This window comes from Vombatus ursinus, unplaced genomic scaffold (genome assembly GCF_900497805.2).
Source record: "Vombatus ursinus unplaced genomic scaffold, bare-nosed wombat genome assembly UNPS02011916.1, whole genome shotgun sequence".
Lineage (NCBI taxonomy): Eukaryota > Metazoa > Chordata > Mammalia > Diprotodontia > Vombatidae > Vombatus > Vombatus ursinus.
Window position 1 is genome coordinate 2,757,854 of NW_020951694.1, and position 72,089 is coordinate 2,829,942.

At 38.9% G+C, this 72,089-nt stretch overlaps 1 protein-coding gene and 1 pseudogene across 1 annotated transcript in view; both read right to left on the minus strand.

The window, feature by feature from the left end:
- Nucleotides 1-8,316: 8,316 nt before the first annotated feature.
- LOC114039362 lies at nucleotides 8,317-57,330 on the minus strand (annotated as a pseudogene).
- A 9,315-nt stretch (nucleotides 57,331-66,645) lies between these two features.
- The window catches only part of LOC114039363 (SCAN domain-containing protein 3-like), a 13,024-nt gene continuing 7,580 nt past the window's right edge, over nucleotides 66,646-72,089 (minus strand). Inside the window, exons 2-3 of the mRNA XM_027857068.1 lie at nucleotides 71,378-71,525; nucleotides 66,646-68,929 (exon numbers count right to left, since the gene is read on the minus strand). Of these exons, the coding sequence (XP_027712869.1) occupies nucleotides 67,449-68,929; nucleotides 71,378-71,525 (1,629 nt within the window). The 3' untranslated portion in view covers nucleotides 66,646-67,448. The remainder of the gene's footprint in view (nucleotides 68,930-71,377; nucleotides 71,526-72,089) is intronic.

Here is a 72,089-nt window from a genome sequence, read left to right on the forward strand (position 1 = left end):
ACTAGCTGTGTGACCATGGGCAAGTCACTTAACCCCAATTGCCTCGCCAAAAAGACAAAAATAAAAAGATTGTCTCAAACTCTTGCTAGAACAGAAACTGACAAAGAAAAGCAGATGCCCTGTAAATGTGTAATTTACATCACAGAGGAAATAAATACATTTGCCATTGATAGGGAAAAAAGATGACTAAATATGAGATGAACTAGAAGCTGCTACTTGTCTAAAGCTGTCAACTGAAAATGCGAGGTCTACTGAGCCTCCACCAAATACATGGTTCATATGGCATCTCATCATAAGCATCAAACTCAAAGAACGCAGAAGCTCTCCTTGCCTGGTCAAGGCTGAGGGCTGCACCAATGAATTGCAGCTACATTGGGACTTAAAGGCATCTACATAAGAGACAAGAACATCAGAAATGACAAAAACAGTAAGTAGGTCTTTATTATGAGCATTTTAACTCACACAAAGACAAAGAATGAGGCACATGAGACACTTGGGGCTTGATAGAAGTGGATGAGGTTTATTAGGGATGTTGCCAGAATCTCAGACAATATGATCTTGCAGAAACAGCTGGAGGAAAAAGGGAGTCACAATGGTCCTGCAAGAGGCCACCCTCTTGGTATTATACCAAGCTCTCATCATTCTTCCTTACCTGATGGGATGCTTAAGAACCATTCTCCTTATACTTTGCATATGAGGGCAGCTTAGTGAAAGAGATAAGGGCCAGAGGATTTATAGGGAGGAGTAAAGTTTTGCTCTGACCTGTCTGATTGGTTTTTCATTTCTCCTGTTTTTGGGGGTTTTTTTTGTTTTTCATTTCTTACGTCACAGACATGGAGGTACCAAGGATTGGCAATCAAGGTCTAGTTGAGTACATCATGGGACTGGAAGTTTCCAGCACGAAAGATTCCAAGATACGAATGTTATAGAATTTTTAAAAGGGGTGGGGGGAATAGGCAAGGGTAGGGAATTTATCTAGAACAGAAGCAGGCTACTTGAGGAAACTATCTTTCATATACACACACATATATACATATATATACATACACGTGTGTGAGTGTGTGAGTGTGAGTGTGTGTGTGTGTGTGTGTGTGTGTTTTGAAGATTTGAAGATGTTTCTGGGGTTTGATGAATACTATCACAGATGTCAACAATCTATCCACAGATAAAATGCTGAGAACAAGAAGCATTAAGGCAAAAAGTGACACTCTAGACACTCTAGACAGGATTCCAGGCATCTCTGGAAATTACTGGGATGAGAAATGTAACAAGGCCTTTAAGACCTTGGATTGCATCACATATGTAAAATTATTGGCCTTTGCTGATCCCAGCAAGCCCTCTGTTACACAGAGAGGGCTTGGAGGCAGTTTTGTGTCAGAACAATGGCGACTAAAAACCTATTGTATTTGCCACTCAGGGAATCATCTCTGATGGTGATGCCTATCATCCCATCCATAAGTGGAAAATAAAATTCAATTCAACAGAGCATTTACAAAGCATTTATTATATAAAGGCACTGTGTGCTAAGTGCTGGGAATATAAACAAAAACAATATGCGTGGATAGAGGAGAGACAATATTGACAAGAGAGGGCTAACTACTGTATAATTTGAAAAGAGACCAAATGCTAACCACTAGGGGGATTAGAATGCTAAACACTAGGGGTTTCCTGGTCAAGGTAGCAACTCAGTTAAACGGATTTGAAGAGCATAGGTGAAGAGGGAATCCAGTTCAGGAACTCTAAACAGGCTATGCAAAAAGCAGGGAGAAAGGAGATGAAATACTGAGTTCAGCTAAGTGCAGGTAGGCTACTTAAGACTGGAAAGTGGGGTGTGTGAAGGGAAGTAAGGTGAAGTTCTATCTGGAATATAAGGTAGGCTAGAGTCAGTTAGTCAGTTACTCATTAAACATTTATTAAGTGCGTACTATGTGCCAGGTACTAGGGATACACATAAGAAAAATAAAGGCAATGGTCCATTTTAAAACACCAGTCTGAGTTTATATTTTATCCCAGAGGCAATAAAGGAGTCAGATGATATCCCTGAGATGAATGACACTGATTGTCAACCTTATTAAGAAGATGGCTATATGGAGAACAGATGAGACAGAGGAGAGACCAGATGCAGGTAGACAATGAGAATAAAGTGATTAAGGGCCTGAACTAGGATGATGTCTGCATGTTGAGAGAAAGGGATGAATATAAGTGATGTGGTAATAGAACTGATTGAAACAGGCAAGTGACTGAGTATGGGGGGGTGAGAAAGAATGAAAAGTTGAGGATGACTTCAATGCTGAGAACCTACCTGAGTGACTGAAAGGATAGTGATACCCTCAAAAGAAATAGGGAAATTAAAAGGAAGAGTGGGTTTAAGAAAAAAGTTAACGTGTTCTATTTAGGACAGACTGAGTTTAAGGTGCCTATGAGACATCCAAGTGAAGATGCAGTGGTGATGCAGGCGTTCAAGAGACAGATTATAATGGGTGACAGATATGTATGTGTGTGTGTGTATGTTATACATATCCTCATTTGCGCCTTCTGCATTTGTAAATTCACCTCTATTTGTAATTCCAAGATCAATACTTGCAGTAATTTCATGGTCATTCACAAAAATGCCCAGAGTGGCAAAAAAGACTTGAGTCACTGGATGCACTCGTTCCAAGCTGAGGTCAAACAAGAAGATGTGACTTGTTTCAGTTCTCCTACTGTAAACAAGTGTCCTGTTTGCTATCTATTTAATGTCATGTTTTTCACACTTTCGTGCTTTTTGATGGTGATCTTGCTGTTTAAAATGGCCCCCAAAAGTAATGCTGCGGTGTTATCTAGTGTTCTTTAGCACAAAAACATTATGATGTGCCTTACTGAGAAAATATGTGCTAGATAAGCTTCATTCAGGCATGCATTACAGTGCTATTTGATGTGGATACAGCAAACAGTACCCCAGGAGTTAAAAAGAACAGCAAGGGTTGTTTTTTCCAGTACTTTGTGAGGCCCCTCCTGAGAGGGGGGCTCATTCTGTAGCTCATCCTGTAACCTGACCGCATCCTAAAGTCCTTTCCCCCTTATTCTGAAATACCATAAAACTTTTCCTTAACTTGTACAAAGAGAATTGCTTTTGTCTCCCTTATCCTGTGCCCCCCCTCTGTCCTCCTTATCCTGTCCTTAATCTTTAATCACCATAAAACCCTAAAAACCCTTATCCAGGACCATAAAGAATTCCCTTTGTCTTCCCCATCCTGTGTCATAAAATTCCCCGTCTTCCTTATCTTTAACTACCATAAAAAAACTCTAAAACTACATCATCATCCTAAACATCTATCTACAGGCTGTATAGCTTTGCCTATATAAGCTTAGTTCCCCCAAAAAACAGCACCTTTTACTCAGGTCCATTGCTACAGTAAAGGTCCATGTGCTTTCACCTTAATAAAGCTCCCAATGGCTAAAAGGGAACATCTAAGTGAATTCTTTCACACTTGAACCACTCTCCCGATTCTGACCTCAATACTATTGGCTTTGAGGTCAGTGTTAATGAACCAACAATATAGAACATCCAGAAAAAGGAAGAGGAAATTCACCAATTTGGATCTATATGTGAGGCTGCTCCAGAAAGTGTTAAAATAAAAGTGACCACTGGCTCACAGGAACCTAACCCTCTATTTTCCCTTGGAGCAACTGTTCAGTCTTCACTAATTCAGGGTTCACAGTGACTTTATAAAACATAACTACCACAAATGACAAGAATCAACTGTAAATACCATAACAGAGAATATAATGAACTCATGGGAGGTTATGATATCATTGATCGAGAGTGTGGAGAGAGAAAAGGAGAAGATGAGCTTAATGAATATCCAGCAAATGAATGATGATAAAAAAAAAGAAAAGCCTGATATGTAGTCAGATAGTAAGAGAACCAAGAGTAATGTCATGAAAGCAAAGGGAGGAGAAAATACACTGGAGGGTGTGGTCAGTAGTGTGAAAAGCTGCAGAGGTTCAAGGTTGAATGAAAAAAGGTATTATATTCACCAGTTAAAAGATCATTAGTAACCTTTGTTGGAAATAGACATTACAAAGTGTTGAGAAGTGACAAATATGAAGAAGTTAAGATAACAAACTTAAGTGGCCTTTACAAGGAGTTTGGACAAGAAAGGAAGGAAAGGTAAAGGACAATATCTTAAGGATATGGCAGGGTCAAATAAAGGGTTTTTTAAGGACAGAGTGGACCTAGGCATAATTGGAGGTAGGAGGGAATGAAGCCAGTACATTTCTACAATGGGTAGAAGTTGCAAAGAAGCAAATTTAAGCTTGACGTCAGAAATAATTTCCTTACAATTAGCAGTCTAGAAGTGGAATGGGCCACCACAAGAGGTGATGGGTTTCCATTCCTCTGAGGTCTTCAAGCAAAGACTGCATAGCCACTTGTCAGTCATGTAGTAGCAGAAATTCCTTTCATACAGGGGCTGGACTAAACAACTGCTGGGACCCTTTCCAAAGCTCAAATTCTGTGATAGACTGAAAATGAGAGAGTTGAGATAGGACTGGGGGAGGGTGATGATGGAAGGCACAAGCTCCCAGAGGGGATGGGAGGGCATGGAAGTCAAGTACAAGTAGAGTAACTGGCCTGGGAAAGAAAAAGAATTGCACCCCTTCATCAGGGACTGAAGCAAAGGAAAAGAATGGTGGATGACATACAGTAGTTTGAAGGCAAGAACAGAAAAGAGAAACTGGTGACTTTGTCAGGAGTAGTAGCAAAGTCCTCTACTGAAAGAAAGCAAGGGCTGGAGTAGAAGGCTTGAGGAAAGAAGAGGGTCTGAAAATGTTTGTGGTGTGATTTTCAACCAGGAAGCATGAAAGGATAACCATGCAATATGAGGGGTGCAGGTGGGACCAGACACATTTGTAGTAAACTCGGTACAGTGATGTGACTTGTGTTCAGTGACTTCAGTTATGTACTACTCAGTGTTAAGCTGTATCTGAATAGAAGTGGAAAATGAAGATGGTGAGAATAACCCAAAGTGGTGGTTAGCAAAATATCAATAGCAAAAGGACAAAGGGGGCAAAAAGAAAACATTCTATGTTGTTCAAACATATACTAGATATACTAGTTATCTGTAGTGTGAGGAATGCTAACAGTTTGGTTCCCACAGAATTGATAAGAAAACAGGACAGGGGGAGATTAGGTTATCGATTAACTGATTTCTTTGTTTATTGGTTTACACAAATATGTAAACAAGATAAGGGAGTGAATGGGATAATATAGGGTGAAGCCCCCTCAGGGGAATGAACTAACCCCAACCTCAGTTACTTTTCATACTTATGACTGTTGTGAGACTGCGCCCAGATGCCTTGCAGCACATTCTGGCTAAACCGGATGTTCTGGTTGTGCAAAAAGACCACTCCCCTCTAACTTGTTTCGAACTTCCTTCCAGAGAAGTTAGAATTCCACGAATAGATTGTGCCCCTAATATACCCAGCCAATGGGTTGAGGGGAAGGGGGTTAGGGCGGGGACATTGTGGATAGGGTCTATATATTCTGCTTTACAAGACACTCCGACGACGCACACCCTGGCTGGAGCCATCTTGAGCGAATGCTGGGCGTGTCCTTTCTCATGAGAAAGCAATAAAACTCCTTTTTGCCTTTCTTAAGAAAAAGTCTTTGATTTGATTATTCTGGGGGTCACAAACACCCCACACAGCTGGGTCTGCATTGCAAAAGGAGACAAGGTGAGAGCAATGGTGTCAGACTAGGAAAGCTTTGAAGTATAGGAGTGAGAAGTTTCAGTGAGGATGAAGCATACGTTTAGGGGTATAAGAAGAAATCAAAGCCTACAACAGGGGTGGGAAACCTGCTACCTCAAAGCTCCATGTGACCCTCCAGGTCCTCAAGTGCAGCCCTTTGACTGAATCCAAAATTCACAGAACAAATCCCCTTAAAAGTATTTGTTCTGTAAAACTTGGACTCAGTCAAAAAGTCGCACCAAAGGACCTAGAAGGCTCCATGTGGGGAAGGTTCCCCGACCTCGGTGTAGAAGGTTGAAATTTGAGAGGAATTCCGTAGTTCTGGACTGCAGAGACAGAAAATTTGTTGGAATGGTGAGATCAAGGGTATAGTTATGATGGGGTACAGGCCCAAGCCGAGACCTTTGCCCCTTGCCCCAAAAAGAATTTGGGTCCCATCGGTCTACAGGCCCCAGAAAACCCTTAAATTCACTCTGGTCTCAAATGGTTACCTAAGGCTATATTCCACTGAATGGCTTTTCCTTATTGACTCTCCCTATCTCCCTTTGAACACCTAATGAAGCCCTAGTATATTTCCCACCTTTGATCTTATCCAGATCCCTCTCATGCAAACCTCTTCCTTCCAGTTCCCTTCATTATCTATTCCCATTGTCTATTCAACCTTCCAAACACTGAATTCTCCCTAAACTCACCCCAGCTTCATTATCTATTCCCACTATTCCCAGACATTCCAACTGGAATTCTCCCTAAACTCACCCCAGCTTCAGGATCTTTCTCCCAGCCCCTCCTCCAAACACCCAAAATCATTTGAATCTATGTAAGATCCACCCTGGCCCTCATTTAAATACTGAGATTTCCTCAAGCCAACTGGTCTTTATGGGCGTCACTAATGTTCAGATTCCTTAAGAGTCTGGCCTGTATGATTTATCCCTAATAAACTCTTCCTCTGGCTGAAAGAAGATCTGGGTAGAATTCTTTTGGGCAGGACCCGCCACGTGTCAGGGTTCTAGCACCCCTAAACCTCTAGACCTCATCAGTTATCCCTGTGTATATCTGAGATGGAATGAGGTTGTAGATCATGGGAATTCAGGTTGATAAATTTAGCAAGCTGGGTGTTTTTGAGGATGTCTACCTGCCAAAGTTTCCCAAATCTGAGAGTGAAGATTAGGGAAGAGTAGATTTTAAGGTATAGAACTTCTTAAGAAAGAATGGGATGAACTACAATCAGGATCTGGATAGGATGCTATACACAGATGGAGTCCACTTCAAAAGAGAAATGGTTACTGAGTGATAATAAAAGAGGGAAGGTCTTGAAGTGGTAATGAGGAATAAGATGGACCAAGATTCTGGTCTGGTGTGTTGGAGGCTATAAAAGATGCCCCGAGTACTTGATGGGTGATTCAATGTCTTCTAGGGAAAGCCAGACTTTTATTAGTACTAAAAGAGAGAAGAAAGGAAGAAGAAGAGGTCTAAGACAAAGGAAAGTTTAACAAGAGGATTTAAATTCCAGAGGGCTCAATTTAAGAGGACCAAGAAGGATAAGCGGAAACTAGGGTTTTCACAGTACATCAATGTCAAACAAATTCTTATAAGGAAATAATCAGTGTGGGCTAAGAAAGTTTCATGGTAGAGAAGAGATAGGTAAGACAAACTAAGACAGAATAAAGGCATTGAAGAGAAAGAAGGTATAAAACAAGTACATGAAAACAAGAAAAGCACAATGTATTTTCAGATGTGATAAAGTAGACCAACAATCCTTGAATAAAAGGCTAGAAATGTCTAACACGAGTTAAGCCCACAAAAAGACAACAGAGTCAAATTTTCAAATATACAATGAAACCTGGCTGAGGAGTTTAGACTTTACGTTCCAGGTAATGGGATAATAAAATCCAATCTGGAAGGTACTTCAGAAGTAACAAAGTCCTACTCATATCGGAAGCACAGCTCTCCTATAAAGAGTTCCCAAGAAGTGGTCATTCCCCAAATATCTCTAGAGATGTAACGCTCTCTCTTTAGGCAGCCCATTCAAACTTTTGGATAACTATATTTTTGAGTAAATTTTCCCTAAACTAAACTGAAGTCTGGCTGTTACTTATCACCAATTGGCCCTGTTTTGCAATGTGAGGCCAAGGGGTGCAACCCTAATCCTAACCCTCTTCTATGTAATGGTCATTTAAGTATTTGAAGATTAGTATCCTACACTTATGCTGGGGGTCTGTGTGATTTTGGTTTATTTTTTAATGTTTATATCTATTTCAATATAATTGGTTTCCCTTGTAATCATACGTATTTTATAATTTTTAAAATATTATTCCAAGGGGCCCTAGACTTCACCAGACTGCCAAAGAGGTCCATAACACATAAAAGATTAAGAACCCCTAACCTTAGTATTTTCTCCATGATAAACACTCCCAATTTCTTGAAATGATCATCATATGGCATGTTTTCCAGTCCTCTCATCATCTAGATTATACTTCTCTATATGAACTTGTTTTCCAATACCCTTCCCAAACTCTGGCAACCAGAAATGAATATGGTAGAGTCTAATCAGTGAAGAGAATAGCATAATAAAGAGCTTCCTCATTCTAGTGTCATACTTTTATTATTATGTGGATGCCATACACGTATTATTTATTAAGATTACATTAGCTTTTTTGTCTGTTATATTATATTGTTCATTCATATTGATTTTGCAGTCCATCAAAAGGTACACAGATAGTACTCTCCATGTTGGGGGTCTTTTTTACATGTACTTTTCTAAGAATGCATAATCTATTCCTTGGTGGTTGAATTTTTCAACCAAAGTGAAAGATTTTTACATCTGTCCCTACTAAACTTCATCCTATAAGATTTATTTGACCCACTGTTCATACCTGTAGTCTTTTGAATCCCAGTTCCCTCTTCAAAGATAAACCAAAGACGGTCGGCAAAGGCTAGATGTTTGTGTAACTTTTACCCTACACATGAACTTGCACTCTAACAGCCTCCAAAGTTGAGTCACTTCCCCTCTGTGGATCCCAGTTTTCTCATCTGTAAAATTAAGGGGCCAGATTAGATTCCCTTTAGAGCTCTAAGATTCTATGAAAAAGTGGGCAGGAGGTTGAAGCTACTGAATCCCAGGGTGCGACTTATATCACTTCTAAATAGGGATCTTCTTGCCTGCTCTTTGGTTAGTATTTGCTTCTAGCTTAGAGGTCATAGAGAAAAAATTATTAACAAAAACTGGGACAGAAGCCAATACTGATGATTTCCCTTCATCCTCATCTCTTTCCACTGTGAACATTCAGAATTGTGTGAAAAGTATTGGATTCTCCTTACTCTCAACAGTCCCAGAAGCATGTGCTGATTCTTCTTGAAAAGGGGGTACCCATCCACAGCTTTGTGTTCTTGCTCCATAGACCTAGAACAGAGTCACTGGCCACATTACAATTTGAGATCTCATGTCAGTCCTACCTTTCTTTGGAGTTATTTCCTTCTTTGTACAGTGAAGACACCCTCCTAACAAGGGAAGGAGAATAACTAACAAATAGTGGGAAATTCCTATATCATCCAGTATCAAAAAAACAAAAAACTGTTTTCTATTTCCTCTCCTTGAATTCTATCTGCTTTTTTGACAACTGGTCTCTTCAAAGATACTGAGGCAGTATCTCTTGTATGATAGTTTTTTTATTAAGCTATATACTACTCCAAGTACCATTACTTCCACTATCCTATATTAATATAATAACTTCTATTAACAAACTTCAGATTACTTGACATAAAGAAAACAATGGAGTAAAATGCTTTCCAGGATGGATAGCCTACTCTAGAGCTTACTTCTAATTCGAGTATACTTTTTCCTTCACTGACAGAGCTTACAGTTGGCCCAATTCAATTCAGTTCAACAAATATTTATCAAGTGCCTACTATGTGCAAAATATTATGCCAGGCACTATGGAGACAAATAGAAAAATAAAACAGTTTCTGCCCTCAAGGAGCTTACATTGTTCTGGGAGTGATAACACATACAAAGATCAGTAAATACAATTTATATACAAAGTAAATACCAACCAATTTCAAGAGGGAGAGAGCACCAACTGGGGGAGAATGAAAAAGGTCTTGTCTTCTAAAGAACCTAAGTTGAGCCTTGAAGGAAACTAGAAAATTTAAGAGGCAAGAGAGGAAGAGAAATCATGGTAGGGATTTGGGAGACCTACAAAAAGGCATGGAGAGAGACAAAATGTCATGCATAAGAAGCAGCCAGTAGCCGGTTTGACAGTAACAGAGAGTACATGAGGGGAGTGAAATAAGACTGGAAAGATAGGTGGGAGTCAGATTGTGTTGGGACTTTAAATGCTGAACAAATAATTCTCTATTTTATTCTAGAGGCAATAGGGAAGATTTTGAATAGAAGAATGAAATGGTCAGATACATGTTCTAGGAATATCAACCTGGCAGAAATGTTGAGCTCAGATTTGAAAGAGAAGAGAGACTAGAAGCAGGAAGCCCAATTAGAGGCCACTGCAACAGTTTAGACAAGAAGTAATGAGGGACTGATCTTTAAGAATATAGTTCCCTATATCTGAGTCTACAGGACTGTCCTATGGAGATAAGAGTGACACTACTCAATCAATACCTTTTTTAATATGAAACATTGCTTGAGACAGGACTGAAATTTCCATTTCTTAAAATAACTGTTTTGTATCATGTAAATTTGGTTACGTTGAATCATGTGAGCTCTTATTGAAGGCTTTCTCCACATTCATTTTTTCCAAGTAGAAATTGTTCAATATTCAACAAAGTGTGGTATTAAACTAAAAGCTTTCCCATATTAATTACATTAATCTAGTTTCTCTTTAGTATGAATTTTCTGGTGCTTAATAAAGACTGAGCTTCGACTAAAAGATTTCCCACATTCATTACACTCATAAGGTTTTTCTTTAGTATGAGTTCGCTGATGTTCAATAAGGTGAAAGATCCGATTGAAAGATTTCCCACATTCATTACATTTACAGGGTTTATCTCCAGTGTGTGTTTTCTGATGGTCATGAAACGTTGACTTATGCCTGAAGGCTTTCCCACATTCATTGCATTTGAAAGGTTTCTCTTCAGTATGGATTCTTTGATGTTGAACAAGATGTTTTCTCAGACTAAAAGCTTTGCCACATTGATCACATATATAGGGCTTCTCTTTGGTATGAATTATCTGATGTTTAATGAAAAGTGCACTTCGACTAAAAGCTTTCCCACATTCATTACATTCATAGGGTTTCTCTCCAGTATGAATTCTCTGATGTTCAACAAGACGGAAACGTCGACTGTATGATTTCCCACATTCATTACATTTGTAGGGTTTCTCTTTAGAGTGAATTACCTGATGTCCGGTGAGGTATGATTTCTTACAGAAAGCTTTCCCACATTCATTACATTTGTAAGGTTTCTCTGTAGTATGTATTCTCTCATGCTCAATGAGGCATGAGCTATTGCTAAACGCTTTCCCACACTGATTACACTCATATGGTTTTTCTCCAGTGTGTATTTTCTGGTGACGTAAAAGGCCTGAATTCCTAGTAAAGGATTTTCCACACTGATTACATTCATAGTGCTTTTCCCCAGTGTGAGTTCTCATGTGTTCAAGAAGTTGTGAACGGTGACTAAAACTCTTCATACATTTGTCACATTCATATGGTTTTTCTCCAGTATGAATTCTTTGATGGTCAATAAGGCGTGATTTGCGCCTGAAAGCCATACCACATTCATTACAGTCAAAAGGTTTCCCTCCACTATGGATTCTTTGATGGTGAAAAAGACTTGAACTATTCTTGAAAGCTTTTCCACACTCAGTACACCTATAGGATTTCTCTGAGTTATGACTTCTCTGATGCTCAGTAAGGTTCCAGGACCGCCTGAAAGCTTTTCCACATTCTTTACATACATATGGTCTCTCTCCAGTATGAATTCTTTTATGTTCAACAAGGTATGAATTACATATAAAACCTTTCCCACAATCATTACATTTATATGGTTTCTCTCCAGTATGAATTTTCAAATGCTGAAAAAAGCTCAAACTATTACTCAAAGTTTTCCCACATTCCTCACATTTATAGAGTTTTCCTCCTTTGTGAATATTATGATGTCGAAGGAGACTTGAGCTATTTATGAAAGCCTTCCCACATTCATCACATTTGTAGGGCTTTTCTCCAGTGTGTGCAATCTGATGCTGAAGAAGGCTTGAACTATTACTGAAAGCCTTTGCACATTCATTACATTTGTAGGGTTTCTCAATGGTATGAATTTTCTGATGTTCAATTAGGCCAGTGTTCTGTCGGAAGGCTCTTCCACATTTGTTACACCTATAAGGTTTCTCTCCAGTATGAATATTCTGGTGTTCAATAAGGGTTGATTTTCGCTTAAAGGTTTTCCCACATTCATTACAGGAAAATGGTCTCTCTCCAGTATGAATAACTTGATGTCGAATCAGATCATAACTCCGGTTAAACCTTTTCCCACATTCATAACATTCATAGAGACCTGGTCCACTGTGAAGGTTCTGGTGTTGAGTAAGGTGTGCCACAGAAATAAAGCTTTCTCCACACTTTTGACAATCATAAGCTTCTTCTTTAGTTTGGAATACTTTAAGTCCAACTATGGCTGAGTTCTGACTGAAAGAATTCCCATATTCATTAAATAAGGGTGGTTGTTCTTCTGTGTGCAATAATTGATAATTATTATCTAACATTTCCTGCTTCAAAGTTGTCTCTTCATGCGTGGTCCTGGTCTCACCACCTGACATAATAAACAGAAAATGCAAATGTCACCTAATTCTTGTGCTTAAAGTGAAGGAAACTGAAAAAGGGTCAAGAGTACAACTCACATATAAATATGAATAGGACCCAAACCAATTCATAATTTGTATGGGTAGTCAAAGATGTCTTTTGAATCTTAACTTTGATCTAGTTCTACTTGACATATTACTTTGTCCATTAGTGGTCACAGAATTCATAGGTTTCACCTTCATAGCAGCCACATATAGACAAGGCTACTTAAAGTAGCTATAAACACACCCATCATCCAAAATTTCTTCAAGATCCCCATAGAGCTTCCCACACCACCTTCCTAATCTACTTTCCCATGCTTCCACTGGCTCTATCAAACACAAAATAATAGATGTACAATTAGAAGGTCTTTAGAGGTCATCTAGCCCACCCCCATTAATTTTATAGAAGAAGAAACTGAGGTCCAGAGATATTAAATGATTTTCCCAAAACTATACAGGGTATAAGTGGCAGAGTCAAGATTAAAGACAGCTATACTCCCCTACCTCTTCTCCAGGCTAAACACCCCAAGTTTCTTCAACTCATCTCCAGTCTTCACCAACCTGGTTGGCTTCCTCTGGACAGCTTGCCAACATTCTCCCTAAAATATGGTGCCAGAACTGAATAATACAATAAATATGCCTTCCTATATAGATCTGTGTTTCAGGCAGAAGAATATCTGAGGATAAAGGATGGTAACGGTAATCTATCTGAGTCTAAGGAACCCTTGATGGGTAGCACAGAATAGTGAGTAAAAGGGAAAGTGAGTTAGTTGAAAGACTTCTCTAGGAGTTGGGGACAAAGGTAGACCTGCTGCTCAGAAACTCAGAATAAAACTGGTAGTAAGAGCTAAGGAATTAGATGAGAGCTCCTGCTTCCTCATGAGGCCTGAGAATGTTAAGGAAAATGTAGTTTGAATTAGGGCATAAGCAAGGGGACACTAGAAAGAGAATACAAATACCTCTAGGAATAGTAGGGGAAAGGTTGTAGTCCAGGAATATGCTGAATTCATGTATATGGATTATTATATTGTTAAAACTTCCTCAATTGGACAAAGCTGGACTCTATTTACTCCATATGTTTATGACTGCCAACCTGTATGCAGTTGCAATACTTAAATGTCTCTGATCAGCTGGCAGTGACTAAGATTCTTCCTTCCTCTCCCTCCTTACTCAGTTCCCTGAAACTTGGCCTACTTCTCCATCTACAATCCAAGCACTGAACCCTCTAGTATCCTTTCACAGTTCTAACAGAGAAGGGGGATAGGAGAGTGTTACGGAGGAGGAAAGGTGGAAGAGATCAATGATAGTATATCAAAAATACCATAAAAAAAACTAAGAATGTGAGAAAGAAGGTAAAATGCAAAGAATTTAGGAACCACATAAAAATGAAAATGAAAAGACAACATTTTGAGGTACAAATAAATGAACTAGTGGGGAAACTGTTCTAATAAATGAACTGGTTGAAAGAAAGCCTAAATCTTAATATGAGAATTTTATAAGCCCAAGAGAGAAAAATGTGATACAGACAACTGGTTTGGAAATCATCCAGGTAAGATGTCAAGATCTACTGGTAGATACCAATCTACTAGTCCAGGAGTTCTCCTTTGTAGTGGCAGTATCTGATCATGAGCAATTTGTATGCTAAGTAGGACAGGAGAGAAAAAAGCTCAGCTGAGCTATGGCTCATGACTTGTACTTCAAACCCCATCTCAAAAATATGAATTACCCATCCCCAAAAACCCACTTAAACCTTCAAACATTCCACTGAGGTTAAACATAGACATATTTAGAAAAGTCAAGAAAAAAGGGGGGTGGAGGAAGAGGGATAATATTTACCTGACATCTCCCTCTCTCCTCATTTCATGATTCAAAGCATTTTTTAAATCTGATAAGCCACTAGCCCCAGCATTGTAGAGCAAAACAAGTACAGCAAAGCACATATGAGAAACCCAGCATCTTGGATTCTGATGCAAGAGACTTCCACAGCAACTGGTCCAACTGATTCTGCAAATTCTATAAATCAATATTAAATTATGCCCAAAAGTCAAAATCTCCTCATGCCTACCAACTTATCTCATTATGAGGCATAAACCCCCAAACAGTCAAATGACAGAAAGATCTTTCTTGTTTATGTGTATATGTTTATACATAAGCCATACACACACATGCACACCCATACACACATACTCATATCCACAAACCACACACAGCATTCATAAAAGCACTACTATAAAGCACTATAAAAGCTACTATAAAGCTAAAACCTGGAAACAAAATCAGTATCCATCACCTGGGAAATGGCTTAACAAACTGTGGTATATGAATACATGGTAAATTGTGCCATAAGAAATAAAAAATAACCAGAATTACAGGAAGACTTTTATGAAGTAATGGGACAAAGTGAAGAGAGCAAAACCAAGAGACACAATGGTCACAATAAAGTAAATGATAACCCTCCAAAGCAGTCAAACACTGATGAATTTTAAAGAACAATCTCAGTCCTAGAGAAATGAAAAGTAAACATTTCCCTGCTCCCAATAAACACGTTGGGACTACAGCTATGTATAGTCAGATGCCAAGGTCTCCCACTGCATCCAAGGCCATCTCCTGTCGTCCCAACCTATATCTTGCCACTGGACCCAGATGGCTCAGGAAGAAAAAGTGAGGCTAGTGTCTTTGCACAACCCTCCTGTGCTTAAATCCAATTCACTTGCAGTCATGGTATCACCTCCCTGATGATGTTGTCCTCTTCTATTACAAGGAAGGATTTAATGGAGGGAGGAGGTTTAAGGGGAGATAATTGTAGTAAAAATCCAAAAATAATCAATTAGGGTCGTAGAATAGGGATAATGCAATACATCTCCTCCCTCAAGGCAGAAAGATAAGGAACCTGTAAGGCAGAATATTGTATGCAATGTAGGACACAGTCTTTGTATTAGATGTTTTTATTTAACCATTCTGGTTGCAAGCAAGGGTTTAATGAGCATAAAGCAAAAAAAACAAAAATAAAAACAAAAACTGAATCAACAAAACCTTTTTAATGCAAAAAGCTATTTTAGGGGCAGCTAGGTGCAGAGAATAGAGCAAGGCCCTGGAGTCAGGAGGACCTTAGTTCAAATCAGGCCTTAGACACATAACACTCACTAACTGTGTGACTGTGGGCAAGTCACTTAACCCCAACTGCCTCACCAAAAAAAAAAAAAAAAAAAAAAAGGTATTTTAACGGTGTAGGAGGGTGGTAAAGAAGACTAGGAATGAGGAGAGGGGAAGAAAGAACAGATATCAGAGAAAATATAATGCTAAAGACAATAGATTTGGGGAAGAAGAGAAGGAATTCCAGGTTTCAGGCACCTCCTAGGACACTAACTGTTCTTAGATTTACAGTCAAATATAAAAACACATATAGAATTCATAAGAAAAAAAAAAAGAAATATTCACAGGGCAAGGTCAATTGACTGAAATTGACTGTAGTTCTCCCAGTGTTCCAGTGGGCAAGGTCTTCAGGGCAAACAATGCTGCTGAAGGGATTTCATCAGCAGAGGAAACTAATAGTGTGAGAACCTTTCCACTTAACAGAAAGCAACTGTCTTAAGACCTAGTATAAGTCCTAAGGAATTACCCAGGCACGAAGAGTAACTTGTATAGGGTCATACAAGTAGCAAATTTCAGAGCACAGGTTTAAACCCAGTTCTCCCGGACTCAAAGCCCAGAATTCACTCCACAACGCTGCTGTGTTGTAGACAAAACTGACCCTTCCGTTCTGCTGATTTTTTAAAAAGATTTTGTGCATGAAGGTAGCTGAAGTACAGAGATGCAGCCACATCTAAGGACCTGGTTATATGACTGATTGACCATCCTTTGGGACTAGAATCAGGAGCTGCAGTATCTTCTATGTCTGCCTGTGCTTATACTATCCGAAGGGTTGTTGTTGTTTGTCTTTCATTCTCAAAGAGGATTGCTGCATCAGAAAGGTGATGCCATGATTTGCAAGTGAATTAGATTTAAGTGATGGAGGGCTGTGCAAAGTCAACAGCCTATCAGTGGGAACTCTCGTATTATATTTTTAAAAAATCACTACCCATGGGATACTCTAGAACTGAGGGCAGCACCTGTCTTCATGGGACCCAAACCAAAACTGAGGAAGTCAAGTTGCGGGGAGGGGAGACTGGTACCTCATCAACATTACAACTCCTGCCTCTCTGAAACAATTCTAGAATACCTTCCCTTTTCATCTCTCCCCTCATGTGGAATTTATTGTAATGAGATTTAACCTATATGTGCCCTGGGACTACATTACATATATTTTTATTTTTAAAACTTTATTGTATTTGCTTAGGTTAATATTAAAATAAGCTTGTTTCCTAGCTAGAAGAATCACTAGGTGTGAGATTAATACCTCAACCTCTCAGAATCTCAGCACCCCAAGGTAGGCACACTAGTGAAACCCAAGGAAGGTGAGCCTGAACTACCATTGCATGGCCAGGAGCCAAACATTGCTCAAGGAACTCCCAGTGCTTAACCAGTGAAAGTGAACAGTCATAGGTCCACTTAACAGAATGGGTTTGGAAGCCTCTCCTCACTTCCCCTTCTTCCCTGGTACTTGACAGAAAACTGACACCATCTATCATCACAGGTCCCTTGAAGGTGGGACCCCCATCAAAGTCAAATAGTACAATTTCTCCGTTCTTTGGCTAACAAACTCTAACCTCCTTCTCTATGAACAGCAGTGATTCAAAGTCACCAGCTGCCTATGGAAAAAACACCCTCATTTTGTACTATCACTTTTTTCTCTCTCATCTCCATCCTTGGCACCCTCCTGTCACCATCCTACCCTCCTGGATAGGATCTTCATTCTGCTCTGCCCTTCCTTTCCATTTACCTCTGGAATCCCCATTCTACTGATAAATTTCCATTTCTTCAACCTCAATGGCTCTGACCCACAGCCAAACAGAATAACTGTAATTTTGATCTTACCATCCCCCATGAGATCTCTACCGCCACAATCCAGAACACTGGAATTCCACTCTCACATTAGTCTCCTATCCTATCACTCACTGTCTCACTCTTCCTAAATCTGTTTTCACCTCATTAAAAGGGATTTAATCCAAACAGGATAGCAAGGTATATCAAAGACATTCAGCTAAGCTGCCACACTCTTGGCACTCATACCACATAGAGACAGGCAGACAGACAGACACACACCACCACCACCACCACCACCATCACCACGGCCTCCATTACCTCATTTCCCATCACATTAAATATTCACTCATGTATTCCAAAACAATTATTAAGAGCCTACTATGTGCAAAGCACTGAGGGTTACAAAGATGAAAAACAATCCAATCCAAAACAAACAGTGGTTTCTATTTAAAGACAATATTGCTTGAGGCATTATTTCCTACTCTAAAATTACTTTTTTCTGTTATTTCCCAATGATACTTCCCAATAACAAAAGATCCCTCCCATGTAAACAATAGTTAAGCAAAATAAATCAACATATGCTTTATTCCACATCTTTATGTAACCACCTCTCTGATAAGAGGCAATAGGTAAGTTTCACTGACAGCCATCTGAAGTCATGATTGGTCACTGCATTGATCAGAGATCTGAAGTCTTTCACCATTGTTTTCCTTTATATTAGTATTCCCACTCATTTCTCAATCCCTTTCAGTCTGGTTTCTGACTCTTACCACTTGACTGAAACTCTTTTCTCCAAAATTACCAGCAACCTCTTTTAACTGCTAAGTTTGATGGCCTTTTCTTCAGGCAGCTAAGTGGCATAGTCCATAGAGGGTCTGACGTCGGGAAGACCTGAGTTAAAATCCAGCTGTAGACACTTAGCAACTGTGTGACCCTGGGCAAGTCACTTAATCTGTCTGCCTCAGTTTTCTTAACTGTAAAATGGGGATAATAATAGCATCTGCCTCCCAGGGAGAAGTGAGAATTAAATGAAATAAAATTTGTATAACATTTAGCAGAATTCTTGGTAAATGGTAGGCATTTAATAAATGCTTATTTCTTTCCTTTTTCCTTTTGTCTTTCTCCTTTTTTTTCTTTTGTCCTTATCCTTAAGCATTGTGAAGCGGAGGGCAAGAAGTTTCATTGAAATGGTACTAGTTTTCTCTGCAGCTTTTGACCCTTCTGATCATTCCTAAATACTCTTTTTTAAGGGTCTTTTTCTAGTTCTCTTCCTACCTGTCTATGACTAGCCCTCAGGATATTTTGTTGGATGCCAGTTAACTAGGTGCATCCCTACCCATCAAGATTACATCCTGAGACTACTTCTCTCATCACACCATCTCAGCAATCTCATCCATACCCAAGAGTCCAATTATTATCTCTATGTAGATGTTTCCTCAAAACTGAATGAGCTCCAGTTACCACCAATGAACTTCTGGACATTTCCATCTGGATGCCTTGTGGGTATCTCAAATCCAACATGTCTAAACAGAATGTTTTCTTCCCCCATCTAAACTCTCCCTTCTTCCAAAGCTCTATTTTTGTTGAAAAACACCATCCTTCTAGTTACCCACGTTTGAAACCTAGGAGTCATCTTTGACTCTTTCCTATCCTGATCACACACTTCCAATAGCTAATCAACTGCAAAATCTTGTTGATTCTAACTCTACAACATCTCTTACTTCCATCTCCTTCTTTCCACTCACCAAGCTACCATCCTACCATTCAGAGGCTAAGTGACTCACCCATGGTCATACGGATGAAAAAATTCAGTGTCAGGATTTGAGGCCCTCTTCCTGATCTTCCTGACCCCCTCTCCAGGACTTTAAGCTCTCACTGCCTCACCTCTCTATGAAGCCTTTCCCAATCCCCGTCATTGCTAGAATTATCTCCTTCCTCAAAATATGCTGTACTGATCAATCTGTGTACTTATTGTATCCTCACCTAGGAGAATGTTTTCCACTTGGTCTTTGTATCCCCATCACCTAGCACAATGCTTGCACACACAAGCCACTTAATAAATGCTTGCTGAATTAAAATGTAAAAAAAAAAAATTACTATTTTCTTCAAAGCTTTCTTGAGAAGAAAGCAATCTATAAACCCTAAACTGCTATATAAATGTGAGCTATTATTTCTAAATAACATACTGGCTGGGAAGGGGAGTGGAACGATCCAGAATTTAAAACCATGTAAGAATATTAATATTAGTTTAAATCGTAAACTTTCACCCAACATGAATTCATGGTTTAGTTGGCTTTGGTGGAGGTATGCATGCCCTACACAAAACCTTTGATTTCACCAGTACAGGGAGCTGCCAGTGAGGAAATTCTCTCTACAAATGTCAGTAAATGTTTTGAAATTTATAGTCTACAAGAGTTTCCTGGGTCACTGAGAAACTAAATGATTTGCCCAAAGTCACAAAGCCAGTATGTATCAGAGCAACATTATAAAGGCCAGCTCTCTACTCACCACCCAGGTAGTCTCTCTTTAGCCAAAATAAATAAAACCTCAAATATTACTTTATTTCTCAAAACAAACATATTATAAGGAACAATGAGAAATAATTCCTAATTAGTATTATAAAAATTTTAAGTTAAAGGTTAATATTGCCTTAACGTCAACTACAAAGTTGTTCACACCAAGGTAAGATATATGTTAAAGGCTATGTGATCTAAGCTAAAACCTACTAGAAACAAAGTTCATTATATAAATTAATATCTATAAAGAGACACAGACAGGAGGGAAAAAAACAACAGAATAGATTCTACTTCTTACCATTCTGTAGCAGCAGGTGGGGCTCCAGGGTCACACATTCAGACTCATCTGTCACAGGCTGGAGTTGGAATCTCTTCGACTCCCATTCTGTCTGAGTCAAAATCTCTTGTCCAGGTGCCAGATCCAAGGTCTGTGGACAGTTAACATCATAGCAGAATTAAGTTGAGTTTAGTAGGTAATTACTATGGAAGCTTAAAATTAAAAAACATCAACAGGATTCAAAATATTCTACCCCTTTGGTACTTTCATAATAATCTTGTGTACCTGGGATGTGGTGGACTTGTCATCACAACGCCTGGGATCAAACCCCAGCTAGGCCACTCTTTACCTTGGTAATCCTAAGCAAGCCATTTTACCTCCAAAATGATAGAGTTGAACAAGATGACCTGAGGTACTCTCCAGCTCTAAATCCTACAATCCAATAGATTTTACCCTAATGTTGTATGTGCCTCACCTCCAGTAGATCATGAACTCCTTGAAAGCATGGATTATGTCTGAATTATCTCCTTCCTGGTTCCTTTCAGAATTCTTGATTTGTTTGTTGAATTTGTTTTTTGGAGACAGGATCAGGAACCTGAAGTTTGGTTTGTTTTCCAAGGTAACAGGAAGATGAAATAATATAAAAATCCCTAGACCCTCTCTAACCAGGCACTGATTAGAGATTAATGTTTGGAATGATAGAAGAAAAAAATGAATTACTTACCTTATCATAAGGGCAAGAAAAAAACTTGAAATTCCCAGTCCTATTTCGTGATTCCTGATCAATACATAACACATAAAGTGCAGATACCTTGAAATCAACTTTGGTTCATTTCACCTCTTTATCTCCTTCATTCTGTGGGCTTTGTTCAGCAAAGCTCTCTCCTCTATGTTCCTTCTTCCATTTCTACTGCCATCATTCTAGACCAGTTCTATATCATCTCATTCCTGGATTACTTTTGTGTATCCTAACCAGTCTCCATGCCTCCTATCTCTAATCCACTGGACATTCTACCACTGCTTTCATACCATTCAATACAAACTTTTAACGTCTCCCAAAATACTTATACAATGTTTAAACTCCTCAGTTTGGGGCCCTACAAAAATAATCTGGCTTCACTGTATATAGGCCACCTTATCATTACTCAACAGAACCCTCTGTTCCATTCGAGGCCTGTTGATTCATTGTACAACAAAATCACCATAATTATAGCTGTTTCTGTTATTGTGCTTATCCATATTTTACTTTTTATTCTATACCCACCTCCTCTAAGAATCATACACCAGTTCACAATATTTTCTCCATTCTCTGAAATCCTGGTAGCCTTTATTGTCTGTTACTCAATTTGGCGAAGGATTATGTAAAATACTGCATCTATTTTATGTGTTGTGTCTTGTTTCAGTAATAGAAATTATTAGTAATATTATTCTGGTCCCCCCCACAGCTCTTAGCATGGCGCTTAACAAAGGGTGTGCACTCTCTACTAATTTATTGGACTTCCTTAGAAATTAAAATCTGATACTCAAAAGCCCATGCATATACACTCAACAAATTCACCTATGATGCTAAAGATTTCATTTGGAGGCCCGGATGCTCCATGAACATGTTCCCTATCCACCTGAGGTGGGGGTGATGAGGGGGCAAAGAACCTAAAGAAAAAAATGGCTTAAACAGCAAGAGTCATACCACAGCAGCTAACCCAGGACCACACCTGATGGACTCCTTCCTTCTCGGGATCCAGGGTTTGGGGAACTAGGGCCGCCACCTCCCTTGAATTTGCTGCCATCAAGCCTGCTCTGGCTTGGAGTTTGTGCGGGGTGAAATCAAACTGAAGTCTCCTCACTATCTTATCCTGGAGTTTCCAAGTGTGCTGGAGATCTGGGAGAGATAAGTGTATCAACAAAACTGTGTCACACAGACAGACACACACACACAACCACATGTCTCCATTCCTCTCACCACCATCACTACAACTCCCCCCTCATCACCCACACTAGGGTAAGCACTGGGCTTTTTAGTTGAGGCTCAAGACCGATGCCCCAAATTGCCACGAAGGAACTTAAGAACCGTACCCCGAATTGCCACGGGGTCACGGCTTAAGAATGTATGTACCCCGCTCTGCCAGGATGCCCGGAGAATTCCACCTGTAAGGCGCCAGCTGCAATGGCAGGGATGGCGGATTAGGGGTGACTCCGGCTGGATGCCCGGGGAGGGAATTAGGAATTTGAGGGCGTGGTCCCGTAGGTAAGGCCATCCTTGGCTTTGACAGGCAGACTTAGGTTTTCATTCCTTAGAGGGACGAGCCGGCCAAGAGCCGGGTCAAAGGTGCTCCTCTCTGCCGAGGTTCCCCGCTGCCTTCGGAGGCTTTAAGTCTCGTGCCCCGCCCTCTCCCGATCCGCCCTCGCAGCTCCCGCCCGCAGTGACCGGGGAACCTTCGCCCCTCCGGCCGGGGGCTCCTCTGCCTCGAGCTCCGGGGGTCCCCAGGGCCAAGGCACCGCCACCCCCAACTCCCGCCCCCGGGGCTTGCAAGCACAGCATCCGCCCTCAGGCCCGCCCCCAGCGGCTACAGTTTCCTCCCTACTTGGACCCTGCAAGCGGACTCAATCCGTAATTCTGGACACAGGCCACGTGCACCGAGAAAGTCACATAGGCCGGAAGCGTGTGTGGGGTGGGGTGTCATTATTTGTGTTCCAACAGCCGAAAGGGTCCACTCTCCTAGCTGCACTTCCGGTGCCTCTCTGGGATTTTGGGAGGCTCCGCATATCGTTGGTTTAGCGAACCAAAGAGAAAAGCCGGAGATTGCTTTAAATGACTAGCCTGGGGTGACAAGCAGAGCCTCAATTGAAACACAAGTCATTTCACCAAACTTGGCTATTTTCCCAGGATCTCATGCGGTCGTCCCCTCTTTGACCTTTGCTCTAGCAACTTTGTGTTATATCTGTAGAGACCTCTGATTCACAAATGATTACCAAGTCAGTAACAAAATGCTTGCTACCTTACATATGATCAATTTCATTTTTTAAAAAATTATTCAGAACAAACCATGTCTAGCACCTTGTGATTCATTTCGCAAATTTTTAAAATATTCTTATAAATTTGGCAGACATTAACATGAACATTTCCCCATACAAAAACCAGAAAGATGTAACAGTAGTAGTAGTAGCAGTAGTAGTAGTAGTAGTAGTTAACATTTATATATTGCCTTCTATGTGCCAAGGACTGTGCTAAGTGTTTACAAATTCATTTGCTCCTCATAGTAACTCTGGGAATAGGTACTGTTATCCCATTTTACAGTTGGGAAACTGAGGCAAACAGGTTAAGTGAATGAATTAGGTAACTATTGCAGCTATTTTAAAGAATATAAAAAAATTCACAACACTGGTCTGCTTCTGTGTCTCCTGAGCATCCTGCTCTTTTGTGTATCTAAAAGTATTTTTCATTGCTTCTCTTTTCCTTCTCTTCATCTTCTTTTTTTAATATTAATATCATTACTCCACCACTTTCTCCCTGCCCACATAAAAACCCACCCTTTTAATAAGTTCAATAAATCATAGCAAATCCATGTGATGTTGAGGTATGAAAATATATGTCTCATTCTATGTCTCTAGTCCATTTCCTCTTTGCCAAAAGATGAGAAGGTTGTATAATCATCAGTTTTCTGGAGTAATGATTAATTATTGCCTTAATCATAACTCTTGCTTCACTTCACTCTACATCAGTTCATGCAAATCCTCCCAGGGGTCTCTGACTCTTTCCCTTTCATAGATTCTTGTGCTCAATAATATTTCATTACATTCATATGCTATAATTTGTTCAGACATTCCCCATCTACATACAGCTTGTTTGTACATAGTTGTTTACATGTTATCGTCCCCAGTAGACTGTGAGCTCCTTGAGAATAGAGACCATCTTACCTTTCTACTACCAACACTTACTTAACACAGTACCTGGTACCTGGTGCATGGTAGGATGCCTTATAAATGTTTATTGACTAACTAATTGACTAATGCAAAACCTCTTTGTTTCCAGGACTTTGCTACTACCAAAAAAAAAAAGTATCACTTTTTTTTTTTAATATTTCCCACTTTCTTTGATCATTTTGGGGAATATGCACAGTTTGGTGAATTTTAGATTGCAGTCCCAAATTGCTTCCCAGAACGACTGGACCAATGGATGCATTAGTGTGCTTTTCCTTCCATAAGCCCTGCAATACATGTCTTTTACCTTCTTTGTTATCTTTGCTAAGCTAAGCTAAGTCCGAGTTTAACAGAGGACCCTCAAAGTTGTTTTAGTTAGCGTTTCTTTTATTAGTAGTAATTGGGGCATTTTTACATATAGCTATTGAAAATCTAGTCTTTCTTCTTTTGAGAACTGCCTGTCATATCCTTGACCTTTTTATTTATTGGGAAATGCTTCTTGTTCTAATAATATCAATGCCTTATACATCTTGGATATCAGAACTTTATCACAAAAATTTGCTTCAAAGACTTTTTTTGCCACTGAACTGTTTTCCTTTTAATTCTCACTTTTTGTTCTTAGATTTTGTTTATGCAAAACCTTTTCAATTTTATATAATCAAAATTTATCTCCTGTGATCCTCTGTATCTCTTATTTGGTCAATATTTCTTCTATCAATAGTTATAAAGGATAACTATTTTACTGCTCCTCTAATTTATTTATGATATAGTTTTTATACCTAAACCCTATATATATATATATGTATATAATATTTAAGTCCTATATGTATTTGACATATATGAGTGTTCAAGGAGGACTAGCACCTTTGGTGTAATGGCTTGCTGAGCCTTTGGTATCCACCTGATTCATACAACTCTCACCTGTGACTCCAAGAAGCTGTAGCATGTACAGCAGCTACAGCCCAGTAAACCATCTTGGCAGACAAGCTAAACTAGGTTGAGGGATCTCAAACCTGTAGGTGAGTTAATAGAGTGTCTACCCCAAGTTTGTGAAGACTTCTTCTTAGTGGAAAGGGAGGATGAGAACAATTTGTTTTAATAGTCATGAAGGTGGCTAAAGCAGGTGCTGTGGAGCACTCTGAACTTGGTCAGACATGGAAGATGTAAATGCCATGTACTGCTGAGAAAAAGATATGTTTCTTTCTATTCCCATCCAATTTTCTCCAGAGATCTAACCTGTCTAACCTTTCTAGAATTCTATTCACCTCCTTAACTTTTTTTTGTTTATTTTTTTGTTAGATTTATCTAGTTCAGAGAGGGGAAAGTTAAGGTCCCCCACTAGTATAGTTTTGCTGTCTATTTTCTGCTGTAACTCATTTAACTTCTCTGAAAATTTAGTTGCTATACCATTTGATACATATATGTTTAATACTGATATTACTTCATTGTCTATGGTACTTTTTTGCAAGATATAGTTTCCTTCCTTATCTCTTTTAATTAAATCTATTTTTGTTTTTGTATTATCTGAGATAATGGTTGCTACCTGTTTGTTTGTTTGTTTGTTTTACTTTAGCTAAAGCATAATAGATTCTGTTCCAGTCCCTTACCTTTACTCTGGATGTTTCTCGCTGCTTCAAATGTGTTTCTTATAAACAGCATATTATAGGAGTCTGGTTTTTAATCCACTTTGCCATCCACTTCCATTTTATAGGTGAGTTCAATCCTGTTCACATTAGTTATGATAATTAATTATGTATTTCTCTCTATTTTATTTTTTCCTTGTTTATCCTCCCTCTCTCACCTTTACCCTGTCCCTTTTCACAAGTGTTTTACTTCTGGGTTTTTTTGTTTATTTGTTTTCGGGGTTTTTTTTTTTGTGAGGCAATTGGGGTTAAGTGACTTGCTCAGGGTCACACAGCTAGTAAGTGTCATGTGTCTGAGGCCAGATTTGAACTAAGGTCCTCCTGACTCCAAGGTCGGAGCTTTATCCACTGCGCCACCTAGCTGTCCCAAGTGTTTTACTTCTTTTTTTTTTCCAAGTGTTTTACTTCTGACCACTGCTCCCCCCTATCTTCCCTCCCTCCTATCAGTATCCCACTCATCCCCATCCCTTTTTACTTCCCTACAGGGTAAGATAGATTTATATATCCACTGAGTATGTATGTTATTCTCTCTTTGAGCTCATTCTGATGAGAGTAAAGTTCAAGCATTGTCTGTTACCACCCCCCCCATTTTTCCCTCTACTGTAATAGCTCTCTCACATGTCTTTAATGTAAGAAAATTTACTCCATTCTACCTCTCCCTTCACTCTTCTCCCAGTGCAATTTTCTTTCTCATCCCTTAATTTGTTTTTTTGGATATCATCTCATCATAGTCAACTCACCCATGCCTTCTGTCTATGTATACTCCTTCTAATTGCCCTAATACTGATAAAATTCTTAAGAGTTACAAATATCTTCTTGACATGTAGGAATAAAAACAATTTAACCTTATTGAATTCCATATGTTTTCTCTTTTCTCTTTACATTTTTATGCTTCTCTTGAGTATTGTAACAGAAGATCAAATTTTTTATTCAGCTCTGGTCTTTTAATTAGGAATTCTTTTTTAATATTATAACATCATTTTTGAAACAATTAATTTTAAAATACTTAAAATCTTTGATCAACAAAGTGATCATTCATGATTCCAGAAGACTGATAATAAAAGACGCTATCCTACTCCTAACTGAGAAGTGAGAAATGAATATTCAGGATGAAATACACTTTTTCTTTTTTTTTTCTTTTTCTTTTTTTTTTTTGGGGGGTGAGGCAGTTGGGGTTAAGTGACTTGCCCAGAGTCACACAGCTAGTGAGTGAGATACATTTTTTTTTGGGTGTGCCCAACATATGAATTTGTTTTGCTAAATATTTTTATGTCTCTCAAGCTTTTTATTAATTTATTTTTAGTTTTCAACATTCACTTCCATAAGCTTTTGAGTTTTAAATTCCCCCCCTCCCTCCCCAAGAAGGCATGTAATCTTATATAGGCTCTACATATACATTCCTATTAAACATATTTTCACATTAGTCGTGTTGTAAAGAAGAATTAGAACCAATAGAAGGAATCACAAGAAAGAAGAAACAAAACAAAACAGAAGAAAAAAGAGCAAATAGTATACTTCAATCTGCATTCAAACTCCATAGTTTTTTCTCTTGATGTGGATAATATTTTCCACCATGAGACTTTTGGAGATGTTGTAGATCCTTGTATTGCTGAGAAGGGTTAAGTCTATCAAAGTCAGTCATCATACAATGTGGCTGTTTCTGTGTACAATGTTTTCTGGGTTCTGCTCATTTTACTTTGCATCGGTCCATACAAGTCTTTCTAGGTTTTTCTGAAGTCCACCTGCTCATCACAGTATTCCATTACATTCATATACCACAACTTGTTCAGCCATTCCCCAATTGATGGGCACCCCCTCAATTTCCAATTCTTTGCCACCACAAAAAGAGCTGCTATAAATATTTTTGTACATGTGGGTCCTTTTCCAATTTTTATAATCTCTTTGGGACACAGCCCTAGAAGTGCTTTAATTAGGAATTCTTGAAAGTTATCTATTTTATTAAATGTCCATTTTTTTTCTCCCTGAAGGATTGTTGTCAGTTTTGCTGGATAGGTGATTCTTGGTTCTAATCCTAATTCTTTTGCCTTCCAGAATATCATATTCTAAGCCCTCTGGTCCTTTAATGTAGAAGCTGCTAAATCCTTTGTAATCTTGTCTGTGGCTCCATGATATTTGAATTATTTCTTTCTTGTTGCTTGCAGTATTTTCTCTTTGGCCTCAGAGTTCTGTAATTTGGCAATAATATTGCTTGGAGTTTTCATTTTGGGATCTCTTTCAGGTGATGATTGTTGGATTCTTTTAATTTCTATTTTGCCCCCTGATTCTAGGATATCAGGACAGGTTCTTTTTTTGATCATGACTTTCAGGTAGTCCAACAATTCTTAAATTATCTCTCCTGGATCAGGTCAGTTGTTTTTCCAAAGAGATATTTTGCATTTTCTTCTATTTTTTCATTTTTTTTATTTTGTTTTTACCATTTCTTGATATGTTATGGAGTTATTTAGCTTTAATTTGAAGAAGTCTGTGATTTGGAATTTTAAACAAAAAAAGTTACTAAATAATGCATGCCCTTTGATTAAGCTATAAAACTGCTAAATCTATATACTCTTAAAGAGATCAAAGAGGAAAAATTTCTATATGTGTACACACACACACAATTACATATACATTACATATATATCAGCTCTTTTTAGTGGTTGCAAAAATTTGGAAACTAAATGAATGGCCATTAATTGAGGAATGATTGAACAAATTGTGGCATACAAACGTTCTGGAATACTATTGTGGAATGAGAAAAAGATGATTTCAAGGAGACATGGAAAGATTTGTAAGTATTAATACAGAGCAAAACCAAAAGAACAATTTATACTATAACATCAATATTACAAAAATGAATAATTTTGAAAGACTTAAGAACTGTCAACCATTATTCCTTAGTATTGAATAGGAATACTACCCATGACATGACTGGGATAATAGACTAATCTGCAGAATAAGAAATTCATTTTTAGACATAATCAGTATGGAAATATGTATTGCTTGACTGTGCTTATAGAATACAGGGATTGACCATCCTTCATTTCAAAGAGGATCAATGATATTACAGGGTGATTCACTTGCTTGTGAATTGGATTTAAGTGAGGCAGAATTGCACGAAATTATCAGCCTCACTCTCTCTTCCAAGAGTCATCAAATCCCGTGGCAAAGCAAATGTCAAGATAACTAGCTATGGCCTGGGATGCAGTGGATGATGTTGGCAACTTCAATGTCTAACCAAGCTCTAAGTGCTCCACAGTGCCTGCCTCAGCCATCTTCACACCTGTTGGAACAAATTGTTCTCATCCACTTATTCCATTCGGGGAAGCCTTCACATGCTTGGTGTAAGCATTCCCCTAACTTACTGATGGGTTTGAGACCTGTCGATTACTCTCAACCCAGGTTATCCTTTCTGCCAGATGGTTTCACCAGGGTATGGCCACCGCACATGCTACAGCTTCTTGGAGCCACAGGTGAGAGTTGGGTGAAAGATGGACACCAAAGGTAGATGAGCAGCTCAGAAAAGGGCTCAGCAAGCCCTTACACCAGAGGTGCTAGTCCTCCCTGAATACTCCGTACACAGGGTAATGTAATACTGTATAGGACAAGACCCCTAATGCCAAGGGTCCTGTCTTTCTCCCTTACTTTATCCCATTTAAAGGGATCAAGCTAGATTAGGAGTGGGTTTCAGTCCTCTACCCCCACGGGACTAAAAGCCTTATGCCCTGGTGACTCTAAGGTGACCATAATGGAGGAACTCGCTATTATTTGCAACTGGAGCTCAAGTCACCTACTTTGAGCTGCTACTGTTTCTTATTGTCTGGGTCTGGATCTGGTGCCATCATATGGGGAGATGAGGTCACTGCACATATTATTGCTGGCCCTTTGCAATAGAGACAGGATCCACAGACAGTACACTATAGGAATTGACTTACTGAACCACTTACTGGCTTAGATCTGTGAGAAATAATTATTAATAACCAATATCTTGAGGAGATTCAGAGGCTCTCCCCTTTTTCTAAATTCCTCATTTTAAAAAGTTCTGTTTTTCTTGAAGTTCATTACTGATATTGAGATTGTATTAACTCTCCTGGTTCTTGGTCAGACTCCACCCAACCTTGCAAGGGATTTAATCTAGAATGGGGAAGACCATTGTGTTCTACTCAAACTTGGGTGCAAACAAATCCTTTTGTCTAGATAGCCCAAGGCTAGGAATGATCTGGTACAGATGGGAGTGATCTGATATAGCTGGGAATGGTCTGGTATAAAGATATTTTCACTGTCCAAGACTGACATGATGATGGGGTGACATCAGTCCTAATTGGAAAGGTATATAAACTGTGAGCCCGCTGCCATGATTATGTTTGGTCTAAGAGAGACAGCCAAATGACCATTCTTTTATTAATAACCTGCTGGCCTTATTAATAAAATGATTAAATTACCCAGAAACTATGTTTCTCAAACCTTTTTAAACATCACACGCTCCTATAATGCTACCTACATCCTAGTCTTAATGGTAGCCTATGACCCCCCTCTCCTCATGTTTTCTTCTTCCCCCCCCCCAAGACAGTCCTATCCTCAAGGAGCTTACAGTCTAACTGCGGAGACAATATGCAAACAAATATATACAAAGTAAGCTATATACAGGATAAATAGGAAATAATTAATAGAGGGAAGTCACAGAAATAAACAGGAGTTGAGGAAGGCTCCCATTAGAAAACAGAATTTTAGTTGGAACTTAAAGGAAGCCAGGGAAGTCAGTAGTTGGAGGAGAGGAGGAAGAAAAGCATTCCAGGCATGGTGGACAGCCAGAGAGAATTCCCAGAGCTGAGAAATGGAAGTCAGAGGAAGAGGAGTCATTAGAGAGATATAACAAAGATAGAAATAAAAGGGCCTTGGCAATAGATTATATGTGGAAGATATTTAAAGAGAGTGAGGAGTCAAGGATGACAGAAGGTGAAGTTGAGGCTATATTGAATGAGGGGAAAGAGGAAGGAGGTATGGCTACCAGCTTCTCTGTAATAATTACAATGTCAGGAACAACTAGAGCCACTAAGTCAACTTTTTATTCAAGCTCTGATAATCTCATGGTCAGCTGCCAAGTCCCATTGGTCTTGTGCAGTGGTCAGAAAGAGTTGAACTAAGAGATGGTTTGCCTGAAAATTTGGCATCCAGCAACTCCTGTATCATTCCTGGGGATTGGTACGCAGTTGATTTAATATTAGGAAAGCTATAAGCTTAATTAAACATATTAATAACCAAAACAACAAAAATAATATGATTATATGAATAGAGGCCAAAAAACTATTAAAAATATACCTATTTTCTATTAAAAATAAATACTAGAAAATATAGAATAAATGGAGTGTTCCTCAACATTACAAATAGTGTATATCTTAAAACCAAGAGAAAGCCTTATATGTAATAGGAATAAACTAGAATCCTTTCCAACAAAATCAAGGGTTAAAAAAAGAATGTGTCCATTGTCGCCACATCTATTTGACGTAGTACTAGAAATGCCAACTATAGTAATAATACAGGAAAAAGAAATTGAGAGAATAAACATAGGTAAAGGAGAAACAAATTAACACTTTTTGCAGATGATGTGTAACAGACCAGCCACGAGGTTATTACAATAGTCCAGGAACTAGGTGACCAGTGCCTGCCTGAACAAAGGTGGTGGCAGTGTCAATCAGTCAATCAACTGATAAAGATTTGTTAAGCAGCCTACTATATTCCAGGCACTGTGCTAAGTGCTAGGGATACAGAAAGAGGCAAAATATAGTCCCTACCCTCAGGATCCTTATATTCTAACTGGGGAGACAATATGCAAACAAATATAAACAAAGCAAGCCATATACAGGATAAGTAGGAAATAATTAACAGAGGGAAGGCACAGAAATGGGTTGGGGAAGGCTTCCATTAGAAAGCAGAATTTTAGTTGGAACTTGAGGAAGCCAGGGAGGTCAGTAACTGGAGCAGAGGAGTGAGAGAGAGCATTCCAAGCATGGGGAACAGCCAGAGAGAATGCCCAGAGCTGAAAAATGGAGGTCAGAGGAAGAGGAGTCATTAGAGAGATATAACAAAGATAGAAATAAAAGGCCTTGGCAATAAATTAGATATGGAAGGTGAAAGAAAATGAGGAGTCAAGGATGACATTTAGGTTGCAAATTATTAAATGTTTCTTGTGTCAGGTACTATGTTTACCACTGAGGATGCAAACACATTCAAATGGACACTAGGTAACTTTTGTGAAGAAGGCTTGAGAACTACAGAGAAAGCCTCATAAGGAAGGTAGCATTTGAGCTGGATATTTTGGAGAAAACCTGGGAGAGTTAACTCTATTAAAAGTATAGTTTCTTAGGGAAGGAGGGGGAAATTTTAGAACTCAAAATCTTATAAAAGTGAATGCTGAAAACTAAAAATAATAAATAAATAAAATGAAATTTTTTAAAAAAAGTATGGTTTCCACTTAATCCATTGCTTTCAAAAAGGCCTTTTATTCTTGGCTAACCACATCTTCGAACCAGAAAAGTCTTGGAAAGGTTTCTTAAGCTAGAGAAATATTTCTTAATATTTCTAGAGTAACTAAAAGGAAGTTTTTAATGCTACTAGACAAGATGTGATAAGAACCTGAATATTAGCAGTGAATGTGTGAGTGGAGAGTAGCTGATAATGTAAGTGATATTGTGGATATGTACATGATAAGATCTGGCAACTGATTTGGGGAATCAAGTTAAGAGAGTCTAATCAAAGATAATGCCAAGGCTTAAGACTAAGGATATTGGTGCCTTCAACCATAATAGGGAAGTTTGGAAGAAGAATGGGTTGGGGGTGAGGGTAGAGATTTAATTCCTCTCAAATTATTTGTCTTTTATTTCTGTAAAGAGTGCTTTGTATACGTCATCACATAATTTCAGTGTTTTGGTAAGTGAATTTTGTACATATGCATCACACATGGTTGGCTGGTTGGTGGGTTGTTGTCTTTTGTTCTCAAAGAGGACCAAAATGACACCACTATGTGAGAGTCAAAATACAGTGTCCTACTGTGGCTGATCAGACCAATATAAGCTTGGGATGCGCTAACACAGGTCAGGCACAAATAGACACATGGGCATTTGGAATGGAGATGTCGCTAAATTTGCATTCCTCATATTTCTGTTAAGCTACTATAATTCTGCTTTGCTCATACAGCACAGCATCTTCTTTGAGGTGGGATGCCATGCCGGCCAGTCCTTTGCCAGTGTCTCCTACATGTCGCACAATTGATTCCAACGTTCTTCAGAGAGACCTTGAGAGTGTCCTTGTATCACTTCTTCTGACCATCGTGTGAGCATTTGCTTTCTGTGAGTTCTCTGGAAAATAGTGTTTTGGGCAAATGTACATTTGGCATTTGAACAACCATGGCCAGCCCATCAGAGTCGTGCTCTCTGCAGTAGAGTTTGAATGCTTGGCAGTTTAGCTTGAGAAAAGACCTCAGTGTCCTACATCTTATTTTGCCAGGTGATCTTCAGAATCTTCCTGGAACAATTCGAAATGGAAGCAATTCAGTTTCCTGGCATAGTGCTGGTATACTGTCCAGGTTTCATAGGCTTACAAAAAAGGAGGTCAGCACAACAGCTATGTAGACCTTCAGTTTGATAGGCAGCCTAATACCTCTTCTCTCACACACTGTCCTTCCAAGTCTTCCAAACACTGAGCTAACTCTGGCAATGCATGCATCAACCTCATCATCTATGTGTACATCCCTGGAAAGTGTACTGACAAGGTAGATAAACTCATCCACAGCATTCAAAATTTCTCTATTTGCTGTAACTGATGGTTCCACATATGGATGGTGTGGTGCTGGCTGGCAGAGAACCTGTGTTTTCTTGGTGTTTTCTTTGGTCAGACCAAAATTAGCACAAGCAGCAGAGAATCAATTCATACTTTGTTGCATCTCAGCCTCAGAGGCTGCATTAAGCACACAATCATCCGTAACCAAAAAGTCACACACCAACTCTCCTTCCACTTTAGTCTTGGTTAGTGTAGTAGCTGATCTTGACGCCATCTTCTGTGTGTTGGCTCAGCTTTACTTCCAAGTTAGCAATAAACTTTTCCCTCCCTGAAAAGCACTCTAATCTGTTAATATTAAGTCTTCTTGCAGTTGTCTTGCCTTGGTGCTGCTGCCTTTGTTGATGACAAGCCTATGATTGGTCCAGCACTCTGCACCACATATTGCCTTCATCACTTTCACATCCTGTCTGTCTCTTCTCCTTACAATGACACAGTCTATTAAATGCCAGTGTTTGCTATGAGGATGCATCCACAAAGTTTCGTTCCATTTAGGTAAATAGAAGACAGTATTGGTGATGAGAAGATCATGAGATGCACAAGTCTTCAGTAGTAAGTGACCACTGCTGTTGCTGTTTTTGACTCCATTCCTCCCAAGAACTCACTGCCATGTCTGGTAATCTCTGCCTACTCTCACATTAAAGTCACCCAGAATTATAAGTTTGTTCTCTTTCAGCACATTGATGATGAAGGTCTCCAGGTCTTCATAAAATTTTTCTTTGACCTCATCAGGGTTCATCATGCAGGGAGCATAGGCACTGATGATGGTGACATGATGCTTTCTTACAAGCGGCAATTGCATTTTCATAAGCCTATCTTTCAATCCTGTTGGTAGGCATACAAGCCTGTTGACTAGATTAGTTTTGATTGCAAAACTTATGCCAGCTTCACAGCACTGCTCTTCACTATGGTTAATCAAGAAAATTTGGTAAACTGGCCTTCATTTGCCAGCTGTTTCACTCAGGGCTGCCATTTAGATGCAATACCTTCTGAGTTCTCTCACAACAAGAGCTGTTCATCTTTTAGGTCTACTGGATTTCATGTTGTACATAAGCATTTGTACATTCCACGTACGAATGGTGAGTGTAATCATCTTTGCAAAGGTTTTCGTACTTTTTTGTGTGTTTTGACGATAGGGTGGGATCCTCACCTGCTATGGTAAGCAGGCCAGGGTGGGGTGAAGCAGCTAATTTTTAGGGTACCTTTTCTAGCCCCTTCCTCGCTCCAGGAGATGAACAGTGCAATCTCTAAAAAAGGTTGCTCAGACACCCAGGGGGCTACTGAATCCCACTGCTGCTTCATTCCAGTGAGAAGATGACCCTATGGCTTGAGCTGTGTGCGTGCAGGGTTGTGACTACATCTCCCTGTGTATCCGCACATGCTGCTTCATCACTTGTTTGTTGCCAGAGGACTTTGAGGTAGGTAAAAATGGTAAAAACAGTGGGTATAACTTACCCAGAGTAGCATACCTAGCAAAACTGAGTATCATCCTTCAGTGTGTATGTGTCGGGGCGGGAGGCGGGGAATGGATATTTAATGAAATAGAGAACTTTCAAGCATTCCTGATGAAAAGACCAGAGCTGAACAAAAAATATGACATTTAAGCACAAGACTCAAGAAAAGCATTAAAAGGCAAACATGAAAAAGAAGTAAGAGACTTAATAAGGTTAAACTGTTTATATTCCTACATGAGAAAATGATACATGTAACTCCTAAGAACTTTATCATTATTAGAGCACTAATGACTCAGATTGAGCTTGAAGTCTAGTAAAACCCCTCAGATATTTTTCAGAAATACTGTCTAACCATCTTATATTGGTGAAAGTGATTTTTAGTACCCAAGTGCAAGACTTTACATTTGCCCCTTTTGACTTTTATCTTATTATTGAGCCCTTTGCTAGAGCATTTCAGGATCCTTTTGGACCAACTTAACTTGACTCTGAACTTGGACTATACTCCATTCGATCATGGCATGTGCTTCTGCTTCAAGAGGCAATTATTCTCATCCCTCCTAACACTGTATTCTCCAAGATACAAAAGGTTGAGAACATCCTCAAGAGTTGAGTTCTTCAAGTTCCTCAAGAATTGAGCTTGTAAAAGGCTCAATTCTTGACCATGAGGAAAGATCTAGCTTGTTTTTCTTAAATTTATTTATTTTTAGTTTTCAACATTCACTTCCACCAGTTTTTGAGTTTTACATTTCCTCTGTCTTCCTCCCCTCCCCCACCCCAAGACAAAGTGCTATTTGTTATAGGCTCTACATATACATTCATATTAAACCTATTTTCACTTTAGTCATGTTGTAAAGAAGAACTAGAACCAATGGGAGGAACCACAAGAAAGAAGAAACAAAAAAGAGAGTAAATAATATACTTCAATCGGCATTCAGACTCCATAGTTTTTTTTTTCTGGATGAGGATAGCATTTTCCATCATGAGTCTTTTGGAGTTCTTTTAGGTCCTTGCATTGCTGAGAAGAAATAAGTTTATCAAAGTTAGTCATCATACAATGTGGCTGTTTCTGTGTACAATGTTCTCCTGGTTCTGCTCATTTTACTCAGCATCAGTTCATATAGGTCTTTCCAGGTTTTTCTGAAGTCCACCTGCTCATCATTTCTTATAGCACAACAGTATTCCATTACATTCATATACTACAACTTGTTCAGCCATTCCCCAATTGATGGGCATCCCTTCAATTTCCAATTCTTTGCCACCACAACAAGAACTGCTATAAATATTTTTGTTCATGTGGGTCCTTTTCCCATTTGTGTGATCTCTTTGGGATATAGCCCTAGAAGTGATATTGCTGGATCAAAGGGTATGCACATTTTTATAGCCCTTTGTGCGTAGTTCCAAATTGCTCTCCAGAATAGTTGGATCAGTTCACATCTCCACCAACAATGCATTAGTGTTCCAGTTTTCCCACATCTTCTCCAGCATTTATAATTTTCCTGTTTTGTCATGTTAGCCAATCTGATAGGTGTGATGTGGTACCTCAGAGTTGTTTTGATTTGCATTTCTCTAATCAACAGTGATTTAGAGCATTTTTTCATATGACTATAGATAGCTTTAATTTCTTCATCTAAAAACTGCCTATTCATATCCTTTGACCATTTATCAATTGGGAATGACTTGTATTCTTATAAATTTGACTCAGTTCTCTATATATTTTAGAAATGAAGCTTTTATCAGAGACACTGGTTGTAAAAATTCTTTCCCAGCTTTCTGCTTCCCTTCTAATCTTGGCTGCATTGGCTTTGTTTGTGCAAAAACTTCTCAATTTAATGTAATTGATTTAGCATTTCATAATGTTCTCTATGTCTTGTTTGGTCCTAAATTCTTCTGTTCTCCATAAATCTGACAGGTAAACTATTCATTGTTCTCCCAGTTTGCTTATAGTATCAACTTTTATATCTAAATCATGTACCCATTTTGACTTTATCTTGGTATATGGTGTAAGATGTTGGTCTATGCCTAGTTCCTGCCATACTATGTTCCAGTTTTCCCAGCAGTTTTTGTCAAATAGTGAATTCTTATCCCAGAAGCTGGGGTCTTTGGGTTTATCAGATTACTATAGTCATTGACTACTGTGTCTTGTGTACCTAACCTATTCCACAGATCCTCCACTCTATTTCATAGCCAGTACCAAGTATTTTTGATGATTGCTGCTTTATAATACAATTTAGGATCTGGTATGGCTAGGCCACCTTCCCTTGCATTTCTTTTCATTAATTCCCTTGATATTTGGGACCTCTTGTTCTTCCAGATGAATTTTGTTATTATTTTTTCTAGCTCTATGAAACAATCTTTTGGTAGTTTGATTGGTATGGCACTGAGTAAGTAAATCTTTGTGTTGTTGTGTTCATCCTTTGTTCTCGAAGAGGACCATGACACCAGGGAGATGATGACATGACTTGCAATGGACTTTGTTTTCAGTGAGTGAGGGCTGTGCAAGGTCACCAGCCTCGTTTTCTCCTCCTGAATCATCTGGGCCTAGTGGCCAGATATTCATCAGGACAACTGGAGATAGTTCAGGATGCAAAGGGAGACCCTGGCCCTTTTAAGCTCCTCCACAGTCATCTGAATCCAGTGACAAGACACAGGTCAAGACAACTAAAGAGGGCCCTGGATGTAGTGGGAGACCTTGGCCTTTTTAAGCTAAGTCTTTTTCAGATCTCAGTTTAGTAAGTGAATGTCCCTTGCTCTAGATACTGTGCTTCTCATGAAGCATCCTAGATAGCGTTGTTCTTTGGATGCTATGTGACACTTTTGATTCATCAGTCACCAACACTCATTTATTAAGCACCTATTATGTGCCACTCACTATGCTAGGCATTGGAAATATAAAGAAAAATGTGAGTTAGTCCCTGCTCCACAAAGAGCTTATTCTACTAGGGGAAATACATCATGTTCACAGATGAATAAATACAGTATATTGACTATGTATCTGTATTCATTAGAGGAAATGTAGTTATTCTTTTTTTTTCCCCAAGAGTAATTGGTCAGTTTCTGTTGTGCCTTCTTTTCAAGTCACATCAGTTGTTTAAAATAGCTTTTATGTGGTTGAATGCTTAAGTATATTTGTTGTATTATGGTGTCCATTAGGAGTATGGAGGCTAGTAAAAGCAATACAGATATTGTATTCTTATAATATTGGCTCCTAGAAATGCACCTAGAACCACAGAAAGAGCTCCTAGTCAAAGGAGTGCTTCTAAGACCCTTATTGTCAAAGGATAAAGTTTGTCTGGTGGCCTGGAAACTCATAAAAATAGTTTGTTTTCTTACCTGAATGTGAATGAGTGACTTTTAGTTAACCAAAGGTCCCCAGTCCTAACTAGGGGAGCCCTACATGTTTCTAGAGTTCATTTGGGACCAGAATTTCCCTCTGAAAAAGAAAGCTCATTTGATTTTTTCCCTTTTCTTAATTATTTTTGGGTTCAGGCAGACCTCTAATACACACCAAGACAGGCATTAACTTAGAATTTTGTAAAATGTTTGATTTAATTCATATTATCATGTTTCGGGGGGTGAATGTAATCTCCAGGCCCACCAGCTGTGGTAGGCCTATATTCTCAAACATGACTAATTTATCAGATGTGCCACATAGAATTTACTGAATCTCTTTAGAGCAAGCCACTGGGGGAAACACTTGAAAGGACAATTCTTGAGCCTTCCTGAGTCTCCAGAGAAATATTCAGAATTGGGGATGTAGTTAAATGTACCAAGAGCACCACAAACAATTTATCAAAATTCTCTTCCAAGGAAGAGAATAAGAGAGGTGGTTTCAGAGAAAATCTGATAAAATTAGGTAGTCTTCTGAATTAACCCAATAAAGAAGTATGAAGGAATTTCCTAAGCAACTTGTTAACAAAGTATAAATGGCCTGATAATATTATATAACCTTGGCCATTGGATAAAGGTCACAGACTCATCCATGCCCCTAGCAGCCTCTGCCTCCAAGTCAGTAAAGAAACCCAGCTACAGAGGACGAAGCTAGGAAGAATCTAAGAAGGATTTAGAGGACTCAAACATTTTAGAGAACACAGGAAGGAGATAGGAAAATTCTCTTCTCTGATCTCCCCCTTGTCCCCCACGACCCTCAGCAATGGTGTATCAAAGCAGAAGCAGTATCTAGCAGAACATGGGCCAGCTGCACAACAGAGTTGGGTCAGTGAGAGAAGTCAAAAGTCTGGCATCAGGAATTGGAATCCTACTCAGAAGCTAGTAGACCCTAGAGCTGAGACTCCCGATGGTCCTAGCATCTTGAAGGAATTGAGGGGATCGGGACAGCAAGTGGTTAATTGTGGGAATTGAGTGAACCACACTGACTCCAGCTTGTGACTCAATTCTGGAGCTAGCTTAGTTTCTATTTAATTATGAGTCTAGTCCAGTTACTGTCCTGTGAGAAAACTTTATTGCATTGTTTAAACTTAGCCCTGTGTGACTGGAAAGCTGGACCCCTTCTACTTGCTACTTAGAGATTCTTAACTAAGTACCTAGATTATGCTCATTAGAAACCCAGTCAGATCCTAAAATTGATGTAAGGGGTTTTCTCACAATTATACATTTCTATCAACCCATATGTTTTATCTGAAAACTGGTTCAGTACTGATTAATCAGTTATTGTTTCCATGTTCTTTGATTGTTTATAGACACTTGGGGAGAATGGGACACCTCTTTTTCTGATTTCAGGGAATTGTACCTGTTTGCTCTCCCCCTCCCAACTTGGAAAGTCCTTAATCTTTCCTCCAATTAGCATTCAGATTACCTAATGTTGTATTGTTTCCTTACAGTCAATTAGCCTTCTTTGATTAATTGTTTTTAATGTATAAAAATCTGTCTGCCGCTATATTTGGGGTCCAACCCTCAGCTGAGGAAGGAGACTGGCTTGGATTTGTTAGACAATTGGCATGCATTGCTTAATAAATCAAAATGCTTGGACGCTTGAACCTTTGTTTCCTCAGTCATTTCATCTTTCAACTGCCACAGTGTAGGCTCCAGTTCTCTGTGCCTGTTCTTCCCACTGACTATGTGTGTATTTACAGAACAGTGTATCACAGATTAATGGAAAAGACGTGTTCTTATTATTATTCTTAGGATGTTCTTTTTACTCCTTTGCTTTGAGCTAAGTGACTATGCAAAGGCACAGGCATCTTGCTTGGCTCTGGGGAACTACAGTCAAGGTAAAGAAAGAGACAAGATGGTGGTTTTGGGGCCAGAGTTTTTGGAATGTGGATCCACAGAGTAAGTCTTGTGAACCTAGGGAGGACACAACCTAGGAGTACAATACAAGTTGCACATGGAGGTGCTATACACAAAAGAAATACACTTTGATCTAGGGAAAACTAACTTCACTTAATATGAGCTTTGAAGGGATCTTGAGGTTCCAAGAGATGGAGGTGAGAAAATATTTCAGGCATGGCAGACATCTTGGACAAAGACACAGAGACAAGAGATGGAATACCACGTGTGGTATTACTGTTGTAAGGACAATTTGGCTGGGGTACAGTGCATGAAGTGATGTGTAATCATTCTGAAAAACAAAGTTTATGTGAAGGGCTTTAAATGCCAAACAGAAGATTTTGTATTAAAAGGCAAAGAGAAGCTACTGAAACTTCTTGACGAGTTGCATGGATAGACCTGCACATAAGGAATATCAATTTGGAAGTTATGTGAAGGATGGATTGTAGAGGGGAGAAACTGGATTCAGGGAAGTCAATTAAGACATCTATTGTAACAGATCAATTGGGAGGTAATGAAAGTCTAGCCTAGCACATAGAAGGCATTTAATAAATGCGTGTAAACTTCTGACTGACTGGACTAGAGTCGTTACAATGTAATGGAGAAAGAGGCAGGTTAGAGTGATGTTGAGGAGGTAGAATCAGCCAGATTGATTGGATCTGGGTATTGAGGGAGAATGAAGAGTTGAGAGTGACTACTGGCTTGTGAGACTGGGTGACTAGAAGAATGCTGTGCTTTTGACAAAAATAGGAAAGTTAGGAAGGATGGTTTTAGAGAGAGAGATAACTTCTGTTGTGGATATATTGCATTTGAGATGCCTATGGAACATCCAGGTGAAGAGGACTAAAGCCCAAGAGAGGGATCAGAACTAGATATATATATTGTATCATCTACATAGAACAAGGATAGCTGAATCCATAGAACCCTCAAGAAAGTGTGTAGAAAGAAAAAAGTCAAGGATGGACCTTTAGGGCCTACCTATGCATAGATGATGATACTGCACAGAAGACTGAGAAGGATCAGTTTGACAGGTAGAAAGTAAACCATGACAGAGTAGTGTCAGAAAAACCATGGAGGATAGAGTATTTGGAAGAAAGAGCATAGGTTAAATGTAAAATGTTTCAGAGAAATCAAGAAGGATGAGGACTGGGAAAAGGTATCTGTAAAAAACCTTCACTTGATCCTACCATCTACTTAAGTTATCATCCTCTCTCTTTCCTTCCACAGAATAGAAAAAGCTTTCTACATTTGGTTTTCTATACCTTCTCACCCCACACCCCTTTAACCCTTTTAAACTGGCTTTTGTCACCACTCCAACATTAATTGTTCTTACTAAGGAAAACAATGATCTTTCTATAGAGCAATCCACTGCAGGCACCTAGTACCATGAACAGGAGCACAAAGACCCACTTCAAGACAAGATGCAACTTTTTTTACTCCTTAATTCTAGGAATTTGGAAATTTGAAAGGAAATGACATTCTGGAGTTATGTTTGACAAGGTACATTTAGTTCTGCCTTCCACTCTCCCAACTTCTGAATTTTATCCATTTTCTCATGACTTAATCAAGGTCATATGGTTTAGTGGCAGAACTGAGGTCTCCTGACTTCCAGTCCAGGGTTCCTTTCTGCTCTACCATTCATTCTTCCATTTTCTGTCATACACATCAATATTTGAGGGTTGCTGAGGAAAGCCTGGTCCATTTGATGAGGTGCAAACATCCTTCTAATCATGTTACTAGTGAAGGTGAGCCTTTGTTTGGAACTTTCAGCTAGGAAGGATGCAGACATGCCCATTTACACCTCTTTGATAGACTAACGATTTTTCCTGAGACTGGGTACTTGATGACCTATTTACATCTCATTGAGGATGGTGCCTCCGTGATCATAATTTGATTGACTCTGGTATGGATCTGAATTGTATACCAGACCTATAAAATTTAAGAGACAGACCTATGTAGCTCTCTTTGGATATCAAGAAAGAGTCAATACTAGAAATGCAGACTTTTATCTGGGAAATGGAGTGAAGCCTGTGCATTGTCCCATCTACTCATAGAATAACTATCTCTGCCCACTAAACCCTAGAGATGGCAGCCCATGGAGAGGGGAACCACACGACCAAGTGTTGAGTGTTTTTGAAAATCTAGCTTTCTGTTAAAGGGTTCCTGAGGATTATTACATGGCCCAGAATTGGCAGCATACCAAGTGACTAAGCCACAATGCAAAACACAAAACCTGTAAGTTATCCTTTACTGATTTATTCAAATGGTTCATCTCCAATGGAAAGATCCTTTCTCCTTCTGGGGGGACACCAGATCCATAGTACCATAAGGTTAGAGGCTTATGTAGGTCCCTAGGGTAGAAGATGAGATTAATTGAAAAGAGAACTGAAAGACTACAGTAAGTCTAGCTTTGTTTTGCATTTTTTTTGCATGTAAGATGAAATAAAAGCTGTACCAAATCCAATACGCATCTTTACCTTTAGTGCTTGCCAAGGCAGCTGGGATCCTTTTACTTATCTAAGTTGAGCTGTATATAGGAGCTTAATTTTGAGGTTCCCAAAGTTCTCTAGTTAGGAGTAAAACAAACCAAAGAGGCAAGGTTTGAGGGTAGTATCCCAAAATCAAATCCAGTCCATGTTAGCACAAAACTTGAGGTATTGGGCCTTAGTTATAAATATTGAAAAGATAATTCTGTTATTCAAATTCATATAGATATTTCTAAATTTTATTACTGTATTCAGGCTTGGTGCTATTCATCTGTGTTATCTACCTCCGTAAGTGTGACCTCTCTGAGACAAGGGACAAGTTTTTTTGTTGGTTCCTAGATCCCTTTGCTATGTTCTTGATCTTGAAAAGTAAGAAACAATTATATTTCCATATGAGGAAACTGAGAGAAAAGTAGCTCTGGGTCAGGAGCTTTAAGAACCAGCCAAAATTGGGTGAAACTGGTTGTTTTATTAAACTGGCTGGAAGTAGGACAAAGGTTAAGCTTTACTTAGAGTAGCCATGCTTGAAACATACCAAGGGGAACATGTGATGGATGTTTCGGGAAGTCTGTGACCTGTGCTGACTTCTACCATTGAAAGTCAGCTAGGAGAGACTTATGGCCAGGAATGGTGATATAAGGATTACTTCTGTAGAGTGTGTGTGTGTGTGTGTGTGTGTGTGTGTGCGCGCGCGCACGTGCGCGTGTGTACATGCACATCTCGAGTTCCACACCCACTTCCTACAGGAGGTGTATTAAAGGTTTCACTGTTTCACTCATCCTGAGTCTGTCTAATTTACTGTGCCTATTTGGGCACCAGAGGTTATTTCCAACAGGGCCATCTCCAGTCGTCCTCATCAATAAAAGGCCACTTGACCCAGATGACTCTGGAGGAGAAAGTGAGGCTGGTGACTCTGCACAGCCCTCCCCCACTCAAATCAAAGTCAATTGCAAGTCATAGCATCATCTTCCTGGTATCATGGTCCTCTTCAAGGACGAAGGTATAAACCATAACCTGTGAATAGGCTGAGCTGCCTGAATGACAACCCAGCTGGCCAGTTCCAGTTGGGCATCTCAGCTTGTTCTCTCCTCTCCTCCAAAGGAGGATAAATTTTGATGGCCAAAAGCTACTAGTTAACTTGGGGTTTACTGGCTAGATTTCTTTCTCAAAGACCAAACCTAAAACCCAATTCACTCTGTTTCTCATGAATTGGACAATAGGTCCCTGCCCAAGCACCACTTAATGGTTATTTTTTGGGCCCTTGTGGCTCAGAGTGAATGTAAGTAGTAACTGTTTCTCTTTTGGCCACAACCCTGAGGGTTTTCCCTTTCCAGTTTTTATTAAAGGGGCCATCCCTTGACTCATTTTTTAAAGAGGCCTATTCACTGAATGGGCATTGCCTTACTCAAAGTGAGAACCTGGAAAGGCCTTAGCTTAAAGGAGCCAAGGACTCCCACTGCATCCTGGGCCGTGTCTCCAGTCATCCTGATCAACTGGACCCAGATGGCTCTGAAGGAAAAGTGAGACTGGTGACTTTGCACAGCCCTCCCTCACTCAAATTAAAGTCAATTACAAGTCATGGCATCATCTCCTTAATGTCACGGCCCCTCTTCAAGAACGAAGGACAAGGGGTAGCTATGTAGCGCTGTGGATAGAGCAACGGTCCTGAAATCAGGAGGACCTGAGTTCAAATCTGGCCTCAGACCAAACACTTGACACTTACTAGCTGTGTGACCCTGGGTAAGTCACTTAACCCCAACTGCTTAAAAAAGAAAAAAAGTTTAAAAAAAAAGAACAAAGGACAAACCACACACAATACTATAGCCACTGCATCAATACTGAGAAGCCTGAGACCAACACTGGTCTGAGACAGACATTTCAGACATTTTGCAACTGAAGGAATCCTTTCCTCCTCCTTTCCCACCCTTAGACAAGCTCAAAAGCAAGAATTCCTGGCCCTTCTTCATATCTAGGGAGACATCTGCCCCATAAACCTGGTCAATTCATCACATGGTCCTGAGGTAAAATGGAGAGGAGCAGCTAGGTGGCACAAGGGGTAGAGTGCCAGGCCTAGAGCCAGGAAGACTCATATTCCTGAGTTCAAATCTGGCCTCAGACACTTAGTGGCTGTATAACTCTGGGAAAGTCACTTAACCTTGGTTGCCTCAGTTTCCTTATCTATAAAATGAGGTAGAGAAGGAAATGGAAAACCATTCCAGTATCTTTGCCAAGAAAACCCAAAATAAGGTCACAAAGAATTGGAAACAACTGAAAAACAACTGAACAACAAAAATGGAGAGGCTTCCTGCTACTCTAACCTTAAAGGAAATGGAAGCAGCAGTATTGTTACTCATGGTCATCGCTGACAAAAGAGTTGTACACTGATGAGCTTCTTAGAAATGCCTTAAATTTGGTAATAGTTCATGTATTTTTTTCTTTTTGGTTACAGAAGGAAAGATGGAACAAAGGAAGGATTGAGGTGGGTTCAGTGACAGGGACTACAGCCATCTCTTACGGTGCCCAACTCCCTCCATCAAGTTTGGATTTCATCCTCCTCACAGGGTGAAAAGAAAGCAAGGATATTTTCATGAAGAAATCAGAGAGCAGGTTAGAAGATTTCTCTAAAACTTTTACAGGAAAGCAGCTACCTACTCTCAAGTTCAGTTTTAGTTCCTTCAGAGGAAATCTCTATCACTATGGTTCCAACCTTACAACCTCACAGGGGATCATGAAAAATATCTAACCTGTGAATTCGATGCACAGAGGAAATCCATTCTTTTACAGGAAGCATCACTTGGTACTACAGTCAGATACACAATTATGGTCTATGGATTTGGCCCCATATTACAGTTCATGTTCTCTTACATTAACACAAAAACAAATCTCGTACATTTCCTATGGGCTAACATGCACATAGCAATGGAATACCTACTACAAAGAAAGTTACTGTAGAAGCATATTAAAAACTTCTTTCTTAGTTAACTGAAATATCAAATAATTATTTCGCCAATTTAAAGTTCTTTCCAGATTAACCTGAGGGAAGGGAAGTTAATACACTATTCAAAACTTCTCAGAAAACAATGCCCTCCGCTAAAATCTTTCCTCTTAGTTCTAACTCATCTCTTAGGAAAGTGTATAAAAGGTCAAGAACAAAATCTAAGGCCCTGGACAATGGATTAAGGAAGGTAACCAATCTTAGAATGAAAAAAAAATTTTCATAAAAGATTACTGCCTTCTCCTAAGGTATTAGGGTATTGATCAGAGGGAAGAAGTCACTTTAATTACTTCAAATCCCCTCTGACCAGCTGAAAGAGCTCTTGAGGGGTCAACAAGGATGAGTGGTTTTAGGAGGAATATTGCAGGGCTTCCCAGAAAGATTAAGTGACTATTGTTTTATTAGATGGAACACACTATAAAAACAAAACTGTGTCTTATCATACTGTAACATTTTCCTTGTTCAAGATACTTCAAAATGTCATGTTAAAAAGATGCCTGAAGGCATTGAGGGGACTCTGCTAGTTTTGATATTTCTCTTCAGGAAGAACAACACTTGAATTTAGGTTGTTAATAAAAATTGTTTTTGGAACACATAAAGAAGCATGTTAAAAAACTTCCCTTTCAGTTTCTCTAAAAATATTAAGAAATACTTCTCTAACTTCTCTAACCTAAAAACACTTTCCAGACTTGTCCCACTTGGAATGTGGGTTAGGTCAAGAACAAAAAAGACCTTTCCTAAGGAAATTAGAGAAGAGGAAACCCAATTTGGAACAGAAGTTCTTCTTGACTAGTTAGTTCATTGCTTTTTCCATCCCCTGAAGTGACTGGCCAAGGGAAATACCCTCTTCTTCATTCAGGAAAGATCACGATGTTGATACACAGGGAGATCCATTCAGTCTTTCGGGAGAGTGTTAAAGTAAGAAATTGAGTAGTTCCTATAGAAGATTAAATGGCTTGTTTTCAAACAAGAATATTACCTCTGATCTAGATTTGAACACATTGTGACATTTTCCTTGTTTAAGATTCTTATAAATTATATCTCATATTTTCTTGGGTTAGAGACATATCTGAAAAAATGTTCAATGGAGGGGTGGGGATGTCAGTTTGTCAAACAATGTCAGTTTGAACATTTCTGTAAACTAGAAATGTTTATATATTAAACTTTATTTTTTTTGGACAGATTTGTGCCTAAAATGCAGAGTATAGTATTAATATTTTTCCTTCAACACAAACATGGAAGGCAAAAAGTTTATCTTTAATTAAGTTTGGACTCAATATATCTCCTCTGGGATTAACCAAAGTATAAATCTGCCACCAAAAATTCCTATATTCATTACATTCAAAGGGTTACTTTCTGGTGTGAATTCTCTGGTGTTGAATAAGGCCTGACCTATGCCTAAAGGTTTTCCTACATTCATTACATTCATAAGGTTTCTCACCAGTGTGAATTCTCTGGTGCTGAGTAAGAGCTGAGCTCTGATTGAAAGCTTTCCCACACTCACTACACTCATAGGGATTTTCTCCTGTGTGTATTCTCTGATGCCTAATAAGCACTGAGATTTGACTGAAAGATTTCCCACATTCATTACATTCATAAGGTTTCTCTCCACTGTGAATTCTCTGATGTCTAATAAGCTTTGAACTCTGGCTGAAAGCCTTCCCACATTCATTGCATTCATAGGGTTTCTCTCCAGTGTGAATTCTCCGATGCTGAATAAGATCCGAGCTCCCCCTGAAGGCTTTCCCACATTCATTACATCCATAAGGTTTCTCTCCAGTGTGAATCCTCTGATGTTGAACAAGGTGTGAGCTCCACCTGAAGGCTTTTCCACACTCATGACAGTCAAAGGATTTTCTTCCATTGTGAATTCTCTGGTGTTGAATAAGGGCTGAATTTTGTCTGAAGGTTTGGCCACATGTATCGCATCTATGAAGTCTTTCTCTTTGATGTATAACAAGGGTTGAGCCTAAACTACAGCTTCTTTCACACTCTTTCTGCTCCAAATCTCTCTTAACTGGGGGGATAATGCTGTGAGTGACTGTCACTTGCATGAAATCTTGCTCCTGCGAACCAGAACCATTCGGTCTCTCCCCTGTGGCATTTCTATGACATTTTTCTAAGGTGCCTTCACATTCACAGTCTTTTTCAAAATCCAGTCCCTTGGTTATGCATCCTTGGGATGTTTCTGATGTTACCCTCAGGGATTCCACTTCAGATATTTTCTGTTCATGAGTTGGCCACTTGCTCTTTGTCTTATTCTGATAACCTAAATAGAAAACGAGAGATGTTAATTGTTCCTTATGTTGAAGACAAAAAAAAAATCTCTGTTCTCAAACAATGTAATCTCATTCTGAGATTAATACCTCCTGGGAATAATGAAAAGAGGTAAGAATAAGGGAGGAACAGCACTTGCAGACCTTAAACTATTATAAGCAACAGTCATCAAAATCATCTGGTATTGGTTAAAAAATAGGTAAATTAATAGAACAGATTAGACAAGGGAAAATCAGAAACAATGTGACTCAATAATCTGGTGATCAATAAACCAACAAACAAAATATTTAGGAAAGAACTCACTATTTGATAAAACACGCTAGGAAAACTGGAAACTAATATGACAGAAATTAGAACACCTTTCAACTTCTTCCACAGTGGATTCTGAATAGATATGTAACATTAGTATCAGAGATCATAACCATAAAAAATCAGAAGAGAAACAGATTATATACTTTTCCTGGCTATACATATATTCTTATGATATATTCTTAACCAAACAAGGAACAGAAGCAACTATGGAAAATAAAATAGATAAATTGATTACATGAAACTTAAAAGCTTCCACACAAAAAAAAATAATGCCACTAGGATAAGGAGGGAGGTAGTGAATGTGAGGGAAAAAAAACTTTTTATCAAATTTTTCTAATAAATGCCTGGTATGTAAGATATACAAACCATACATACATACATATATATATGTGTGTGTGTGTGTATATATATATATATACACACACATTATACACACACACACACATATATATACATTATACACATACACACATACATATATACACACATATATTACCAAATACCATTCCCCAAAAGATAAATGGTCAAAGGGTATGAACAAACATTTCTCAAAAGAATTGTGAACTGTTAAGAACCATATGGAAGAATGCTCCAAATCATTAATAATTACAGAACTAAATGCAAATCAAATCAACCCTAAAGTTTCACCTCACATCCAGCAAGTTTGCAAAGATGCCAAAAATGAAACCTGGAGGAGTTGTAGAAAGACAACCTTCAAAGCAAACTCTGAAGACTTCAAAGTCATTGAAAAGAGCTCCCGCTTCCAAACATCAAAGTTGGCCACCATCATTAGTCAGAGGACTGTTCTACTCTGACTCTTCTCTGTTGTACAGCTCAAGTAAGCAGTAAGAAAAGCCCTGTGTTCTTACATGTAAGAAGTCTTAAAGTCTTCTGCAATGCATTTGGTGGCTGCCATTTAGATGGCAAAAGGAACACGGAACTAGAATGGTGAAGGAGTATAGGTAATAAATTATGGTCATAGACAAATAGTATATACTCAGACAAGGTGGGAGAAGGTGGTGACAGTGAATTACAGAATCCTTGAGCTAAAAAGGATCTCAAGAGATCATCTGATCCAGCCTTTTGCCTTCAAGTAAATGAATACTGAAATCATTTTGAAGAATTTTTTTAAAATTTTATTCATCAAGTTATCCAGAGATTGAGATTCCACAAACAGCTCCCTCTAAGAAGGATATTTTGATTCAACTGAAATTTCTCCTACAAATTAAACCTCTGGCATCCTCAAAGAGGGGAAAGGAAATTAACATTTTCCTCATAAAAATGTTTCATATACTTTACTATACTGTCATGCCTTACTGTATTCTAAATCAATGCTTTTGTACTTTCCTCACAGATTTCTTTTCTATCCCCATAATAATAATTTCAGTCACTCTTTTCTGAGCTTACTCTAGTTTCTTTGTAAAGTACATGGATTCAATGCTCCTTATTAAGGGGCTGACTAAGCCAAGTGGAGAAGTAATTACCAAATTGTAAATGTCTTCCTGCTTTTAATATATTTCAATATCAGGCTGACTCCCAGCGGTGCTACATTGCTAATTTTTTTTTTCCTTAGGCAATTGGGGTTAAGTAACTTGCCCAGGGTCACACAGCTAGTAAGTGTCAAGTGTTTGGTCTGAGGTTAGATTTGAACTCAAGTCTTCCTGACTTCAGGGCCAGTGCTCTATCCACTGTGCCACCTATCTGCCCCTACACAGCTAACTTATTAAGCTTGCAGTCAACTATAACCTAGCATTCCCCATTCCCACCTTTTCTTCTGTGCTTGTGCCTAGTCCTTTTCCCATCATGTATGTGTTTTATTGGGTATTTTTCTCTCTAAATATGGAATCTTATCCTTATTGAATTTCATTGCTTTTTTTGTCAAAATAATTTTAAAATTCACTGCAGTTTTCTGAAGTATGAACAGCCCTACCTTTGTTATCATCTGAAGACATGCTGAATAGACTTTTGATTCCTCAACATTACAGAACCTAAATGTACAGGTACAGGTACACAGGAATGTTGTGTGGGGTCTTCCAGCTATTTGTTTATCCACCTAGTAATTCTATCAAAACAATATTCAAGATATCACTTATCAATTCTCTCTTGTCTACATGCTCCATCATAACAGTTAATTAAATTGATACAGCATAATTTGCTCTTCCCAAAACAAGGTCATCTCCTCTATAAAACCTTCCTAGATTTCCCTGGTTATTAATGACTTCTTCTCTTTCGCCTACTCCCAAGACCCCAACCAGAGCTCACTTAGGAGGTAATACTATACATTGAAGCTGGTTATATTGGTATTTTATCCCCCAACTATTCTTTTTTTTTTTTAAGGCAACTGAGGTTAAGTGACTTGCCCACGTGTCAAGTGTTTGGTCTGAGGCTGTATTTGAACTCAGGTCCTCCTGACTTTAGGGCTGATGCTCTATCCACTGTGCCACCTAGCTGCCCCTTCCCCTACTATTCTTAAAATATCTCCCCCCAGGGCCTAATGTATTCTCTATCAGTAAGCACTTAATAAATGCTTGCTATGTAGTATCTTATGATCTGTGTAGCTACAAATTTATGTATGATTTATTCTTAATACCTTTGTATGTCTCATTGTTAAAATACAGGAATTTCCAGAATTATCCCCTTGTCCTCCATGACATCTCAAAAAATAATGGTTAGAAATCCGGCAGAATTTGTCAAATATCCTAGAGTTCATATCAGCAGTCCCTGTTGATATAAATATATCCAGGTTTTCTAGGTACTCTTTATTTCTCTCCCCATTTTTGTACTACTATTAGTTTGTCAGCTCAGGTGATTAAAACATTGTAGTACTAATTATGGCAAGGCAAGGTTTAATTCACACATAAGCCAGAAAGCACTGTACATCTAACCCCAGGTTTACTGAAAATATAAATTGTTAGTCCCATAGAAGACAGAGAAAGAAAATACAAAACAACCAGAAAAATCCATCCTTAAAACTGGAAAAGCAAGAGGCTATTGGTAGTGAATTGGCGGTATCCCATGTCAAAAATGGCATTATTTTAGTTTGAGTTTTCTTCCTTTATTGTTATCTGGAACATTTCAGTGAACTATTCACATCTGAAAAGGCTCTAATAATAATTATCACTGACATTTATATAGTATTTTAAGGTTTGCAAAGCATTTTATATATATATATATATAAAATTTCATTTGATCCTCCCAATAACCCTATGAGGTTTATTACAAGTATTATTATCTACATATTACAGATCATGAAATTCTAGCTCAGAAAGATGAAGTGAGGTGGTCAGAGCCAGTAAGTGTCAGAGGGAGGATTTGAACTCAGTTTCCTGAGCACACAGTTTTTTCCACTATACTTTGCTGTCTTTCTACCCTGTTATCATCTACCCTACTATCATTAAACTCCCTTCCCTATCTTTCCTCTCTTCAGGGAAAGATCTCTTTTGATGAATATATTCAGTGGAAACTATTTGAATATTTACCTCCTTAGCCTTATGCGGGAGTCAAGTTTGCCTTATAGCTTTTTAAGGAATAGCTTTTTAAGCAGCCATCAGTTTTTAAATTCTTTTGGATTTTATTTTTACTATCTGTTAGTGTCCTTAGCACAATCTGCTTTTTTAAAGTCCATGATTTTTATCTTACTTCTCTTAGAATTTTGTAGGACCTTTTATTTAACCATTTAACAAGGATTTCCCTCCAAGTTTCCCACCTACCTTTAGCTCCCCAATTAATCCTCCCTAATGGCAAGAATTAAATCAGTATCTTCTCTAGCTGATTCTTTTGCACTAACACAATGTTCCCAACACAATTCCAAAATCCATTTGCAAATCTGCCTGAGAAACAATCCATTGGATCATATTTTTCCTGGTAGTGAAAGTCTTCTATTACTACCAGATCCTAGTCTCAAGTTAATTACCAAAGGCAGTTTTTACCCAACTTTTTCACCTGATTTGAAGGACTAAGGGATAATAGATACCTATCATTTTATTATCCTTGTTTTTTATCCCCTTTCCCTTTAACCCAAATAAGTTGTTGGCCTCCTTCTCATTCCTGAGCCTCTGACATTACATATTTATTTCTGATATACAATGCAACAATACCCCCTATTTTATCTCATCTTTCCTAAATGACCTTCACCTTTCTAGTCTAACTCTCCACTCCTAAAGAGGGAAAAAAAGAGGAGACAGAAGGCAAATAGGCAGAAGCAAATGGGGTGAAAGAAGAGATGTATAGGGTTATGAACTGAGTAGATATAGATAAATCTTGGTTAGAAAATGGCGAATCACTGAAAAAAAAAGTTTTAAAAGGTACATTACATTTTATCCCGCTGCTCCCACTGCAGACTTATGTCTCAAGCACCCATTTGGCTTGTGTCTGAGAGCTGCTAGCAAAAAAGTACCACATCTTTCTAAGGAAGGATGCTATCAGGTAGAAAATTAGAGACAATAACAGAAGAGAGAAGGAAAAAGAGCTCCTGGACAAAAAGAGGGAAACCTCTAACGCTTCTAATAATATTTCTCTCCTTCTTCGTTCCTCCCAGATAGAATGCTACTCCTTACCATGTTGTAGGGGATAAGACTCCTTAGATTCACACTTGAACTGGGTTTCAATGGGTTGCATATTCAGTGATTCCTTTGATATTCTTGGAGGCGTCATCTCCGTCCAGACCACTCCTGGGCCATGTCCATGGGTCTGAACCTGGAAATAATGGGGTTCTGTTTGGTTTTAGTTGGATTAATTATGGGAAGTGAAGCTAAAATCTCTTAGAATGGAGTGCAGGGAACATTCACCCAAAGGCCAGAGAGTAGATGAAAGAAACAAGAGTATTTTTTTCCTTAAGGATGGTGGGGAAATAGGATAGAGGAAAAACTAGAGAGAAAACCAACACAGTAATTGATAACTTTAGGCTACGTCTTTTGTTATTTAGTTGTTTCAGTTATGCCTGACTCTTTGTGACCCCATTTGGGTTTTTCTTAGCAAAGATACTAGAGTAGTTTGTGATTTCCCTCTTCAGCTCATTTTACAGATGAGGAAAAATAGGGTTAAGTGATGTGCCCAAGGTCACACAATTAGTATCTGAGGCCAGATTTAAACTCAGGTCCTCCTGACTTCAAGACAGGGCCTCCATCCACTGTACCACCTAACTGCCTTAGCTATGTCTAGTATAGGATTAAAATGCATAACTCTCTTCTCATTACCATGAACATATTCTCCTGCTCTGGTCCAGGATTCCATGGCCTTGCTTTCTTATTTTTCTTTTTCTTTTTTAAAAAAGTTTTATTTATATCTTTTGTTTCTTATACCCGTCATTCTCCAATAATCACTCCTTTCCCTCTTTCCCCTTCAACAGTAAACAAAGGAAAACAGGGAAGTAAAACTGATGGACAAAGCCCATTTATCTGATAATATATGCAACCCTCCATGTCCATAGTGTCTCACCTTTCTTCTAAAAAGAGTAAAGTGTGTTTCATTATCTATTCTTTTGTGTCCTCACTTTCTCACAACAGATCACACCAATTTCCCTCTTACCTGCTGGCCTGGTTCATCAAGCTCTCTCTCCAAATCCTCCAGCACAGTCACTGCCTCTTCTCCACTCTCTGGACGATGTTCCTGCACCCAAGTCTGGAGTTCTTCAGGTAGGATGGTCAGGAACTGTTCCAGAACCAACAGCTCTAAGATTTGTTCCTTTGTGTGCATTTCTGGCCTCAGCCACTGATGACAGAGTTCCCGGAGTCTACTTAGAGCCTCACGAGGCCCAGGGGTATGGTGGTAGGCAAACTGTCTAAAACGTTGACGGAAGATCTCTTGACAGGGGGGGTTATTTCCTTGTAAGCAGGATTCTTGTTTCCAAACATGGTCCTCCTGATCTTCTACCTTCACTACCCAAAGTCCCTCTTGTTCTTGAAGAGGAAGAGTCCTGCTATAATCTGCTGACATCCTGTAATGGAATAGGTCAGAAGAAGCCTCACTCCAGCTGGGGTCTAGGTGTTGGGAAGAGATTATCTCCAAGGGTCTTTCTAAGGTATAAGAAATGATCATTAGTGTTCAGAAAAGTGAGCAGCTAAATCAGGAAATGTCACTATAATACTTTTCTTAACTTACTCAGGATTCCTGCAGGTTTCCTAGACAGATTAGCAGAACTCCAACCTCCAAAAGGCAGCTTTATAAGCAAGACACACACAGTATCTATATTTTGCCATGATTTTGCTCTATGGGCAAACAAGTGTTCTGTTTCTAGACCATTTTACAGGCTTCAGGGCTCAGTCTGGCTCCTTAAGTACTCATTCCCTCCCCATTATAAATTAATGGTATCTCTATCATGAGTGGGTAAAATAATAATTTACTATCTAAGTCTGTCAAACTGAGTAATTTGGTCTTGAAACAGACTACCTAAGACATACAATCCTGCTCAACCCCAGCAGTCCTCACTACTATGCATGAAAAAGAAAAGAGTAGATAGCACTCGCGTCTCACAGGTAAGAACCTGATTCCACAAAGATTAAATGACCTGGACCTATGATTTCATTAGTACGGAGAACTACCAGGTGAGGGAACTCCTTCTACCAATGAAGGTTGGCACCTTCTCTGCAGGTCTTAGGGAGTTGCCTAGAGCAACAAGAGATTGTCACTTGTCCAGGGTGACAAAGCCAGTACATGTCAGAGGTGTGACTTGAAGTCTGGTATTCCTGACTTCCAATATGGCAGGATGCGTCTCAAGTTAAACATGCTCAAAACATAATTTATTCTTCCCCCAAGGCCAACTTCTTTTTCTAGTGTCTGTCTCTTACAATTTATCTAGTTACACAGCTGCAAAAACTTTGATGTTATCTAAAACTTGCCTTCATACCTTTGTTTCATGCCATTCTCTATTCCTATATGCCTTTTCCCCCCAAGACCCTTATTTCAGTTACTAAGTCCTCTTGATGAAGGATATCTTTATCTGCCCTTCCTTTATATTCCCACTCCCACCATCTTAGTAAAGGACCTGATACATTGGTCTAATTAACCAGATGTTTTTCTGGGTTCAGGGAAAGGAACTATTCAGCCCATTCATCATAAAGGCTGTATCAAACTGGATGCCCCATAGACACAACATGTTCAAAACTGACCTCACTATTTTTCTCCCCAAATCCTCTTCTCTTCCCAACTTCCTTATGACTCTTCAAGTGCTCCACTATCCACCCAGTTATCCAGGCTCACAATCCCAAACCCAATCTGTTACTAAGGTTTGTTGATTTTATCTTTGTAACATCTCTCATATAGGCCCCATTCTCTCATGTGAAACTGTCACCATCCTCGTACAGGCCTTCACTACCTTACACCTTTTTTTGCAATAGCCTGCTAGTTGATCTCCCTGCAATAATTCTCTCCTCTTTCTAGTCCAACCCCTACTCAGCTGTCATAGTGATCTTCCTAAAGTGCATCTGACTATGTCACTCCCTTTATGATAAACTATCAGTGGTTTTCTATCACCTCCAGGATCAAATATGAAATCCTTTGCTTGGCATTTAAAGCCTATGACCTGCCCTTCACTCCCAGTCCTCACCTTTCCAATATTCGGACACCTTATAAACCTCTCCTCTACCTCTCCCACCTTGGTCTTCAAGCCAGTGACACTGGCCTCCTTTTTGTTTCTTTCACAAAATACTCCCTCTCCCATACCCAGAAGGCTCCCCCTTTTCATCCTTGCCTCCTGGGTTCAAGTCCCAGTAAAATCCTGAGACACACTGGAGAGAGCACTGGGCCTGAGTTCAAATATGCCTTAAGACACTTATTTGCAGTGTGACCCTGAATAAGTCACTTAACCTATTTTCCTCACCTTCCTCATCTGTAAAAAGGGAAGAATAACAGCACCTACCTGGCAGGATTGTTGTAAGGATCAAATGAGATAATAATTGTAAAGCATCTGGCACTGAATAGGTGCTATATAAACGGTTTGCTATTATTATTTATTATACTGGAAGCCTTTTCCTGATCCTCTTTAATTCTAGTGACTTCTCTCCGTTGATTATTCCTATTTATCCTGTACACAGCTTCATTGTGCATAGTTTGCTTGTTGCCTCCCCCTCACAGGTCCTGCAAGCTCCTTGAGAGCAGAAGCTGTGTTTTGCCTTTTTTTGTATCTCCAGGCTTAGCACAGAGACTGGCACATAGTGCTGGGCGGCCCAATCACCTTTCCTGAACTACTTTTTGTTTTCCTCCAAATAATCAGGGGCTATACTTAGCACTGGGGATGAAGACAAAAATGAAAAAGTCTCTGCCTTCAAGAAGCTTATATTCTATTGGCAGTTTTCATGTTTCATGGCAGTACAGGGTTTCTCGTTTCTTACATACTTTCAAATTAAAAAGTTGATCTGCCGCAGGTGAAAGAGATGAGGGGAGGGTGGGGAAAGACTACCTGTTGGGTCAAGGATGGGTAATTCCTTCTCAGAGAGATGCAGCTTTCAAAGAAACTGGCTTCTGAGACCATTTCCTCACCTTTGTGAGGCACAGGGAGATAATGCACTGCTAATGACCGACCTCTCCTTGGGGATAACAGCAGGGTCTTACAGAGCTGCTCTCCCCTTTCCCCCACCTCCAAACCCATCTACTCCGGTCCTTCTCCTCCTCATCCCTGCCCAGCCAAACACAGCCCAAGGAACGACGTCACGGGCAAAAGCTGTTACCATGGTGACAGTGGAACCCCCCCCCCCCGCCAACTTTACATCTAAAGTGAGGATCCCAGTCCCTCCCTAGGTCTTCCTTCAAGTCAGAATGGCCGCCGTGACTGGAGGCGGGGACGGGATGGGCTGTGGGGCCCAACACACTGGACCACTGGGTCCGCTAACACGGACTCACCTCTCAAGCTCTATCGATTCAGTGTAGTCGATTCCGGTGCTGGGACTGGGGCGGCCGCAAGTCTGCAGGCTCTGAAAAGTACTGCGCTTGCGCCATCTCTGGACTACGTTTCCCAGAGGTCTCTGGGCTTCCCAAACAGTCTCTCAGAAGTCTCTCCTACGCTGTAGTCTCCTTGAGTTTAGAGAGAACTTGACCCCCTTAGTAGGTACAAGCATCTAATTCCCACCTTCCCAGCCCTTGTATTCATTCTTACTTCTGTCTGCATGACAGTACTGAGCATGTGCAGGGTGAGAGTCTATTGATCAAGGGAGGAGAAACAGATACCAGGCTACTGATTAAAGCCATGGCAACCACTATAGCGTCTTACTCTTTCCTCTCTCCCCTTCTATCTCTCTTTTTCTTCTTAGATTCTTTCGCGTCATCTCTCTGTGTTTCGTCAATAAAATGCGAGTCGTGCCTGGGGGTTGTGTGGTAATGTTTGAGTAAAGGCTTTGAAAAGTATAAAGCAGTCTAAAAATGAAGGGGGGATATTATTAACATTGTTAGTATTAGTGACTTTTCAGCTAACATGTCTAATATAACTGGAAACTCCGGGCAGGTTTATAATTGTTGGGACGTAAAAATTAGGAGGCAAAAATTATCTCAAGTTAGTGAGTTTATTGATTGTAACAAGTAGTAGCCAGAATGCATATATGTGTAGGCTGAATACACACATACAAGTGGCCAGCCAGAGAAACTACAGAATACCCCTAAATGGCCCTAATTTGTATACCCTTGTACAAACAACTCTCTTTTCTTCTCTTTACTAAGCATCGTTTCCCAGTTGACATAATATTGATAGTCCTTTTTCTTATCCTGAAGACATTCTCAGAGGTCTCCTGTATAAACTACAATCCTGCAGTTTATCATAAACTCCATTGCCTCTTTTTTCTGTTTTGCAACCTAATGGGTCAGCACTAATTATTTTCTGTTATTCTATTCTATTATAGTCACCCACAAAATTTAACCCTTCATAACCTTTATCGGGAGTAAAGGAAATGCACTGGGTTTTTCCCACATAAGTTTCAGATCAAAGAATCTCACAGTTAGAAGGACCCTCAAGAGCCACCTACTCTAATATCGTCCTTAAAAAAAAATTCACTTACCCTCATACTTGACAAGTGGTCATCCAAAGTTTGTTTGAAGACTTCTAGTGAGAGGGAAGCTGTTACCTTTGGAAGCATCTCATTCCCCTTTAGGATTTAGGTCTATAGGGGTGTGAAATGTTTAGACTTGTAAAGTTGAAGGTCATAAGTGACAAAGAGAGACAATGAAATGTAAAGGTCAGACTCTTTCAGATGTAAATGTTTATTCCATTCATTGATTTTTCTAACCCCTCCTCCCCCACATACACCAAATTATAACAGCAAAAAAACTGGTGGCAAAAAACTGGAAACAAAATAGGTACCTTATTGATTGGGGAAGAGAACAAATTGTGTTATGTGAATATAATGGAATATTTCTATGATGAAAGAAATGATGACTATGATAAATACAGAGAAACATGGGAAGATTTATACGAACCCATGCAAAGTAAAGTAAACAGAGCCAAGAAAACAACATATAAGATGACTACAATGATGGAGATGGAAATAACAACCAGAACTAGCATGAAACGAAATGTTGCAAAATTACAAAGAACAAACATGGTCCCAAGAAGACATACAGAAAATACAACTCCCCCCAATCTTTTGCAGAAGTAGGAGGTCCACAGGCATGAAACATTGCATATATTTTCATATTTTTGATATGTAGATTTGTTTTGATGATCTTTTCACTTCATTTTTTTCTTTAAAAAAGTCTTTGTTAAATGGAATGAATTGGAGAGGGGAAAGGGAAGGGGAAAAAATACAGGGGAAAATTTAGGTAATAGAAAAACAAAAGATTTCAAAATGTTTCTAATGTTTATTCCACACTCTAAAGGGATTCCAAGGTTTTGAGCAACTTAATTGTATATGAAAAAGCCAGCAGAGGCAACTACTTTGCATAAGGACATAGAATGTCTTAGTACCTTTTCCCCTAGCCACTCATTTTGCATAAGAACCAATAGGAAGCTAGTAAATGTACTGGGGTGGTCACCATAAGTTAGGATGAGATCCTTTACTGCAGGAACCCAATTCTGAACCAGGAAGTTTGGTTGAATAACTAAAGGCTAACATCTCTTTTTCTGAGGGAACCAAACTAGAGAGGTTTGTGTCAATATAGGCTAAAGGTTTTTGCTTTTTCTGAAAAAGTACAGTAGCAATCTAGCTAAAAAAAAAAGCAGAGCAACATACAGCTGACTCTGAGGAGAGGCAATGGTATTGCAGCTGCCCGAGGTAGTACCTGTCAGGATAGATATGTCTAGCACAGATAATGGGTTCTGCAAAAAACCAGCCAAGTAACTTTTCTGGTCAAGCATAGCCAGGAGAGACACCATGTCCTTCATGAGCAAGTCCTACTGAGCCACCTGTCCAGCTGACTTGCCTCTATGCTCTGTAGGAAACCATCCTAGTATAGCAGTGGAAAGACTTACCCATCATGAATATAAACACTATAATCCACAGTTAACTTCATAAGGATTTCTGAAGAAAGCTGTACATTAATTTGGATAGTGCTACCATTTTTTATTATATTGGCATGCCCCAGCCATGAGCACTAACGAGCTTCCAAATATCTAGCTTGTCCTTTATTTCTTTACAGAGGGTTTTATAATTATAGCAATAAAGGTATTGAGTATGTTTTGGAATATTGACTCCTGAAAACTTTAAGCATTTTTGTGATTATTTTGAATGACATTCTTTCTATTATTGTTTCCGTATATCGTCATTACTAAATACAGCCACTGTTCATTTTTGTGGATTTATTTTGTAGCCTGCAGCTTTACAGAAGAGAATACTTTTCTTCTTCATGGATGTAGAGCTTCTGGAGTACCAAATTTGAGCTTCCTATTCTATCTAATTTCAGTTATTACATTCTTTTTAATTTTTATTTTGGGTGGGGTTTTTTTCTACTGTGTCCTGTGGTAGGAGTTATAAAGCCTGGTCTTGTCCTCTCCTCTTAATTATAATCACTTTCTAGATTTTTTGATAACTCTTAATAAATTACATAGTCCTTAACAGCGTCTGATCCTTTAACTTCACAGTATGATTTCAAGAGGGAAGACGCTATCACATTTGAGAAGAGATTTCCCTAGGTTACTCTGGGGGTGAAGAGGCCACACCATTTAGAAAGTTTCTGTAATTCAGTAATCCCTGAGAATATCACAGAGTATACCCGCTAGATTGCCTATGAACCCTAGAGAAAAGCTAGCGGTGGGGGGGGGAATTGGTACGGCTAGCCCTGACTGTACTCTACACGAGATGGAATCATAGAATCTTAAACCTCGGACTGGAAGGGTCCTCAGAGACCATCTTGTCCAACCTTCCTTATTTTATTACTGAGGCCCGGAGAGATTCAGTTACTTGCTCAAAGCTACACAAGTAGTGACTTTTCAGAGGTGGAATTTGAACCTAAGTCTTCTGACTCCAGATTCTGCACTCCTTCCACCCTACCATACTGCCTCAAGAGAAGACAAAGAAAAAGGACTATTGAAATAAAAAGCTGCAATAAAGAGAAACTGAGGCACAAGACTCCAAGCATGATCCGTTTACTAGTAAGGTTAGCAATTGCCAATAAAAGGAGGTTCTTCAGTAGCCAAAGACATATCTGACAGAGCATCTTTTTATACAGTTGGTAACATAAGGTCAGTGATGCAAACTAAACTAAGACTGTGATTGGTCTATAAGAAAAGTGAAAGGTGGGCTATACATTTTGTTTAATCATGCTGACCTGCAAGAGAGGGTCTCCAGAACTTCTAGCAACAGGGATAACACAAAGTTGAACATCTTCTGGAAAGTCCTGTGCCAGATACCATTTAACAACAGAGAGACCCAGTGCTGGACAAAACATCATCTGGCCAGGTTAATTCATCTTCCACTCATCTTCCTTACCTCCTTCATGAGACAGGACCAGATGGTAGCTCTTAAAATTAGGTAACCTAAACTCTTACAAACTCTACTATTGAGACCTATTCAATTAAATCTTAATCTGATCCATAGATAGTAGTTCTAGTGATTAACCCCAACTCTTAATCATTAATCAATCAATAATCTAAATTTCACAGGACTAACCTATTCCCTGAGAGATTAATTTTAACTCTTATCTTGAGGAGAAATATGAAGAAAATACTTATATTTTAATCAGTATCTGGAGTGAATGGAATGATAAAAGTATGTTTCTAGGCATGTGAAGAGAAATCATCTGTTATGTTTAAGGTTTGAAGTGATTTTGACTGTGAATTTTACGTAGCCAAAATATTGTAAATAGTTACAAATATCTATTTGATTATTGTTTCCATTTGTTAATAAATTGTTTGAGTGGGAAATTAGGTTTCTAGTATTTAATGAACTGGTATAGGGGCTCAATCTAATTAATTAATGAAAAAGTGATAGTAATTTTATTAGTTAGAAAGAAAATCTTCAGTCATGCCCCTTGGATTGCAATAGAGCTCAGGATGAGAAAATTAAATATTTAGGGGGACAAGTCAAGTGGAGGTTGAAAGGTGACCTAGTATGAATCCAGACCTGATCCAGACCTTACTACCCATAGGGATTCCTTATCAAACTACGACGTTAATTTAGGTGGTAGCAGAATAATAATGGCTCACTTCATATCCAGACTATTGCAATAGCCTTCTGGTTGGTCTCTCTACCTCAAGTTTCTCCCCATGCTAATGTGAAGGAAGGTGGCTTAGCTGTATCAAATCTCAAACTGTATTACAAAGTGATGATTATTAAAGCAATCTGTTACTGGCTGAGAAATAGGGTGGTAGATCAGTGGAATAGATTAGGAACAAAGTACATTGTAGTAAATGGCTGCAGTAATCTAGTGTTTGATAAAGCCAAAGATCCAAGCTTTTGGGACAAAAATTCATTATTAGACAAAAACTGCTAAGAAAACTTGAAAACAGCATGGCAGAAACTAGGTATAGACCAATATCTCATTGTTATACCAAGATAAGGTCAAAATGTATACATGATTTAGACATAAAGGGTGATACCATAAGCAAATTAGGAGAGCATGGAATGGTTTATGGTCTATGGATAAGGGAAGAATTTAGGACCAAACAAGATATAGACAGCATCATGAAATATAAAATGGATAATTTTGATTATATAAAATTTTAAAAGTTTTTGCACAAATAAAACCAATGCAACCAAAATTAGAAGGAAAGTAGAAAAGTGGGGGGAAAGTGTACAGTAAGTATCTTTGATAAAAGTCTCTTCTCAAGTACATAATGGAGTCAAATTTATAAGAATACAAGTCATTTCCCAGTCGATAAATGGTCAAAGGAGAACACACAGTTCTCAGACAAAGAAATCAAAGCTATCTAAAACATACGAAAAAATGCTCTAAATCAATCTTGATTCAAAAAAGCAAATTAAAACAACTCTGAGGTACCACTTCACACCTATCAGATTGGCTAATATGACCTCTCTAGTTGTTTACTACTGTGGTCTTGACTAGATTAAGGGCAGCTAGGTGGCACCACGGACAGAACACTGGGCTTGGAATCAGGAAGACTCATCTTCATGAGTTCAAATCTGGCCTCAGATGCTGACCCTGGACAAGTCAATTAACCCCATTTGCCTCAGTTTCCTCATCTGTAAAATTAGCTGGAGAAGGAAATGGCAAACCACTCCAGTATCTTTGCCAAGAAATGCACCACCCTACCCCCACCAAGTGGAGGTCATGAAAAGTTGGATATGACTGAAACACCAATGGCTTGACTAGATTATAAACTCCTTGTAGGTAGGCGCTATGTCGCAGAATTCTTTGTATCAGTCACTGGCACAGTAACGGGCAGTAGAGAGTCAATAAGTACCCGTTGATTGACACAAAGGACAGAGCTCAGCCAAACCCAGTGAACATGGAGACATTCTACAAGTTTCTCTTTTATTGTTAAGACTCTGCAACTTATTCTAGGTTTGGAACCATACTTTTATTTTCGTACAGCAGATCACATTTTCCACCCCAACCTGAGTCTGGGTTCATTAGGCCCTTTCCATGTTCTCCTCAAATTCCACAAGGTTCTCTATCTCATCAAGTGTTGAATCATTTTCCTTTACTTTGTAGTATTTATTCATAGATGCTTGAATTCATTAACTAGACCTGGAAGTCATATTTCCTTTTGTTGCTACTGTTTTTCCTGTTGACTTAACTATTTATGTTCTTGAGATTTCTTCTTAATGAAATCTTTGGTACTATCAATCTCCCTCCATCCTACCTTATTATTCTTATCATTCACTTCCTGACTCCCTCCTCTGTAATTATGGTTTCCTTGGGAGATAGATCTCAAAATGCCTCAATTAACAATTCACAGCTCTAGGTCTCTGCCCTACTTGACTTTTGGATGATCAGAACTGGCCCCAAATGGATGCTGTGCTCTTCTTTCAGGCTTGGTGGAGTCCTACACAGCCCCTCTCCCTGCCCCCCCTCATATGCATGGTGTCCTGTCCTGGTGACTTGTCCCATTCCTCATGTTCCTCAGTTCTCTGACTTGGCACTGGCAGTTCAGAACCTGTTTTCCCCAGCATCAACAGTTCAGAACTTTGCAGTGCTGATACTTCCAGGTTACAGCCCTCAGCAAATTACTGTTCCTGTAGGGATACAGCGAAGCTGATTTTTGAGTCCCAAACTAACATCCACAGCCTGGAGTTGGGGTCTTCATAGCACTGAAAAGAGGGAGGGGAGATGAGGTGAAGGGCAAGTTTGATGTAAGCCTGTGTTGTGTACTTGGGTCTGCTAGTGCAGCCTTGCTGCAGACAGCATAGGAGGTTGGAGAGGGGTGCTAAGTGAACTCAGGATCCATAAGCATCAGTTTCTGGGTTTTTTTTTTTATAACCTTTTGGAAGTTGCTGTATAACCTTTGTGAGCTCTTTGGTATTTTCAGAGTTAACAGTTGTTGCATAACCTCTATGACTTTTTTGTCATTTATTTTCTGGGTTTGACATTTGCCATTTCCTTCTCCAGCTTATTTTACAGATGAAGAAACTGAGGCAAACAGGGTTAAATGACTCACCCAGGGTAACACAGCTAGTAAGTGTCTGAAGGCCAGATTTGAACTCAGGGAGATGAGTCTTCCTGACTCCAGGGCCAGCACTTTATCCACCATGCCACCAGTGGTGCTTCACTCTCTCTCCTTGCTCCTTTGAAAATCCTTGCACTGTAGCCATTCTAGACTACTCACTGTCCCAAACTCAATTTGCCTTTCCCACTTCTAGAACTTAGAAATCCTATTTCCTCAAATTGGGAAATACCTACATATTGTTTGTTGATTTCCTGTGCTTCAAGGCCCTGCACAAAATTCATTCCCTCAGTAACAACCCTGGGGGGTAGGTGTTATTACTACCTCCATTCTATAGATGAAGAAACTGAGGCAAACAGAGGCTGTGACTTGCCTAGGGTCTGAGGCCAAATTTAACTCATTTTCCTGACTTCAGGCCAGGCACTCTGCCCACTGTGCCACCTAGCTGCCCCTAGAATATTAGTTTTGATTGGTTGATATTATTCTCCCTGATTCCTCAGATCCTCTAGATTTAGAACGCTAGGTGACAGGGTATGAGGAAGGTATTGTTCCTGAAAACCAAGGAAAATGGCAAAGGCTGGGGAATTAAGGAGGAAGAAAAGAAAAACCACCTACTATACAGTCTTACCCAGGGTTCTTGTAATAAATGCTTAAGTTTGGTATCTTGAAGACCTACTATTTGGAGGCTATTTGAATGAGACTAAGGTCCTTGTGTTAATAATAAATAAATGAGACCAAGGTATGGAGAAGAAACGTAACTTCTAAGTTCTGTCATAAGACAATATCATTTGCCTTTTGGGAAGTCACAAATCCTGGCTAAACCAAATAACACTGAGGATTAGGTTATATGCTCACCCTCCCATATCCAATCATTTCCCAAGTCCTGTTGAGCTTATGTTAATAACATCTCTTGTATATGTCCCTTCTCAAACAAGACATTCCTATCTCCTGACTGGGCATTTTGACTGGCTGTCCCAGGTACGGCATGTTATCTATCCTCATCTAGTCTTGGGCTTCCTTCAAGTCCCAGCTAAAATCTGACCTTTTACAAGAAGCTTTTTCCTGACCTTCAATGCTAGCACCTTTCCTCAATTTATTATATCCACCTGGTCCTTTATCTAGCTTTTCTTTGTCATGTAGTAGATAACTTAATCAGTGCTTATTGCCTTGACTTACCAGTTACTTGAAAAGATTAGGAGAGAGGGGAAAATGTGATTTTTCTATCAAAGACCCACAGAAAAACAACCAAAAAAAATCCCCAATTTGAACATTAGAGTTGAAAGTAGCCTTAGTCAATCATATAGTGCAAACTTTCTCATTTTGACAATGAAGAAAATGGATCCCAACAAGATTAAATGATTTGCCCCAAGCCACTCAGCTAGAAAGTTTGCAGAACCTAGGCTAGAGACAAGGTTCCAAGTCTGCCAGGCTGACATTCTGTTTGACCAGTTTGAGAGAATATATATGTATATACTTAGAAACATGTTAATCTCCATGCTTAAAAAAAAATTTTAAAATAAAGAACATAAACCTTTATTCAATGAATACAAGATTAAAAAAAAAACCATAGACTTCAGTTCCGTATGATGACCAGTTAAAGGGAGATGGCAAAGTAAAAGAACAGGAAGAAAGGCACCTTAAATCCCGCCCAAACAGAATTTTGTAAAGGCTATCAGGTTTTATTAAAATCAAAATACAACAGAGTATATAACACGAAGGCGGTTGCAGAGCTGGGTTAGAAAATCTTTTTTTTCCCCAGTTCCTCAGTTTGGGAAGCCAGCCCTTTGTCAGTTTTCACATTTCTATTAAAAAAAAAATCTGAAGTATTAGTGGCATTTTGAATTTTTAAAATCTTTAGTTTTACCTAGGCATCTTTCAGCATCACATTGCCTGGATCTCACTTTCTATAATGATTTTGGTATGTTCCATATTCTTCCAAACACCTAAATCCTCAGTCCCTCACTGGACCTCCAATGCCCTGTTTGACCTGACATTCTGCTCATTCACTGGTCTGTGTGCAATTTAATAAAGGCTGTAGGGCTCAGTCTAGATGCCAGGGAAGCAATATAAAAACTACTCCTCTGCTCTCAACTCATTATATTTGCCCAGATACTGCCCCAAAGACCTGAAACACTGTGCTCAAATTCATTTCACTACCACAGTCATCCATCCTGCTTCATTTCAAAGTGCCCAACTCTTAGGCTAAACTATCCTTATTCCTCCAACTTAAACTCCCTAGCCCACTTCCCAAATCCCCTGCTTAAACTCACCTCCTACCAGTTAAACTCACTATTTCTACTTGATTGCATTTTCCACCCTAAAATAACCCACCCTCCTGTCTGAATTCGCCCCTTCATCCAATTTGGCCAAGCTTACTTGGCCTCAAAAATCCTGACTTGAGCACATACCTCTTAATCTCAAAACCACTGTCTGACTTCAATTCTCCTCTACCTAACGTCATCATTGGAACATAAATCTGAAATGTTATGTCCTTGCTGAATTCAACTCTTGCCCAAATAAACCAACCTGTAGCCTCCACACTCATACTTCTCACCACAAGTTAATACCATGTCTCAACTGACTTCCCCACCCAAATTCACTTTAATTTCCCTACTTAACATAAAATCTTTCCCAAATCTTACCTTCATACCCTACATACTGACACACAAACAGACACACACAGACACACACACACACCCTACACTCATCTTTGGACCCTTATTTCTTAGCTATTCCCAGTGCCTTCCACCAAAAAGGAACTATAGGTCTAAAATCCACAATGACAGGCCAATAATAGAGATGTGACTGAAAGTTACAGCTTCTAACCTTCTTCTTTAGAAACATCATTCAAAATCATTAGCCCTTCTATACAAACATTGACTTCACAATGGCCATAACTTCAAAGAACTTTGTTTCAGTCAAACATGCTCCATATCATACTTATACCCTTATCACTCATCAAGATCTCAGCTTCTAGGTTTCCTTCAGTCTCAACTTATATTCGACATTCAAACTCTCACTCAATCTCCAACTTTGGCTGTTGAAAACTTAGACTCTGATTGTTTCAGCATTTTGGTTGCCTGGGTAGGCAAACTTCCATGGGTATTGGTATGCTTCCTTTTCATTGTTTGAGTCCCACAACAAAAACTGCATGTGACTTTTGGGCTACATCCTTCTACCTCATCCCAGGAGGATATGCCACAGACTGCATGGACATCCCTATTACACAATTTACAATGAGCACCAGTCCATTCTTTTTCACAAACCACACAGGATGAAAAATTTAGGCTGCCCTGAGTGGGAGAAGTGAGTTCAGGTACTTTAGGAGTTGTTATATTAAGGTTCTCTTCCACGTCATTACTGTCATTTCCAGCCTCATTAACTTTCAGGCTACTTTCTGCTTTTTTTTCAGACTGTTCTAAATGACCCTCTGTGTTCAGATGGACAATGTCTTCAGCTAAATTAGAAGTAGACAGATCAACTTTGTTTCCAGAGTCAAATACAATTTCACACGGAGTGTGCTGCATGTTTCTGTGAAAGGGTTGATTTTTCATCATTTGAATGAACCAAAGACCTTCTGACCAGTGCAAGGAGTTGTTCTTTTGCATCCAGGAAATCATCATACTCTGGATGTCGTACTTAGGCTGTACCACAGAACCATGGCTCTGACAGGGCCGAGGCTTTCCATGGACAATTTTTAGTTTTGACCACATCATGCTCAGTTCATTGACGATATGGCTTGAAAAATCTCTTCCGTGTTCAGACTGTAAAACATTGGGTGCTCCAATAATCGTAAAAATATCCAACAAAGCATGGGCCACTTCCTCAGACCTTCTTGATTTTAATGGCCGCAAAAAACTTAATTTTGTTTGGTGATCCTGATAACTCATAATAAACTTGTATTCTCCATCAGGATTTAACTGCATGTCAATGAGCTCAACTTGGCATCTTGAATTAACTTCCTTCATGGGCTTAGACACAATACATTTTTTTGGTGGCTTTGAATTCTTTTGTTGACAAGGCTTGCAAAGAGTTAAGTATAACATTATAACCTCTTTTGTGATATTTTTATATTTTGGTTGCAACTCTTTTTCCATACGGGTACGCCCACCATGACCAATACTGAGATGTGTATTATGCAAGATGTCAAATAAGTCTTCACTGTGTAAATAATATCGTATTTTTTCTGTCTCTCCATTAACAGCCTCAATCAGTTTCTCATTTCCTTGTATAAGGATCACATCAAATCTGGCCAAACGGCGATAATCAACGGATTCCTTTTTTGCCTTTGCTTTAGCTTCTTTTACTTCCTTTATGAGTTGACAGTATTTCTCTTTAGAAAATATCTTTGTGTTATTACTTTTGCTTTTCAGTAGACTTGCAAGATCGCTAAGGAACTTTTCTCTCATGCTTTTTGGCTGTATTTCCACTTCACCTCCATTTGAACTAACAATGTCTTTATCTCCTGCACGTTGAGACATCATGGAGAACCACAAAAATCCTAAAAACACAAAGCAACCATTCAGAACTTTGAGGTGTGTAATAAGGAAGGTAAATACTACCTTATGAAGCTCCTAGAGTCTGATGGGAGGTAAAGGACAAAAGGGAAATACAAAACCTTATTTCAAGAAGGCCAAACCTGAAAATATGAACAGTTTACAAAAGGAAGATTAAAGTGGAAAGAGAATCAAAGAATGGTAGAATTTGAAGGGACCTTATAAATCAACTACTTTATCCTCCTCATCTTATGTATATGGAAACTGATACTCAGGAGGGCCATGACAATAATCCAGGTTACCTGAAGCCAGTCTAGCCCTTTTCCCATGACTTTTAGTTGCTAAGGGAGACCTGATATTACAGAGTGATGATATAAGAGGGAAAAAAGAATTTTCCTGGGAAGTATTGTGGACTAGCTTTAAACAAAACCTCTTCTATGTGAAATGGGCAAATTAGCATTATTATTACTAACACTAATAACAATTACTACATAGGGAAAAGTCTTTGGCCAGATGAGCTTGAACAAGAACAGTAATTAACGTCTACTAGCTAGTGTCCAAAATTAATCTTTATTTCAAGTTTGAGACAGTCAAGTTGTCTGTTCTGCCCACATCTGGGGTCTGTGCCATAATTTTGATGTCTTGGTTTCACAGTTTGTTTCATTCATAAAGACACAACTTATTAATAATGAACTAATGGGAAGGGTATGGGAAGTCAGTACAAACCAGTGGAAAGTCTGAATTATGGTCCATTGGCTTATTGTTATCAAGTATATAGAGAAATTAAAACTATTCATATAAAGCACTGTTAAGTAAAGGTCTTTTGAAAGATTTTTTTTTAATGATGAGATAAGACTAATTCATAATTATCAAATAAACTCTACTTGGAAGTGCCTGAAAGGAGCTGGCTAATAGTCATTTCAATTTTTAAAAATATTATAATCACTATCATTTTACATACCAGGCCCATCTAAAGTTACATTTTTTACTGAGCCTCTGATCCAATGTTCATAAATTGTCAACTGTAATACATCAATCTCAAATCTTCCAAAAAGCCTTCTCTTGATGACTCCAGTACAGAGATCTGTTTTCTTTGAACTCCTTTGGCACAGTGCCTTTATCACACAATTTTTGTTTTCTGTAATGTTTTGTTATTTGTGAGTTGACTCTCCCAAAACAGTGCAAGCTTCTTGGGGGAATGGATCCTACTTTATATTCCTCACAGGACTTAGCACAGACTCAGCAAGACACAGCTGTTCAAATGCTGTTGACTGATTTACTTTGAAATGGAAGACTAATAATTATGGTGATTTTTCTTACATGTGTAAATGTAAAGATCTACACTTAAGCTGCAGTTTAAGTACCAGCTTTCCAGTGCTGAGCCACTATGTGATGAATTCTGCTGTAATTTATTGTCTATATATCATGTTAGTTGTCTAACATAGATTAAAAGCTAATACATTGTGACTGTAGCTTTATAAAGTGTTCAGCACAGAGTCATGTGCAAATCAGGTATTTAATAAATGCTTTTTGATGACAAGATAAAGGAAATGAAGTATAAGAAGCAGCATGTTAATTACAAGTACCCAGATAGGATGATGAGCACTATAAAAGCATGGACACAGATGATGAAGGGGTTGGGAAAAAATAACTGAAGAGATACCAGTTGAGAATCAAAAGAAAGTTAGAAATGGATGGATTCAGAAATAAATGAACTTAGCATCAAAGGATAGGGTTGTAAACAGAAGAGAGAGTAGCTGAGAATAAGTGACAAGGAAAAGAAGAGGTTTACTTTACTTTATCACAATTTTTTACCCAAATACGAAATAAATGGTTAAGAAAAAAATGACTGTTTTAGATTCTCTTCTGTACTCAAATGTATGGCATTTGTCATAATAAGAAATCTAACAGGTTATCAAGTCAGCTGGGGATATTAACGTGCCAGAACTTTAAAATGGCTGCCACTTCATTTAAACAGTGCCTAGAAGGGCAAAAGATTATTGGTTGGGTTTTACATGTATATGCTTCACTCCAGTGGTTTTCAAACTTTTTGGCCTTAGTACCTCTTTATACTCTTAAAAATTGAGGACCTCGCCCACCAAAGAGCTTTTGTTTATATGGGTTATATCCATCAATATTTACTGTATCACAAATTAAGAAATTACGGAATTATGAAAATGGCTTTGACCTTGTAGACCCCTAAAACTATCTCACTTTGAGAACTACTGTTCTAGATTAATTCACAGGTAGATTACCCACAATACAGATGAACATATAAGTTAACAGTGATAAAATTGTGTTGATTTACCATTTGATTTGCTTACTTCTTTTGTTAACATTATCATTATTTCCAGAAGAAATAGAAGGAATGGAGGTCTGACATTCTCTCCCTGACTGAGCATTTCCCCCAACCAACTTCCATTCTTTTCCCCAGAAGAAATCCTATTCCTCACCATTGTCTTGTAGGGTGTGTGGTTCTGGAGATTCACATTCCAGATTGGCATCCATGGGTTGGAGTTGGGCACCTGAAGACTCCTGGCCTCCTTCCAGGGGTACTATTTCCTCCAAGACCATTTCCTGTCCATGAGCACCTGATGGGACCTAAGGATAATTAGGCACACTTGGGCTTGTGAAGGAATTTCTAGAGTAACTGGAGTTAAAAGCTCAGAAGAGACCTCAAGAAATATCCCTCAGAGAACAGTTTTCAATAAATCCTCAAGGGTACTGAAGAGCAGGACAAGAGAAAAACAAATTCTGCCAAAGGCAGACTAATATAATAGAAGAGGAGGGGATGTATAGCTTTTTGGTACTGGGGGCATAAAGTGAATGAAAACAATGTCAGTTTATAGATCCAGCTACATGAGTCCTTCTTAACTTTCATCTGAAAATCTTAATCTGATCACTATCACAGACAAAATGAAAATGAAAGTGGCTAAACTCAGATGAGCTTTTATTAGCCAAAACCATGTGGTACCTACTTTTTATATTGGCAATTAAAAAATCAGTGACATAAATAAATTAATGAATAAAAAATTCACACTGAATTACTGAACTGAAAAGTATCTTAGAGTTCATATAAGCCAAACTTCCCATTCAAAAAAATTTATTGGTGCCTTTTGTCTATCAGTCATTGTCCATCCCTTCTCCAGACTGAACCCTCCCTTT